At 23.2% G+C, this 72,089-nt stretch overlaps 1 protein-coding gene across 1 annotated transcript; it reads left to right on the top strand.

Annotated features, from left to right (window-relative positions):
* Positions 1–14,314: 14,314 nt before the first annotated feature.
* On the top strand, positions 14,315–46,884 carry LOC145831642 (uncharacterized). The gene is made up of 2 exons (XM_082938952.1): positions 14,315–15,760; positions 46,783–46,884. Exons 1-2 carry the CDS (start codon positions 14,315–14,317, stop codon positions 46,882–46,884), a joined length of 1,548 nt encoding a protein of 515 aa, XP_082795078.1.
* The last annotated feature ends 25,205 nt before the right edge of the window (positions 46,885–72,089 follow it).

Here is a 72,089-nt window from a genome sequence, read left to right as displayed (position 1 = left end):
AGCATTTGTCCTTGTAGAAAAACCTGTCACAAGGTTATACTACTGCGGTGTACTAACTAGTTGCGTACTGTTTGAGTCTAAATTCTTATGAAGTTAATGAAGTTAAAAAATTTTTCCTTATGGAGCTTTTAATCAACATCGGTGCGCATTTGCAATTACGCACCGAATCAGTATACTGGGTTATTTCCCTAACTTCTCACTAATTGGTATTCGAAATTTCGTTATACTTTTCGAACACTAGATAAACATAGTTGAAAAAAGGCAAATCAAGCATAAAAAATAAACAATAAAGGATAAATATATTACATATTTTTTTACTTTTTTTTGGGTGGCACGCTTGGGCCAGCGTCCCTCCCCACGCTACGCCCCTGGTTTAAACTGAAAAACTTGATATAAATTTGAAGAGAAGGCTGAAGCATTAACCCTTTTTTTCTGTTATCTTTTTCATATGCCAAATAAAACATTTAGTTTCTGAAGTTTACAAATTTTGTTCACCATTTCAAGCTTCTTATAATGTAGATAACAGGCGCCCAGTTGTTTTATTTCATAAGTAAATGTTTTTTAATAAGATTATGAAATTTAAAAATTATGTTTAAAGCTATATTTAGACAATGTAGTTTTTGTAATATATTCTGAAAATAAACATTTTTATTACATTCGTTAAGTGTTTAGGTTAAACAAATGTGTAATTAAATATAAAACAAATTTTGTTCAAAAAAATTAAACAAAAATTTTAGTAATGTTGTAGTTTAATTATAAACAGGCGTCTGCCAAAGTGCCCAGCTAAAAAGGAATAAAAGTAAGCGTATTTTATTATCATAAGAAGTATAGGTTTTAGTTTACAGGCCTTACTTAGTGACTTTTTAATAAAAAAGTAACCAGCAACTATGTGCTTCAAATGTAAAATTGAAACACAATAGATACACAATATGACGGTAAAATTCTTATTTACTGCATTTTACACTTGAGCTAATGCTTGTAGGCTTGCAATTTTTTTTTTTGGTCTGGACTAAAATTTAGATTTCGAGCCTTTTTTAATAGAAAAGAAAGAAAATAAAATACAACATGCATTACATACAAAAAAAAATTTGTTATCACTAACAAAAACTTAATTAGCAAAACTAAAATTGTTAGGTTACTACTTAGGAATAAATTAAAGTCTTATATGTTTTTTTTTAATTAACAATTAAATCGAAAAATTTTTGTTCGGTTCTTTAAATAGAATATGCGTATATAGAAATATTTTTCGTTGTAGGTGTTAAATTACGTTGAATAAATGCAATTTTAGTTTACAGTAAACAAAAAATATGTTTTAAAACTAAGTTTAACTTATTTGTTTAAGTTTGATAGTTTATGATCTAGTATATTTTTACAATAAACAAAATGTAGTTCTCTATAACCGAGCAGATTTGTAAGTTAAAGATTAGTCATATTAAAGTATACTGTTTTATAATAAAGCACATTTTTAAGAATTAAAAAAAAAAACTTTTTTACGAACACAAGTGAAAGAAATAAATTTAATTTACAATAAAAACTATTTTACTTTTTAAATAGAGCATTAGAAAAAAAAAGATTTTAGCCACATAACTATGCAGCTATAAATTTAATTTTTGTAAAACTAGCTATAGTAAAGAAACAAGTAACTAACTCAACATGTTATTTATCTCGATCAATTTTGTTTAACTCTTCATCAAAGAAGTAATTAACTCAATATGTTATTTATCTTGATCAATTTATTAACGTTTAATCGTTTCTTAATAACCTGTTTTTTAAACTTGCTTAAATATACATGAAAAGAAATCATGTCCCGTCTAAAAAATACTTGTTAACGTAAATAAATAAAACCCGAACAACTTTATTGATTAATTGCAACTATAACATTTTTTTTAAATAAATACTTCGACGAAACTATAAAAAAAAGTTCCGACATTTACCTAGATTTAAAGTCTTGGAATATAGTTATTATCTACAGACATGTAATCTCTGTAATATTTTCTATTAATCACGGTGATAGTTTTCAACGTTTTAATTCAGTGATTTCGTCACCATTTCAGGCCTCTAAGCGGCTAGATTACAGGCGCCTGCCAAAGCGCCCAGCTGATAAAACCGAAATATATGATTATTTAATTAATATATAAGTTGCTTATTGTATACATTTCTACCATTATAAAGTGATAATTTATATAACACTTAATATTATTGAACACTGTAGCTTTTGTACTGATTTTTTTTCTTTTAAACTTATGTAATGCAGTTAGTTAATACTCGTTCTATGAACTATTTTGTGTTATTATAACTGCACTTTCAGTAGCTTACAAATTATGGTGCGAAAAAGGCTAGTCTGTAAGACAGAATCTATTGCAGTTAAATTTTTAAAGAAAATTATCATTTTCTTTTTCAGATGTATGATGTCACACACTTAAAAAGCTAACAAAAGTTTATTTCAAAATTAAATTGATTTAAATTGTTTCTAGATTAATTTCATTTAATATAATAAAATCAAATACTATCCAAAAACTTTCAAAACAAATTTTTGTCTATGTAAACTTGATAAACTTAATTAAAGTCTAACTAGTTTTCAAAATAAAAATATACAAAAGTGTTGATTTTGATCTGAGTTTAAATAGTTTGTTAAAATAATGTTTAATGTTTAACTTAGTTGTTAATGCTTATAAAATTTATATAAAAATACTAAATAACAAAAGTTTAAAACACTATATTTTTACTAGTATAATATATTGTAAAAATATTTTATTCGTCTGTTTAGTTGTATACAAACGTATGTAGATTACGTAACTAAATATTAACCAGATAAAACTATATATTTATAGACCATTTACATGAGTAAAACAACATTTGTATTAATAAAAGCGTTGATTATTATAACATATAAGTAAAAATATATTCTATTTTGAAAATTTTACGACTAGATTTGATATTTCAACAAAAAAAAATTGAATTAAACTATTTTTTGTATAATAATTTTCACTAAAATTTAAAATAAAAGTTTAAAGCCTAGCTCAACAATACTTATTACATATTCTAAGATTACTTCATAACCTTTTTGTAGTCATTCGAAAAATGTCTAAAATTTTAACTTATAATCATCTAAAGCTAGTTTGATAAATAAAATATTATTGAAGAAATCGTTTATGCGTTTTATAAATATACGTCACTACAAGCTTTATACTCATTTATACAATACTTAAAATCAATAAGTTCACCGTTATAAAAAATATATTTTTTCCTAACCAAGCACATTATAAGTTAAATATTGTTAGTTTTATGAAAATATAAAAAAGTAGTAACCGAATTTACAATGATAACTATTTTAGTTATTAAAGGGACCTACTAAGTAAAGAAGATAATCCTAGCCGAATAACTATTAAATTATTTATTAGAAATATTAAGTTAAAAACATTTACTTTATCTGCATCTATATGTTTTCGATATATAATATATTAAGTACACTTATATTGTTAAAAAATTACTTACTTAACTTTTTCAGTCATTAAGAAGATTAATTTGATTATTAAAATTAAAGAAAACCTCTATTTAAAAATTAAAAAATTACTTGTTTTTTTATTACCAGATAATAGTTCTAATCAAGAATGTTTCAAATATTCCGAAAAAAATTTATTGATATTTAATATATTAACTGTTAACTTTAGTTTTAAATAAAACACTTTAAGTTTATGAACATGACATTTCTAAAAAACTTTAAACTTTTTTATGTTTCAAAAGTATAAAGCAGTGGCTAAATATTTATCTAACTATAATAAACTATAATTTAAACAGCTGCTTTACACATGAAATGTTAAATTTCATGTGATAGTCAGTAATTTACAGTTTAATATAATGGTGAACAGAAAATTCGATTTAAAATTTTGTAATAATTGTGACGTAGTAATGGTACAGTTTATTGTACGATTAGCTGAATTCGAATTTAATTTATGCTTTTTAGGAAAGTTTAAAAAGGTTAGTTTGGAAAAAGTTTTAAGCTATTAGAAAAAAATTTTAGACTGTTGGGAAAAATTTTATAAAGTACTCGTGTTTGCCGCTTCGATGTTATTTTGTTTTAATATTTAGTTGGTTTTAATTTTATTAAAAAAGTATTTTTGATAATGGATGCATATGTTTTATTTTTCGCTTTTCTTGTTTAGTGTTACGTTCTTATTTGATTATTCGATTTCTATTATTTTTAAGTTACAAGTATAGTTTTTATATAATTAAATAAATACATGTTTATATATATATATATATATATATATATAATTTACATAGAAAATAATATGATTAAGGTAAACTAAATTACTTTCAAAAGAGCCCAATTGAAGGGCTTTTAGTTTAGTGTTTTAAATAGTTTAGTGCAAATTGTCGTTTGAAAAAAAAGCACTGTTGGGTGTTTGAATTTTAGAGTTTATGACATTTTTCTAGCCGATTTAAAGTTTTATATTAACACTAAAATCACCTTCCTCTAAGTTTAAAAAACAACAGTGTTGTGAAATAGTTGTTACTAAATCAGTAAAATAGTTAATCAGTTTACAAGTTCTTATATTTAGTAAAATTTAATTTGTATTTAACAAATAAATATAACCCCTTAATTCATGCCTTAAAGAATATAAAAACAATATGTGCACAATTGTTAAATCAAATTTAGTATGATTTTGATTACGGTACCATAATATTATTTCTAATAGTCTGAGAGACAAGTGGGCTCTGTAGAAAGTGATTAAGTTCAAATAATAACCTTATTATATATATATATATAAATATTAATAAATTAAACTTGAACACCTTCTACTGAGCCTACTTGAAGGGCTTTTAATAAATTAATTGGAAAACTAAAATTTTAAAAATACTGGTCAGATGTTTCATAAGGTCAGATGCCTTAATCATCAGCCAGTTAAATTTAAAATAAAAAGCACTTAAATAAACATAGGTGCAAAAATTATACAAAAAAAAAAACAAAAAACAGTATGAAGTAATATTGTGCATTAAAAAAATTCATTTAAAAAATCGATCCACCATCTAGCTCTTAAACAACTAAAATTAACAAAAACAACACTTAAGTGAATATAAAATAATTCAAAATTTGTTGTAATATAAGAGAAATTTTTTTCATATGTTGACAAGACGATATGAATTCACCCCTCTTATTTAAATAACCTTCCTTTTTTAACGCATAGATAACAGCTGTTTATTCTTTTAAGCACAGCTTACAAACAGGATTATTACCATCTGCTATCGGCTACGCTGTTTTTATCAACTTCAAAGTTAATTTAAAATCAATCTTTTTGTGCTTTAGGCCTAACAAAACCTATATTTTAACTCAAACTGTCGATTATAATTTAATTTATCTGCAAACTTAATTAATATGTTTAAACCTTCGGTTAAGTTTAATGAAAACTTAAGATATAAAGAACTTAAAAGTTATTTACTGTTTATAAAATTAATGAAAATATTCAATGATTAAAAACAAGCAAAAAAGTTGGAAACAAATACAACCTTACAACTAAACTGACATTTATAAACTTAAAATTTAATTATAATAATTAGTAACTATTTATTATGTTTTAAAAAAGCTATACAATATTTATAATTAAAATATACACTAAAACTTTATATCAATTTCACACAAAAATATAAATAGCTTTACTTCAACTAGTTTTAATGTTCAGCAACATATGGTTAAAATACATTTTTAAGCTGTAATTTTCCCTCGTAAATAATGTTGCACAAATTTTATTATTTTAAACTTAATCTATATAGTTACGTAACAACTATAAAATCATAACTAAATTTCTAATCTACAAACTTATATTTAGTTAACTTAGAATGGTTGTCCAAGATACAGATCATCTTAACGATTACAGCTGTTTATTTAAGCAATTAATACAGCTTTTTCTTTAAGCGGCTACAATTAATATTTCAACTTAAGTTGATAATTAAAGGTGTTTTTTATAATTAGATTATGTTTTGAAGTTTTTAAAACCCAGTTAACTTTATAAAATACTCTAGTGCAAAAGCTTTATGTTATAAATTCAAGTTTAAAAACTAAATAATTACTTGTACATTTTGTAATGGACAAAGATTATAGGTATACAGATATTTTAACATTTATCTAAAAATATGTAATGAAAAAGTACTTACTCTTATGGTGTTAAAATTTGATATTTTGTTTAAAAAATATATTTAAAAATATTACAAATATACTTAAACGTATTTTATTTTTAAATCTATTAATTTTATCTTAGTTTTAAATAAAACACAATAATTTTTTAAATATGACATTTCTAAAAATATTTTTTTCGATTTTTTTTTTCAAAATCTAAAGTAAAAGTTCCCTTACTTCGTTTGTTGTTTATGTTGATAAATTACTATTGCTTACTTTTTACTGTTCCTTGTAACTGTTTTTAAAACTTGCTTAAATATACATATAAGAAAACATGTACAGCTTAATTTTTACTTAATAATGTTAATTTGAACTCTTATTTTTATCAAATAGTTTTGTTGAATAATTCAAACTAAATCAATTTTTATTAAATGTTTTTGTAGATAAGTACTTCAAAAAATTTGAAAAAAAGAATGGGTTCGACGTTCACCTTCGACAAAATCTTAATCGATTTCTATTAACAGAGATTAGATCTCTGGATTCTCATTATGCACTGTGATATTAATTATCATCGTTTTAATTCAGTAAGGTCGTTGCCATTCCATGCTTCCAAGCAGCTAGATTACAGGCGCCTGCCAAAGCGCCCAGCTGATAAAACTAAAATATATGAGTATTTAAAATATCTAAAATAAAATTGTTGGTTGTCAATTTGTAGGTAGTTCACTTAAATTTTTAAACTAAATTATAAATATATTTCTGATATGAGAAAAATTTTCAAATTGTTGCAACAAACTAAATTTAGAAAAAAACATTAACTACGATTTAAAATAGTTGAAAAAATTAAAGTTAGTAATCTGTTTTTGTGGTAAAATAACTTTTAACACTTAAAAAGTATAAGTTTCAACAAAGATTATGATTAATTTAAAAACAATGAATAAACTTTAAACTATTGGTACTGAAAAAGTAATGAAATTTTAAAAACTAATTAGAGTAAATTAAGTGGTCTTAGACACTTTTTTTTAAAAACGTTCATAGTTAGTTAAATGTTTTTTTATTGGGTTATTTGTTGACATAACAATATCTTAGTTACAAAGTAAAACTTAAATTTAAAAAGCTATACCGTATTAAATTGAAGTACTTAACTTAAATTTAAGGATTATTTATCATTACATTTAGATCGTAGTTTTAAAAACCTAATTTTTTTTTAATTGATAAATAAAAGTACAGTAATTATAATAAAAAACAAGTTATACATTAATCATCTTTCATTCTACCAACATATGTTTCTGTGTCGTATCAACACACTTTAACTGGGTTCTGTAAAAAAATTATTATTGTAATGAGAGAATAGAAGCATAGAATAAAGTAGGTGTATACATGTTTTCATTAAAATAAGATATTTTCAACAGATAATAGTTATTAATAGGTAAAATACTTAATATTAAGTTTGACTGTTATAAAACTATATAATACTTGTGAGTATTAAGTCTAAAATAAGTAAAGTAAGCTAAATTACACAAAAAAACACAAAATCATAATATAAACAAACAACTCACGTTAATGAGAAAGATAACTGATTCAAACTTTATTGTTGTTAACTAAAGATAACTGTAACGTGTAATTAACATTAATGTCTCAATTACTTTATGTTAGCAAGAAAATCATAATAATAAAACATTTTTTACTTGTATTTTTTATTGCTTAGTTACGTTTAAAAGATAAAAAAAAAGTTTGTTATAGTACTTATAAAAGACAAAACGATTTTAATATGTTTAGTATTTTAAAACTAAGTTCCTGATTTTCTGCAATATTAGCTATAAAATTATTTCGTTTCATATTAAAAATCTGTATATGTATTGCTTATTGAACGTTGAAAAAGAGGCTCAAAAAGTTTGGTATAAGGACTTGATGTACAAAGAAACCTTTTGGCTATTGAGTCGTACACCACATGCTTATAAAGTTTCTTACGAGCTATTAAACACAGTTTTATTTTATGATTAAAATATTTAAATCTAAAGTAACAAAGCAATCAGTTAAACAAAAAGAAAAATAAAAGAAAATTAAACTAAACGAAAATTAACTGAACTTTGTGTTTAATAATGTGTTAATAATCTTATTTAGTAATATAAGCATTAAAAATATATATAACTTTATATTAAATATTAAAGGAGATAAACAGTACTAATAAAAAACGTGTGAACACTTAAATTATAGGTTGCAACCTATACGTTGAAATATTTTTACAAAAAAAAATTATAAGTAGTTTGTGCTAAAAATGTAGTATTTATTTTATTTAATAGTCTAACTTGAACAGTAAAAAAAATTTCATATTTGAATTGTTAAATGAACTATTGTAATCTTTTTTTTGGAAATTTAAAGAAGTGATTTCTACAATAACTGAACTTAACTTTAAAAAATGAAAACATGAAGACAATTATTGTAAATTATATGCTTTTAATAAGAAAAATAGACAATAATAATTTTTACAATAATGATATTAATAACAACAAATTTCCTTCTGTTTTAGAATAAACTTTATATTTTTATTTTGAATACTTGTCCACGTCTAAAACTGTAATAATATAAAGCAAAAAAACATTTGCAAACATAAAAGAAAATTTATTTGTTGATTTCCTCAAAAAAAGTATATTTTTAAACTTAAGTTTGCTTAGTACAGTTATCTAAGCTTACTATTCAAATAATATATTTTTTGCTAAAGTATAAACACTATAACTACTTTTTCACATTTGCATGCTAAAAATAAGAAAATGTTTGTAATCATAAAAAAAAATTTTTGAGTATTCTGAACTCAATTCAAAATAGTAATCTTAAAAAATATTCTCAGAAATCACTAAATAGAAGATGCTAAAACCCAGACTAAACTAATGTTAATGTAAGGAAACAAATCAACTTTCAAACAAAAAAACATAAATTCAAAAATATAAATAAAAACTTGGAAATTAAATGAAAAATACTATCAATTTCTTTGACAAAAGTAAGTAGGAATGATCACTAATGTCCTTGAGAATCACTATTTAAAAGATAACTTTGAAGTTCATCCTTGAACTTTCCAAAATAACTTATATTTTTTAAACAAAATGGTGGCTTAATCCATAATTTACTTCGTTGGTAGTTTAGCGATTTATAACCTATTTTGCAGTTGAATCTAGGTAGGAAGACATTTGTTTGTTAACACCTCGTATGATAATTATGGACATTTTTTACACTTTTATAGTATTTTCTAATGCTAACCGAAAACAAGTTATTGTTAAACTTTAACATAACCATACCTATTTTATATAAATACAAAATTTTCTACAATGTGTGCATCTACGTACTCTGTTTATGAGTACATTGATATCATTATACATTTATTATTTGCTCTTCCCCATCACAACAAGCCATATCTAACATTGCTCATAAGCAAAAAATTAAGGATCAAATGTAACTTTAGATTTAATTGATATCAAACTTATTTTAATTAATTTAAGAAGTTTCTTGTTTTAATAATAAAAAAAGATTTTTAGTTATTTTGTTTTTATAGTATCTATGTGTTCTGTTCATTTTAAATTTCGGTCTAAAGTTATTTCCAAATACTTAGAGCTATCTGTGCTTGTTATAACTGCTTTACCTACTTTAACATTAAGATCTTTATATTTCCAAAAACTATTTTTTGATCGATGTAGATACATGATTCTGGTTTTATTAAGGTTTAGTTTAAATTAGTTTCCCATAAACTAGTATGATACCTTATTTAGTTATGTGTTAAAATTTTTACTGTTATTTAGGTATATGTCTTTTGTAAGTGTATTGTATAACATTGTATTAACTGCAAAATTAATTATAATATAAAATACAATTATAATGCAAAAAAAATTGTGCTTAAACACAGGACGAGACACAAAAACCACAACCTACAAATAAATAAAATTAAAAACTATTAACTAATTATTAATAGGAGTAATAAATTAATTAATAATAACATCTACGTGAAATCATTAACCTCTTTTAAAATCATTTACCACTTTAAAAACCCCAGTTTACAATATTAATAAAGTCTTTAAATTTTTAACATCAAATTTTTATTTTCTTGTTTTTTACATACTATGCCAATATTTTTTTTTGCAATTTTTTTTATTTATTTTCTTTTATTTAATTTAGTTTGTTAAACACAATCTTTAATTGTTAATAATAATAACTTTTAATTTAAAAGGTATTTTGATATACATTTGCTTTTAAGAATAAATTTTAGATGAATGCATTTGGAAGTAAGCTTGTGATATTAATTTTCGGATTACTTTTTTATTAATGAAATTATTTTACTAGACTTTCCAAATATTGAAAATAAACAATTGTTTATTTTTGTGTTTATAACGACTTGAAAAAAAATTCAACCTACTACGATTTACTTTGTAATGAAAAAATTTCATATCTTAAAATTTATAAACTGTACAAATAACTTTTAGTAAATTTATCCAAGTGTTAAGTATATTTCTAAATCTACATTTACTAGGTAATTAATATATTATTACAAGTTATCCAGATACGTTTTTATTTAATACCAGCTGTATTATAATAACAGTAAAGTTTCTGGTAGTTTCCTTTTATTGTCTTTAGAAAATAATTGAGCATTACTTGAGTAGTGACGACTTAGAGATATCGAGTTTTTTACAACTTCCTCAGTGGTTAACAAACTAACATACAAATACGAAATTTAAATTTAAATATTATATTAAAATTTATAGTTTTCATGAAAATATTAGTTCGCTGTTTTCGATATATGACGTCATGATAATATAATAATATTTTTACGTACAAAATTCAAAAATTTATAGCGAAGCACTCTGGTAGGTTGGTTTTAATTTCACTGTCGTTTAAACTTAAATTCAAGATTCTTATTATAACTTTTGAACTTGATCACGATCAGAAACACATTAGTATTTAGTGTTGTTTTGTTATGTAGTACATACTTCACTTTACTAAACTAAGAACTAAATTAACTAAATTGATATACAAAATAATATCTATATAATGGTAAAACTTAACAAGAAAACTAGTCAAATTTATCACTAAAGTTAAATTTTTAAGTTATTTATAGCCAAGTACTCATTTATAACTAAATATTTATGACTAATAAATATAGCTAAGTTACTTAAAACATAAATAAAAGTTCATTTTAATTTATTTGTACCAACATTTTAGAAATATTTCTAGTTTGGCAAAATAATTATACAATAATTTATTATATTTAGTTAAAAATGGTTAATGCCTTTTAACAATTTGCATTGGTTTATAGTTTAGCTTGAAAATAAAATTAATTAAGTATCTCAAGTTTTTTATTTATATTTTGATAATAAAAATAATTTTATTGTTTTGTGATATATGACGTCAAGTAAATTTTAGAAAATTATTTTGCTGCTGCTTGTTAAAATCTCTTTTGTTTACTTAATATAAGTACTGTAGAAATGAGGTTGTTAATATTAATTTTTGGTAACTTTAACACGTTTTAGTTGATCTATAAAAATCATTAAAATCGTAACTAGCTATTTAGATCTAATGTTTGGTTTTAAGGCAATTTTATTTTACTTTCAGTTAACACTATTTAGTAAATTTAAAAATTTTATCGTTTTAAAACTTTATAAAATAAAAAAAATATAAAAAGAAATTGTCAACCTACTACGATTTGCTTAATAAAATGTTGTATCTTAAACACCCTTTTTTTTACAAAATAGATTAATAACGTTTTCATTTTTATACAGAATTTTTTAGAATTTTTATGCCTCAGGGGCGCGTTTTGACTTGTTTCCAGTTTCCTGTGAACCCCCTGAAAAAAAAAAAAGAAACAAAAAAAAAAAAAAGATTCCTAGAAAATTGCTTAAAAATTGTTTATTCACTTTTTTTGTTAATTGATAAACTTTGAATAATAAATGTCGAATTTATAACACTCAAAAATTAAAAAGTTTCAGTAACAAAAATGCTCGTTTTTGCTCAGCTGAAATAGATTTAAATAAAATTTAAATCGTGACGTCATAAAAGGTAAAAGTTTTAAAGTAGCATATTTTTACTAGGAACTTTTTACTAAAATACTCTTAGTTTATATTATAAATTGTTACTTTGTGTTAATAACTTTATTGTTTTTGAACTAGTAGGTACATTTTTTGTCCAATATAATCACTAAAGTTTTATTTCACTTACTTTATTGTAAGTATTAATGTTGTGTGAATTTTTTGTGTTATGTTGTTATATAATAATGTTGTGTTTGTACTTATCATTCACATTATTTGTTTATTTGTCAACCACTGGGTTAAACCTTGAAAAGTTCAATTCAGAGAGTTTTGAAAATTATCTTTAGACAACTACACCACCTGGCAATTTATTCTTTTATTATTTAACGGTATTTTAATATTTTTATTTAAGTTGTTTTATTTTTGTATATCTGTTGGCCACAAAAATGATTCTTGGTTTTTTGAAATTTTCAACTTAAATAGACTTCAAAACCACATCAGAATCCCTGCACCATCAGGCAAAAATTTTAATAAAACTTAAAGATACTTTGATTTAATTGTATAAGTCTAAACATTTTTTTTATTGAAATTTCAATTTTTATAGACTTAATTACTTGAAAAAAAATATTATGAACAGTTATATAAATGTGAAAAATTTAAAATTTAAAAGAAAAATTTGTAAGAACTCCATCTATGCTAACATTTAAATTAAAATTAAAGTTCTCTTTTAACTTTTTTTGAATGTTATGAACTTAAAAATTGTATATCAAAGTTCAAATCTGTTTTTAAAAATAAAAATATTAAAAACATATATAACTTATTCCAATAGAAAATTACCTTTTTTATAAGGAAACAATATAATAAAAGAATAAAAACTAAAATAATTTTTATAAAAGTATTTAAATTCAATTGTATAAGACTAAACATTTTTATTATAAATAGATACATAAATATAAATTGTTTAAAATTTAAAAAAAAAATTTGTAAGAAATCCATCTACACTAACATTTAACTCAAAATTAAATTTCTCTTTATAAACATTTTTTTTAGTTTGTTTTAATTATTTTATAATTTATAAGAAAAAAAAATTGCAAGAACCTGAACTTCTTGTAGAACTGTATTTTAAAATTCATTTAAATTTAAGATGACCCTTGTAACAGATCAAAAAAAATTAACTTGATTTTGCATTTAAAATTGATGAATAATAGAAAAAAAAATACTAGTAAGAGTCTAAAATGTTTATGTTTTTTGAAAAAAAGGTTTGAAAAAACTTTTCTTAAAAAAAAAATTATACCATATTCAAATATTGAATAAGTAATTTGTTGATAATGACTTATTGAAAGTCGAAACGTCGTCATGCGAATAAATTTTAAACTTAGAATGTGTTTCTTACTGAATTGGTATTTAAAAACTCCAGTATCCCCACCTGTTTTTTACTTTCGATTGGATAAGAGAAGGGATATACACATATACCTGATCAGAAGATATGAGAATCTAATGATCAAATCAAATAAAAGGAAACTTGACATAATGTTTTGGAAAAAAAGTTTGAATATTGGACTCTGCCCTGATTTTTTAAAACTGAAACCACCTAAAAATAAATTTTTTGAGTATAGTAGTGACCTCCATAGTTTTGTCGTAAATAAAGCACTGAAGACAACAGAAAATGAACTAATTGGAATTAAGTCAGAAGCTTCTGAAATAAAAAGTATATTGGGTAAAAAGTTATCAGTTTTTGAATATTGTAAATTAAATATGATTATTAGTAAAGTGGTTAACAAAAAAGAAAATGGAATAAGAATGAAACATAACTCTAAATTAGAAAAAAATGTGGTTTAGACAAAGACCAAGAAGCCCAAACTGTCTACTAAATTTGACTAGTCATAATCTAACAATTGAGGAAAAGAATTGTCTGTATAGAGGATTAAAGCATCACATTTTACCAAAAAAGATAGATGCAGATAAAATAAAAATAGAAATTGAACGGCTAATTAAAAAATGCTTTAATGAAAAAGAAAATTTACCACATAACCTAAAATATGAAATTAACGGACTAACAAGAACATTTCTCAATAAAAGTAAACAAATCTGTCAAACAAGGAAAAATTAAGCGTTTCACAAAACTCTTTTAAATCTAAAAAATAAAACAAATATTAAAATCGTAAAATATGACAAAGGTAACGGAATTTGCTTAATGTCTAAAGATGATTATCTGAATAAACTCAATTCTATTGTTGAAGATAAAACTAAATTCAAATTAGTAGAAAAGGACAAAAGGAAAAACTCCAGACACCCCCTAGTAAGAAGAATAGAACATATAAGAGAAAGGATAAAACAAAACCTTAAACCTTTTATAGATAAAAAGACATATAACAACCTAATTACAGATGGCAACTCGACGGGCAAGTTATATGGCACGTGTAAAGTCCATAAAACAGATTACCCATTGAGACCTATCGTATCAATGCTAAACACACCGTCATATAAATTAGCTAAATATCTGGATGTAACAATCAAACATCATATCCCAAAACAATATTGTGTGGAAAACAACAAAGAGTTTCTAGAAAAACTTTCTAAATATGAACGAAAAGACGGTGATTACTGCATAAGCTTTGACGTAGTCTCACTATTTACTAATGTACCACTAAATGAAACTCTACAGATGATTGCAAATGGAGTACGTGATAGTACCATACCACAATCAAATATGTTAAATCTTTTAAAGTCTGTTACTGGAGGTTTGTTCCAATATAATAAGCAATTATATACACAAATAGATGGCGTAAGCATGGGAAACCCATTAGCGCCTACTATAGCAAATTATTTTATGGGAACATTGGAAAAAAGTCTCTTTAACACCGAAGATGAAAATAATCCAGTTTTATACCTTCGATATGTCGACGACATATTCTGTATCTTCCGAAAAGATGTCTCATTCGAAAAATTCCACAAAAAGTTAAATAAACTACACAAGTCTATCAGCTTCACATATGAATTAGGTGGAAACGAACTCCCATTTTTGAACATTAATATCAAACTAAAGAGAGAGGAAATAACAACAAAGGTACATAAAAAAGAAATTGATACAGATGTCATTTTAAATTTTAGTGCAGTGGCACCAATTAAATGGAAAAGAGCTCTAATACTGTGGTTTGTAAACAGAGCGAGAGTTATAGCTTCTACGCATAACATTTACAAACAAGAAATCACAAGCTTAAAAGAAAAGTTCTTTAAGAATGGATATCCAAAGAAATTTGTTGATGACATAATTGAAAGATCTCTTGATATTAATAAAGACTGCACTAAACAAAAACTAAGTAACTCAGACTTCAAAAATGTTGTAAAGGTACCTTATATTGGAAAACCTAGTATCGAGTATAAAAAGAAACTAGAAAAGCTTCTAAACAACTACATCGAAGAATTCAAAGTAATTTTTACCACAACAAAAGTAAGCAATTACTTTAGTAATAAAGATAAGACACCCCATGAATTAAAATCAAACGTGGTCTATGAGTACAAATGCTCTTATGATAAGAGTATCCAATATATTGGATTCACTTCACGACCATTAGTAGAAAGAATTAAAGAACATTTAAAGGGCAAAACATCGGTATCGGACCATATTAGCAATTGTAATGTTTGTAAAAATGAAAAAATAACTGCTAATAATTTTGGAATTTTGAAAGAATGTAGAAATAAATTTGAGACCCTAATAAGTGAAGCTCTACTAATTAAACGCTATAACCCAATTTTAAATAAACAATTAATTAAACCGGGTATTACCCATACATTAAGAATTTTTGATTAGTTTGATATATATTAGTGTAACAATTTGTTAGTACTTATGTAAAATGTTTTTTTTTGTATTAGAGTTTATAATCTTAATTTATAAAATTTTTATATAATGTATCACTTAGAAATTTTTTTTGTATACTTAGTTGTTTATCACTAATTTTATTTATTTTTGCACAGTAATTTGTTGATAATGACTTATTGAAAGTCGAAACGTCGTCATGCGAATAATTAATTTAAAACAAAATATAACTTTTAATTTAATCTTCATTATGATTTGAAGTCAATTGATTTATAAAGTATTTAATAAAATATAGAAGGTTAGATATTTTGTAATTTTCATTTATTTAATTGAGAAAAATGTCTTAAGTTTTATAAATTACACTTTTTATTAATGAACCACTAAAAAAGCGCTTAAAGTACTTGGTCCTTGGAGCTTGTGCACGAAAAACCTTTGGATTTTCGAGTTGCACACCACAGCTACCCTTTGAAGTCTTGTCAAGAACAACCTAATTTTAAGTTTTTTTTCGAATTTTTCAGTTAAAAAAATATTAAAACATTTAACCTGAATTACTCAGTAGCTTGTTAATTATTTGTAGTTTCGTTTATATAAGTGTAAAACTTTATATTTGTACCTTAGTTAAATTAAAGTATCACTTATGATACTTTTATATTATTATTTATCTTAACTACTATACATTACACTATACAGTGGTTAACAAATAGCATGATTTTTGTTTAGCTGTGATATAAAATAAAAATCCTGTTATATTTTTCTTATAAAAAGCTTCTCTTCTTAATATCAAATAGATGACGTCTATCGCAATATTATTTAAGAATACATTTTATTAGTATTTCCAATATTTTGTCTCCTTTGTTTACTTTAGTTAATTATTTTAGTTGTATTTGTTTTTGTTAAAAAGTGCTATATTTTGATCCTACTTGTTATTTTATTTTTAAATATTATAATAAATTAATTTTCTACGAGTTTTTAAAGCTTTTAGTTAATGTTACTGTGTGACACTAGTTGTTATATATTTAATTGTATTTTTATTTTATTTTCGTAATTATTAGTTAAGAAGTATAAAACAAGAACTTTTATAGCTAGTTTGTAGATTATTACATCTAAAATTTGTAAGTTTAGATAAAGATTCTTTAGTTTTTATATTTCTATTTAAGTAAAAAAAATTAGATCTAAATTCGACTTATTTGAGGCTGAGTTTAAGAAATTCTCATGGTTGTTTATTAAATTTTTGTATGTTTTTCTTTGTTTACTTGATTTTATTAGCTATGAACTAATTTGTAGAACAGTTTTTTTAATTACAATTACTTTTTAATAATAGGAATGTATTACATTTAAAAATTAAAAAAATACTCTTTAAACGCAACGCATACTCACAAAGATAAATAAAATAAGTTTTCAGGTATAAAATTTCCGGGTGTTAAGTAACAGTTTTTATATTACATTCGACAAAATATTTTTTTTTCCTTATCTTTGTAGTTTATGATGTTGAGATTCTATAATTGTAAGTGTTTGCCAAATGGTGTGTCACCATAGTTTTTTGTTTTTGAATAAAGGTTTAGGATTAGTTTATATTTCAGTTATTTGATTTTTTTAGTTTTCAGACAGATTTTGTTTAATTTTTAGATACAAGGTAATTTTTTTCCAAGTAAATATAAAGATAGTGAAGGTGGAATAACACGTGATGAGGTCACGTGTTATGGTCACATTCGTTTCACCTTTAAAAACGTCTTTCATTGCAGAAAGGAGAGTGAATTATTCTGATGTTTTTCTATCTTAAATAAAAAAAAACTATTTTTATGTAGATACATTAACATCTAAAATAAACTTCCGCTTCAATTAAAGAATTTTATAATCTACGCAGTATCAATTTTACATTTTTTATTTACTTATACACACAATAATAAAGCAACAACTTTGTACTTATATACTTATACTTAAATAAAACAAAGTTATGGATTCGTACTTTTTTAATGCTTTTATCGAAAGTAGATATTTCTTATATACATATAAACTATGCAGAAGAACTGCTTTAATTTAAAACTATAACTTGTTTAAGCTAGCAATTTTATTTTCAAAAAATTATCAAATGCGTTAAAAACAGTGAATAAAGTTTTTTTTATCGTAAACTAATTTTATTATTTATTTTATTACAGACTTATATGAATATAACTTAGATTAAAGTACAAAGTAGAAATCAGTTTATACTATTTTTTTACAATAGTATTTATTTTTATCTTAGGTAATTTTTAAAAAAGAAATGGATACGACTACTACCTATCTTTTCTTAGTTAATTGTACTTTTTGTACTATAACACGATAATTATCATAAACGTTCTAATTTAGAAAAGTCGTCTCCATTTCAAGCCTCTAAGCAGCTCGATTACAGGCTGATAAAATGAATTTAATCTTAGTTTTAAACTTAACTTTACTTCTACTAATATATTTAAACAGGTATTTTGTATAATAATGATAAAAAAAATTCATTTGGATACTTTAATCAAGTACTAAAACAAACATTCTACTAAGACACAGTTAGTTGGGCTGTTTTAATTTAACACCGAGTTTTAATTTTTTTTTTTATTTATAATCAAATTAGGGGCTGGGAAAAAAAATTAATTAAATTCATATCTAAAAATTAACAGTGGTTTAAGAATATTAACATATTTTATAAGTTTCATTATAAAAGTTTGTAAAACTTTAAACTATAGTAAATCTATTTTAAAATATTTAATACGTTAACAAATACTATATATAAAGTTAATAAATTCGACGCGTTACAATTAATTTGTGTTTTACATTTTAGTTGCTATTGTATTGAAATTTAGTCAACAAAATATTATACAATTAATTAAACATAAAAGTTTTGAACAGTATGTTTCTGAAATTTATATTAAAAATTGTTCGTTCTTTTTAATCAAAAACATAATGTAACAAAAGTTCATCTTTATATAAAAAAATTAAATAGACTTTTAACGAACTTTTTAGTTTAAAACAAATAATATCAAACAAATACTTCTTATCCACTTTTGCTTGTTAATTTCTTTTGAACAACGTTACTGTATAGCAGTTGTTGTTTCTTAGTTGATTTTATATTTAGCCAAACGTCTAACACTGGTGTGGAATAAGCTAACATAATACTAATGTTAGTTTGAATTATATATTTGTTTTGATATTATATGTTTGTGTTTTTTAAAAAAACGAATTAAATATTATTCTGAGATAACGTTTATATAATATGTTAATAAACTCTTTTTGGTGTTTATTATATTAAGAAATTTGATTTTTTTAGTATATCTTTTTTGATAAAAAATGTTATATTTTGATCGTACTTGTTATCTTATTTCCAAATATTACAATAAACTAATTTTCTATGAGTTTTAAAAATATTTTTATAGTTTTTGGTTAAAATTACTGTGTGACAGTAGTTGTTATATATTTAATTTTAGTTTAATTTTATTTTCCTAATTATTAGTTAAGAACTATACAACAACAACTTTTATAGCTACTTTGTAAACACTAAAATTACATCTAAAATTTTGAAGTTCAGATAGAAATTCTTAGGCTTTTTTTTTATTTAAGTAATAACACTTTTATATGTAAACTCAACTTATTTGACGCTGAGTTTAAGAAATTCTCATGGTTGTTTATTATAACTTATGTATGTTTTTCTTTGTTCATTTGATTTTATTAATTATGAGCTAATTTGTAGAATACTTATTTTTAATTATAATTACTTTTTAATAATAGCAATGTAATAAATTTTAAAATTAAAAAAATACTGTTTAAACGCAACGCATACTCACAAAGATAAATAAAATAAGTTGACAGGTATAAAATTTCCGGGTGTTAAGTAACAGTTTTTTTATTACATTCGACAAAATATTTTTTTTTCGTACATTTTTGACGTTGAGATTTTATCCTTGTGAGTGTTTACCAAATGGTGTGTCACCATAGTTTTCTTTTTGAATAAAGGTTTAGGATTAGTTTATATTTCAGTTATTTGATTTTTTTAGTTTTCAGACAGATTTTCTTTAAGTTTTAGATACAAGGTAATTTTTTCTTAGTAAATTAAAATTTAGTGCAGGTGAAATATAACGTGATGAGGTCACGTGTTATGGTCACATTCGCTTGACCTTTAAAAACGTTTTTCATTGCAGAAAGGAGAGTGAATTATTCTTATGTTTTTCTATCTTAAATAAAAAAAAAACTGTTTTTATGTAAATACATTAACATCTAAAATCGACTTACGCTTCAATAAAGAATTTTATAAATCTACGCAGTATCAATTTTACATTTTATATTTACATATACACATATTAATAAAGCAACAACTTTGTATTTATATATTTATAATTAAATAAAACAAAGTTATGGGTTCGTACTTTTGTTATGATTTTATCAAATGTGGATATTTCTATATTCATATAAACTATGCAGAAGTACTGCTTTAATTTAAAACTATAACTTGTTTAAGCTAGCAATTTTATTTTCAAAAAAGTATCAAATGCGTTAAAAAAGTGAATAAAGTTTTTTTATCCTAAACTGATTTTATTATTTATTTTATCAAGACTTGTATGAATATAACTTTGATTAAAGTAAAAAGTAAAAATGAGTTTATACTATTTTTTTACAATAGTATATATTTTTATCTAAGGTGATTTTTAAAATTTTTAAAAGAAATGGATACGTCTGTTACTTTTCATAGTTAATTGTACTTTTTGTACTATAACACGATTATTATCATTAACGTTGTAATTTATTAAAGTCGTCACCATTCCAAGCCTAGCTGCTAGATTACAGGTATTCTAAATAATGATGAAATAAAAACTTCAATTAGTTACTTTAATCAAGTACTAAAGAAAACATTCTACTAAGACACAGTTAATTGAGGCTGTTTTATTTTAACACAGAGTTTTATTTTATTTTTATTTATAACAAATTAGGGGCTTGGAAAATAAAAAGATGAGTTAAATCATATCTAAAAATTAACAGTGGTTTAAGAATATTAACATTGTTCATAAGTTTCGCTATAAAAGTTTATAAAACTTTAAGTTATAGTAAATCCAATTTAAATTTAATACGTTGACAAATACTATATATAAAGTTAATAAATTCGACGCGTTACAATTAACTTGTGTTTTACATTTTAGTTGCTATTGTATTGAAATTTAGTCGACAAATTATTATCCAATCATTTAAACATAAAAGTTTTGAACAGTATGTGTCTGAAATTTATATTAAAAGTTGTTCGTTTATTTCAATCAAAAACCTATTATAAAAAAGCACATCTTTATATAATAATACTTAAAGAGACTTTTATCGAATTTTTAGTTTAAAACAAAGTGTATTATACAAAAACTTCTTATTAAGTTTTTCTTTTTAATTACTTTTAGCTTTTTAAAAATGTTACTATATAGCAGTAGCTGTTTCTTAGTTAGTTGATGTTATGTTTTTTATTAACATTTAACAATGGTGTGGAATAAGCTAACACAATACTATTAGTAGTTCTAATTAAATATTTTTTTTTGATGTTATATTTTTGTGTGTTTTAAATAAAACGATCTAAATACTATTTTTAGATAACCATCATCTAATTTATTAATAAACTAATTGTTGGTGTTTTCTTTATTGTAGTAAGAAAAAATTTAGTTGTTAAAAATTTATTTACTAAATATTTTTGGTACCGTTGTACATTAGCATGATTATAAAATTTGATTTTTATTTACTTATGATATAAAAGTTTGCTTAATATTTTAAGATGACAGTTCTAATCAAAAATATTTGAATTATTCCGAAAATAAATTTCGATATTAAGTATAATAACTTGCACTTAAGTTTTTAATAAAACACTTTAAATATATGAACATGAAATTTTTAAAAAGCTTTTTTTTTTGTTTCAGATTTAACACTTTAAGTAAAAAGTAACTGACTCAACTTTTTGTTTATTTTCAACAATTCTTATTTAACTTCTTATTGTTCCTTGTAAAATGTTTTTTTAACTTGCTAAATACACATAATAAGGAAACATGTCCATACTAAAATTTACTTGTTAACGTGTATGTGTTTGAACTTTTTTCTTTATCAAATAATTTTGCTCAAAAATTGCAACTAAAACATTTGTTATTAACTATTTGTTAAAAAAACTATTTCAAAATAATTATTAAAAATGAATCCGACATTCACCTAACCATTAAATGTTTCATAAGTTTAAGGTTGAACAGAATTATAGTTTTAAGACATTATTTCTTTTCACGATGCTAGTTTACATCGTTTTATTTCAGTAAAGTCGTTACTATTTCCGGCCTCTAGGGAGCTAGATTACAGGCGCCTGCCAAAGCGCCCAGCTGATAAAATCAGAATATCTGAGTATTTAAAACATCAATAACAAAGTAAATAAAAATCAAAACTTTAAAGCTATTCTTAAGTTTTAAAATTAAATTATAGTAATACTTTTAATAACGTAACAATTTATCTAAATCGCTGCAATGAGCTAAATTTTAGTAATAATTTAGTTACGATTTTTAAACAGTAAGAAAAATTTAAATTAGTTATTTCATTATGATTAAACAAATTAAAACACTAAACAAGTAAAAGTTAAAAAATTTATCATCAGTATGTTAAATACAAAAAAAAAACATTAAACTTTTTGTAGTGAAAATTGTTGAAATTATAACAACTAACTCAAGTAAATTAATTTGTCTTAAATATTGTTTAAAAAGAACATTCAAAATTAGTTGAGTGTTATAGTTAATTGAGTTGTTTAATGACATAACAGTATTGTAGTAACTAAGTACTATTTAACTTTTTAGAACTACACCGTATATATAAAATTGAGTAGTTAATATAAGTTTAAGCAGTATTTATTGTTACATTTAGATCGTAGAGTTATAAACTAATTTTGCTGTAGTTGAAAAATAACCGTGTTTTTAATTAACGTTTTAAAAATAATTATTACAACATATGTTTTAATTATACATGTACATGTAGTAAATGACTTAAAATAATTTTCATAGTATGAAATATCGTTGATTATTTATTTAAACTGAATAATTTAATGAAAACTTAAAGATAAATGTTTCAGCATTAACCTTCTTTTGCTGTTAGCTTTTTAATATGCCAAAAAAAAAACATTAAGTATATACAATTATTAAAAGCATCTTAAAATGTAGATAACGAGCTCCCAGTTGTTTCATTTTATAAGTAAAATTGTTTTAATCAGATTCTAAAAATTGAAAATTTATGTTAACAGCTATGTTTAAACTCTTGTAATTGTTGTAATATATTTTGAAAGTTTAATAACATTTTTCTATGATACATCTTTTTAGGCAGTTTTCTGAACTTTTAAGATGTTGATAGTGATACATTTTACCGCATTTATTATTTTTAAAATATTTTCACATTTATACAATTTTTTACTGAAGTCTTATGATACAGTTTGATATACACTTATGTTTTAAAATTAAGCCTTAAACATTAAAAGCCATGTTTTTTCGAAATATAAATAAAATTCTAAATGAACCATAATAACTTAGTTAATAAACATATAAAAAAATGTTTTGATTTTTCTATGTTTTTTATTAAAGTCCCAGCTCAGCTATTTTCTTATACTTTTGGTATAAAAACTTTATTGACCATTTTTTAGCATTTAAAATTTGTACAACATGCTTCCATGACATAGCTTTTTTTTGTTATAAGTTTAACTAAAGCGTTACTATAGCTTTTTTTTAATTTAACTAAATTTTTTGCATGGTTTTTGCATTTGTTTCTTTCCTAAATCATATTCCTTCAATTTCTTCATATACTTTATTTAGTAATAGAACCTAATAATTCTAAGAACTCATTTTAAATGATATTTTTGAAAAAATTGCTTCAACCACATATGTAACGATGTTTCTTTATTAAACAACACAATATAAAAAAAGATATTTTTTCAGTCAAAAATATATTTTTAAGTTAACTCTATTATACGTAATTTTCAAACTTTTTGTTTAACTGTAAAATCTAAAAATTAAACTTTTGCAGCATTACGAAATACCATTTTTTAGTTTTAATCGTTCCATATATCATTATATGTATAATATAATATATATTATTAAATTACATTCGTATGCCAAAGCTACCGACCGAGTAAGAGTAAAAAAATCATTTTCCAAAGAAATGAAAACATAAATTAAGCTTTTGTACACTGACGTTTAAATTTACAAGCACAAATAGTTTTTATGCTACAAAATAAAACAAAAAAATAATAGATGAAATATATAATAATTATATTTTCCTTAATTTATACTTTTGTTTAACACTATTTAAACTGAAGTTTATACTTGTAGACTTACAATTTATTCTTAAGTAGAAAGTTGAAATAAAATATTTTTTTTATTTATACCGCCACGTATACAACTGAATAACAAAATGTTATTTAGTTTGTTTTTAATATTTCACTGTAATAAATTAGTCTGCTACACATTTTCATTTTATAACAGACTTGATTTTTATTATAATTTATTATTCTTAATTTTTTAAGTATCTAAACCAGTGGTCGGCACGGTGTACACTGGTGCACACTAGTGTACATGAAGTTTCTTTTAGGGTGCTCGAGACTTTTGGGGTGCATGAAACTTATTTTGGGGTACATAAATTTGTTCGTGGCAATACCTTTGTTAAACACAGATAGTAATCGCTTAATAAAAAAACTATTAAGTTAACTTAACTAAATATTTAAATTTACCATTTAATAAAAAGTACCAAGACTACTGATTGTTAATTGGGGTAGTGGCAATATATTAGATTAATAGAGTTAGTATTTTAGACCTAGATGATACAAGTAAAATGTTGTTGTAAAAATTAGATTATCGATATTAAATATTTATTGAAATGGATTGAGTAAACTGGTAAATTTAAAGTTAGCGTGTAAAAATTCACTGGGTGTTACCAAATTATTAGTAAAAAAAAACAATTAAAATTGTTTACATATTCTTAAACACTAGCGGCGCTAAAGAATGCAAATTGGGGTGCACAGAATTTTAATTTTGTGATGTAGGGTTCACCGATTCGAAGTAGCGTGCCGACTACTGATCTAAACTGTTAATAACCAGACCATAAATCATACTTGACTTCTCCGATCTTTGAATTTATGCTTTCCATATGTGCGCTTAATAGTAATTCTATTCACATATATGATTTTGATAAGCTGTGTTGTATTTCTACGAAAACAGTAGTAAAAGTTGTTGACTACAAAGTCAGCTTTATTTATAAAATATCTAAAAAAAAAATTGTCTAAATCCACTTATTTTTAAATAAATCAATGATTTTCATTAAGTATACCTGGTCTCTTCATTTTAATATGTAAGTAATTTTGCTTTTAAAAGTGTATTGAACGATAGATAGTTTAAAAACTATTTAAAACAAAGGATTATTAATTGTTTTTATTCGTAGTTATTGCTTATAAGTAGTTATAATAAATAAGCTTATTAAAGTTATAAATTATTAGAATGTAATATAACTCTCGTAATTTTCAAAATAAAGTGAAACCAGTAAACTTTAGCTTATTAGAAGCTTTTTACAAGAACATTTGCTAGTTATAGTCAGTTTAAAATTTTTGAATTACGTTAGGAAGTAAAATTTGTAATGTTTAAAAATTTACTATATAAAAACTCCTTTATCTTGGATCTTCGTATTTTCATAGTGCCAATTTTCATACCGTCACTTAAGTAATGTTGTTCAGGTTTTTCTACCATCTCTTGGCTAATATAAGTTATTTTAATTTTACATTTCAAATTAATGATAATTAGACTACAGACTACCGCAAGTACGCACTGCCGATTTTAGTTAAAATAAATAAATAAAAAGGCTAAAAATCGAAATTTTGAACAAGTAATATGATATGAAAAACTGTTACGAAATGCTAAAAAAATTTAGAAAAGAGTTATAAAATGCTTGTAAAAGTTTTTTGAGCGTGTTGTGTTTTGTTAAAGTTTCATATACAAATTCTACTTCGCTTCTAAAGCTTTTACTTCTAAAGCTTACAATTACAACTATAGCTTTAAGTTGTTTCTTTTTAGTACAGTTTTATGTTATTTGATTGCAGTCTATAAATAAATATAATTTTGCTAAAATTTTTTAATTTAAAACGTTTTTTATTATAAAAATCGATATAAAAATACTTGAAACGTCAAAAACACATACAATGCACATACAAGAAAACAATGATTACTTATAATAACAACCGCATAAAATAAAATAAAAGTAATAAAATAATAATAAACAATAATAATAATAATAATAATAATAATAATAATAATAATAATAATAATAATAATAATAATAATAATAATAATAATAATAATAATAATAATAATAATAATAATAATAATAATAATAATAATAATAATAATAATAATAATAATAATAATAATAATAATAATAAAATAATAAAATTAAAATAAAAACTACTTTAAAGTTTTTATAATGTCTGTTGAATATAAGAGTTTTTTTTTTTAATTAAAACTATTTTAATCATAGAAGAGTAAAAATTGAATAAACAATCTAAAAAACATTTACCTAAAATACTCTAACTGATATTTAATTTATGTTTAAAACTATTTTTAGTTAAATAATAAAGGTTAGCTTTAAGATGTATATTGGCTGTTATAAAAAATATTATTATTTTTAGTTACATTATCTAAAAACATTTAATAATAAGGTATAAGTAAAAATTAGCATATAATAGTTGAATAGAAAACATAAAATTTTTATACAGAAAATTTACATAATAATAAAAAAAAAAATGACTAATGACATTATCAAAAAACTTGTTATACAAATATTACACACATACAACACATTTCAAAAATGTTACATAGTTAATAACTTAATTTTAAAATTATTACTTATGTATGTATTGATATTTGCTAGTCACTATTAAGTGGCTATTTAAAAATTATGAATTAGAGTTTAAGTTTAGCTGATCAATAAACACTTTTTAGTAAATTATTTAAACATATTAATGCATTGTTTATTTCAAACTAGTTAGATAACTACTAATTATTTGTATGATTAATTATATAAGCTTTAGAACGTTTTTATATTTAGTTTAAAACTGTTAAAAAAACTAAACAACATATTTTATATATCTAACTACATTACTTTCAGAAATAAAAATTACCTGTTTTCATTTGTTAAACTTTATTTACTACATACAAGTATAAAAGTCTTAATATTACATAATATAAATTAACCAATCAGTTACACAACAAATAAAGTATTACTTCGCTGTTATTTTTATATTTTTAGTTCACCACAGAGTATTTTTGGTGATAATTTAGTTGTTAAGTTTTTTGGATTTTTTAAGTTTAGAGACTCTAAATGTTTATAGAGTTTTGTGAAATATTTAATTAGAGTCTTGCGGTAAAAAAAATATTATTAGATTCAACATCTTATTAAATGTAAAACGTAACTGAAAAGTTTCAATAAATTTTTAATAACAAAATAGCGTAATTAAATAAAAAAAGAGTATAAATTTTACATGAGTTAGTGACCACGTTATCTTATCAAACAAACAAATTGATACTTCAAAAGAAGTATATAATATGCACTTGGAATAATATTACTTGTTTTGGAGTTTCTGTCAAAGTTTAAGTAAGTTACAATATATATAAATACACATACTAAAATAATATTTTTAACATAGGGTATAATATGTTTTCGTAGGCCAAAATAAATGAAATATTTGTAATTATGTATAATTAAACACAAATTAAATGTTATTAAACATAAGAATTTGTAGATTTAAGACTATAAATCTAGTGTAAATGAGAATCTAGAACACCTTATTTTTAACATTTTTAAAACACTATTTTTTCTGAATTCGACGATTTGCACTAAACTATTTTAAAGTCCTTCAAGTGGACTCTGTAAAAACTAGTTTAGTCTATCTAATCATGATATTTATATATATATTTATATATATATATATGTATAGTGTATCTAAGTAAGCATAAAACTTACAATCAGCTAGAAAAAAAAATCATTAACTTTAAAAGTCAAGTACCAAATAGTATTTTTTTATCAAAACAATTAATCGTTACTTAACCATGTTTGTAACCATAATAGTAAAAATATAACTCTATAATTCTAATTCTGTATCCAATGTAGAATACATTTCATTTCTACAAAATATGCTGAAGTATAGGTTAGTTACTTACAAAAGTATAAACTGCAGTAAACTAAAAATATTTTTATATTTTTTATGTATAAAATTTTGCCTTTCTATCAAAATTAATTATTACTGATTACTTAATCATGGACAAGTAAAGATATAGAAAGTATAACTCTAATAATTATTAACTACGCTTAGTTTTGTTATTGATCAGCTGGGAGTTTCGGCAGGCGCCTGTAATCTAGCCACTAGGAAGCTTGAAATTGTGAACAGTATTACTAAATTAAACAGAGAGCAAAGATCACTTGGATAATATTAAAACATAAAATACGAAACATTTAGTGTTAGTTTGTAATACTGGACCCTTTTCATTTTTAAGTTACTTTGGCTAATTATTTAAACTTGAGATTATGTATAGTATATTAATAAAAAACCAATTAAAACGAAAAATACTTATTTTTGAATAACTACACATCACACCATAACTATAAACATAATAATAAAAACTTATTTTAATCAAAATATGTTTAAAATATTAGGGAGCAACCTTATACTTAGTTTAGGGTATAATCTATTAAAAATTTTTTAAAGTATAGAATAATACTCTGATAAGCTCTGAAATGAAGCTTTAAATGGTGACGACTTTACTACACTACAACGCTGATAAATATCACAGTGTAAAATTTAAAGTTTTTAATCATCGTGTAAATATAAAAACCTTATTACTGAGGTAAATATCATATTCATTTCTTTTTTAAAGTTACAAAAAGTATGAACTTGTTTTAAATACAGCAGTACATAAACAACTCTAAATAAGAAAACTAAACTTGAGAGTAGATTATTGAGCTTGTTGCTGGTTGAACATTGCTTTACGAAAATAAGGTTGAAAAATCTGGCTTTAAATTTAGTTTATTTATTGTATTTTAAAGTTTTATATCTATAAAATAAATAATCTATGTTTATTTATTTAGTTATTTATTTTAGTTTAACAAATTACTATAAAGTATAAACATTTACTTGCTTTATTTATATTTTATCATCATTTTTCAATTACTATCAGTTAATTTTAAAACAAATATGTACCAACATTTATTTAATAAAAAAGTTTTTAAGAAAATAATATGTAGCGCATAATGTTTAGTCTAACAAAATTTAAATCAGTGTCTACTAATATATTTGAAAAAATATAGACTTATAATTTTTATTAGAGATAATAAAATATTTTTCTTAATTAAAACCAATATTTTATAGTGACCTAGAACAGAAATCTTATTTAGTAATTATTAGTAACTACTTATTTAAATTAAAAGAACATTAGAAACTTGGTTTTTTAATCAGGTATAATTTATACTATTGTATTTTTATTATCTCGAACTATACTTTATAACTTTACAACTTAAAGCTTTAGTAATAATTGTTTACAATTTATAAACTTTCTGAACAATGTTAGTATTGAAGCACCTACATGATTGAATAATAATCCATTTAAAAAATTTTTGTCAAAAACATTTGAAGATTTTTGCAAAATTTAATACGTAAACTTTATATATACTTGATAATACTTGAAGTATTTTCTTTCTTTTTTAAATCAAAAACATTTAAAAAACTGCTTCTTTTTCTTTAAACTTTTAAAAGATATTTTTATAGTTTTCAGTCATTTACTTCAAAAATAAAAAATAAATTTTGAAAGCAACAACCTACAAATTTTAGTTAAAAATTTTTCCTCTCAAACACAAAACGTCGCATTTTAAAATTTAAAAATTGTAGCTGCGTAGTGATGTCACAATCATAAAATTGCAAAATAATTTGAATTTTACAACTGTATAAATAGCTATATTAATAATAAAAGTAAGGTTATATTTTTTATGGTTCTGATTAACTTTTACTGCTGCATACTTGTGTGGCTAAAATTAATATTTTGACTCTATTTTTTATGAAAAAATTGTAAAATATTTGTAGTTACAACTTATGAACTATTAAGTAAATAAGTACGTAATAACATATTATTGATGAAGTTGGTGCTTAAATTTTGACAGTGGGTAATATTAATAACTGCAGTTGAAAAACTATTTTTAACTTTGCAACCAGTAACTACAAGTGTGAGCTGTAAAACCAACTTTTATTCTGATCACGAGTTTTGATCACGAGTTTTGATCACGAGTTTAGAAGTGGTCATAATTGATTGAAGCTGATGAAAGCTGAAAGATTTTGCGGTAAAAAAAGTTTTAAACATTAAAACTATTTTCACTTTAGATACTTAAAAAGGAAAAATAAAGTTAGTTATAAAATCAACTCTCATAAAATTATTAAAAAAAAACTTGGTTGTGCAGTCAAACAAAATAAAGAAAAATAAAATATTTCATACGAATCCAAGCGTAGAGTAGTTTGAAAAATATTGGTTACGTCACATATCTTGAGTCAATCATGAGTTACGAAACTACTACATCAGTAAAATAAAGTCTTCAATTTAAAAGCAACAATTTACAAGTTTTAGTTGCAAAGTTTTTCTCTGAAACACAAAAGGTCGTTTTTGAGAAATTTGTGCTTTAAGCTGCTTAGTGACGTCACAATGACAAAGTTGCAAAATAATTGTAATTATTATTTTAATAAATATTTAGATAATTCAAAAATATTTTGTGTGTACAAACGATTTATGTTTTTGATAGAAAACATTTACAGCTGCATTATTGTGCGGCTAATAACATTAACTACAGTTATATAATCTTTTTTAATAGTTGAGTTGAGTTATTTCATATTCTTTTATAGTTGTACTTGTTAAAACTATTTTTACTTGTATAACAATTCTAATATCTTAATTTTTTTAAGCACTAAATGATTACTTCAATTAATCATGCAAACACCAGTTTTGCAATCAACATTTACAAGTCTATCCCTTAAAAAAATTCTATAAATGTTAACAAGTCTGTTCTATAAAAATTCGTTTAAAAATGTAGGCATCATATAAAAGTTTTTTTTATTTTCTTTATGAATTTTCGTTTTTGATATTGAAATATCGGGTATTTATAGGTTGCATATGGTACACATATTAGCTTCATTATTTTCACTTAGTCAGTATAACTCCATTCAATTAAAAACTAAACAATATAATTTTCTGGGCTCCATAAGTGGCTCCATAATAATTGTGTTAAAAAACTGCTCATCAGATTACTTAAGATAAGTAACGCTTATTATTGACCAAGCAGTTTCGTTGAACTCTTAGAACATTTTAAAATATACTCATAAAGTTCATCTTAGATTTAGTTACACAGTTGTTTTACCTGAAGGCTTAACTAAAGTTATAAATATGTATCTTTTCAAATATATCAGAACAAAAGTTTAATCAAACTGATAAAACAAAATATAACTTTTTAAAAATCTGATTATACTTTCAAATGGTTAAAAATATTTACATGTGAAATTAAAAAAATGGGCACCTGTTATCTGCATTTTCAGAAGCTTGAAACAGTGAGCAGAATATGTAAAATTCTATAAACTAGATATTTTATTTAGCAAATGAAAATGCTAATAGCAAAAGAGGGCAAATGCTGAAACCTACTTTTTTTTAGTTTAAACGATTAACGAAAAAGACTTAAAGTTAATAAACTTCTCTCAAGTTATAAAATTTGTATTTGATATTAAAGAAAGAGAAGTTAGATAAATTAGTTTGTAAAATGGTAATAAAAATCACTGTAATTTTTTTTTGTTATAGAAAAAAGGGTTCCGACACTTCGATCTAAAAGTAATTATAAAAACTATTAAACTTAAGTTTAGTACTTCGTTTTTATGGAATACGGTTTATTTTTACAAAGTTAAATAATACTATGTGATTTAGATACTGATATTTCAACAAATAACTCAATAATATATCGCATTTAACTAATATTGAATGTTTTATAAAACGATATATAACACCACTTTATAAACTTAAATAGTTTATAGAATTTCATTACTACTTCAATACCAAAAGTTTGATGATTTTTCTGTATTTAACCAATTTATGAAAAATTTTTAAACCATATACTTGTTATTTGTTTTAAGTTATTTTATAATTATAAGATATTTATATTAATTTAAGTTTTTCCAACTGTTTAAAAATCGTAAGTGAAAAATTAGTAAAACTTAGTTCATTAAAGATATTTAGTTATGTTGTAATTTTATTAAAAGTTATGTTTTAATTTTAAAACTTAAGAATGGCTATCACCAACGTGATGAACCTACAATTTTAATATTTTATTTATTATATTATTGATGTTTTAAATAGTAATATTTTTTGATTTCATCAGCTGGGCGCTTTGGCAGGCGCCTGTAATCTAGCTGCCTGGAAGCTTGAAATCTTAATGACTTTACTGATTTAGGACGCTGAAAATTATCATCGTGCATAATAAAACGATGTCTAGAAATTAAATTTCTGAACATACATTATTTCTGTAATTGTATCCATTAAATAAGGCAATAATATAGGTAAACGTCGGATCCATTTTTAGTAAATTTGTTGAAGTTGTAATTTACAAAAATATGTGATAAAAAATGTTTTAGTTGCAATTTCTCAACAAAGTCTTTTGATAAAAAAAAGTTCAAATAAACTTTTGACATGTTTCATTTTTATGTATATTTGAGTAAGTTTTAAAAACAGTTTAGAAGTAACAATTTAGAATTAAACATAATTGTTCGAGAAGAACAAAAAATTGAATTAATCACATTTTACTTCAAGTTTTAAATCTTAACAAAAAAAAAAGCTTTTGAAAAATGTCATGTTCATAATTTTATAGTTATTTATTAAAAGCTAAAGTGAAAAAGTATTATACTTAAAATCGAAATTTATTTCTATATATTTAAAATATTTGTGATTAGAACTGTCATCTGATCGAATTAACACAAAAGCCTTTTTGTTATAAATTAAAAAAATAATTTGTTAAATTTTATAATTATGCGAATGTACAACGGCACTAAAAATATTTAGTAAATAATTTTTAACAATAAATGTTTTCTTAATATAGTAAACACCAAAAACTAGTTTATTAATATATTAGATGATCGTTATCTTAGAATAGTATTTAGGTCTTTCTTTTGAAACACACAAAAACATAATATCAACAATAAATATTTAGTTAGAACTATTATTAGTATTATATTAGCTTCTTCAACACCAGTCTCTGACGTGTTGGTAAATATAAAATTTAACATTAAGCAACTAAGAAATTATGACTGCTATATAGTAACATTGTTTAAAAGCTATATAAATTTCAAAAGCATAACGGGATAAGAAGTATTTCTTTAATATAATTTGTTTTAAAGTGAAAAGTAACTTAAAATTCTCTTTAAGTGTTATTATATAAAGATATACTTCTTTTAAATTATGTTTTTGATTAAATAGAACAAACAAATTTAAATGTAAATTTCAGAAACATACTATTCAAATTTTATTTTTTTTTATAATAGGATAATACTTTTGCGAATACATTTCAATACATTAGCAACTAAATCTCTAAAAACACAAATTAATCGTAACGCGTCGTAGCTATAAAGGTTATATATATTATTTGTCAATGAATGTTGTAATTAGTTTTACTATACTTAATTGTTTTTCAAATTAATATAGTGAAAGTTGTGAATAGTTTTAATATTGTTAAGTCACTGTTGATTCGTATATATGAGTTACATTTAATTTTTTTCTTAACAGCCCGAAATTTGTTATAAATAAAAATAAAATAAAACTCCGTGTAAAAATAAAACAGCCTCAACTAACTGTGTCTTTGTAGAATGTTTGTTTTAGTACTTGAAAAGTTTGTTTTCCAGTTAATAGTTTATATTATTATTATTTAAAACATAATTTATATTTTATTTTAAGTAGAACTTAATTTTAGTTCAAAATTAAGACTTAATTAATCTCAACAGCTGGGTTCTTTGGCAAGCGCCTGTAATCTAGCTGCTTAGAGGCATGGAATGGTGACGACTTTACTAGATAGTTAAAGATAACTACCGCGTTAAAATGCAAAATTAATATTTGTAGAACTTTTTCGTATCAATTAGGTAATTGTCGGATCCATTTTTATTAAGTTTATAATATCACCTTAGAATTACTGCAATAAAATTATATACTAATGTAAAAAAGTACTATGAACTGATTTTGACTTTGTACTTAAAAGAAAATTCATTCGAGTCTGTGCTAAAATAAAAATAAATCAGTTTAGGATAAAAAGAATTGTTCACCGTTTTAAACGCATTTGATAAATTTTCGAAAAAAATATTACTAGCTTAAACAAGTTAGAGTTTTAAATTAAAACGTATTTCTGCATATTTTTTTTCCTTATAAGAAACATATACTTTTGGTAAAAGCAAAACAAAAGTAGGAACTTTTAATTTTGTTTTACATAAGTACAGCTAAGTTTTACGAAGCTGTTACATTATTATTATGTGCATAAATAAAAATAAAATGTAAAATTGATACTGTGTAGATTTATAAAATTTTAAAACTTAAGCTTTAAGTTGTTTTTAATATCTAAGTATTTACAAAAAAAAAACTGTTTGAACTTTATAACAAAACTGGAAAATATATTGGACTAAGTAAAAGTTTGAATAACCTGAATAATGATATAAAAACAAAAATAACTAGTACATCTTACATTTAGTCATTTGCTCAAGTACATCTAAGTTATCTCAATTTTAACTTATCAATCATATATGTCTTTAACTAGTATTAAACTACCAAAAAAAAATTGTTGCACTTATGTAATGACTATTCCAGCATTGTAATTGTATTAATTTATCAAATAATATTTCATAAAATAACTTAAATTAATATTTATTTTGTTTTACGGTCCATTGACACAGAACTTACTCTCTATTTGATTATGCATTAATATCCACTACTTCGTTTCTTGAAAACTTCAATGCTTATAAAATATACAAAATTAATAAGTAAATATTAATCAAACAAAAGAAATTAAAAAAAAATGTGTTTTATAAAATGACTCTATACGTGTTTTCCATCTTACTGATTATAAAAACAACTAAATTATTTTCAGTTTTTGATAATTTATTTATTAAGTAGTTTTTGATTGTTTTAGTATAAATAAAACATTAAATTTATTATGAATCGAAAATGTTTATCTTGGTGTGTTTAACTTTATAGTTTTTTCAATGTAGTTGATGCAAAATAATATAATAGCTCAAAAGTTTTTATAGTTAATTATATTTATTAAAACTACATTGTCTAACAATAATAAAACTATTAATATAATTGTTTTTTAATTTCTTATTAGAATAAGTTTAAACTGTATATAATGTTTTTCATAACTTTAATAATCAATAAAAACTAAGTTTAAAAAATGCTTAAAAAAATGCTACATTTATTGAACATTTTTCGTAGTCACGTCATATCAAAAAATCCACAAACTTATTGTTGCATTATTTATATATTATTAAAACATATTTCTTAAAACTTGTTACAAGATTCAGAAGTTATTTATAACGTAGCTTATGTCGAATTCCTAACAGATATATAAATTAACTATGAAAGCAATAAACTATAAAATTAACATTATTGTTTGTGCTTTTAGTACTAAGCTTGTTTAAAAAAAATTGTATCTTTTAACAATACTTCTTTATAAAGACGCTTAAAATTTTTTGTACCATATGATGTTGATTGGTATTTGACAAATAAATATTTTTTAGTTAGTAGAAAAATATTTTAATTGATGTTAGATCAGTTGGTTTATAAACTTCTATAGAACCCAAAAACTAGAGTCAATTCGTAGTACTTGAAAATATTAAATTGTTATATACAAACAAACTAAGTCAAGAGTTATAGATATATTTTGCACGGTTACTAAATTTTTTTTCTATTTTCACAGATTTCGATAAAGTGAAGTTTTTGATTTAATTGTACAAAAAATTAAACCATGTTAAACATTAAACATTTAAAAAAGTTATATGTCTAGGTTAATTTGCTTTTATAGTTATAAATAATTAGTAAATATTTACAGCAACTTGGTTATAGAAAAGAGTGTAAAAATAATATTGCAGCAACAAAATATGTATTTTTCTTTTTAAATCGATTGGTTTAACAACAACTGGTCATTAATCATGAAATAATAATCAGTGTATAGAAGAAATTTAATTTTTAGAAAAAGAAGTTTAAGTATAACTATATACTATATATAAAAAAAAAATACTGCAAGAAAATAAAACATTTATTACAATATGAAAAATATGACACAAAAATCTGAGTAAAATATCAAATTGGCTTCTTTATTTAGGGATTTAGCTAGAATGTTTAATCCTGGTAATTATATATGATCCGGAATTACTAAAAGACTGAGTATATTTTAATTTTAGTATTTTATTTTTGATAACTTATTTTTTTATAATGATAGTGATCCAAAAAAGAACTTATTCTTCTGCTAGTTAATAAATTAATTTAATTAAACTAAAAAAATAATTAGGTAATAGCAGTAAATAATATACATAAATTGTTTAATAATAACTCTATGGTCATTAAATTTGTTGTGTGGGTTTGAAAATAATTTTAAATAGAATTAATCAAATATTCAAACAATTCATTACATATATAACTTTTTTATTTGGAATCGTACAACAGTTTCAAATAAAACATTTAAGTTTGTGATTAAATTAATTACTTGGTAGTCTAAAAAAAGATCGTCAGAAGTGTTAATAATTTTTAGTTATAATGTAATAGCTTAGTCACTAAAATAATAAAATTCGTAAATATGATAATTTAATGTACTTTTTAAGATCGTCATATTACAATTATAATCAGCTAGTAAAGTAGTAAATTAAAGTTTCTCAAATTATTTTAAAAAAATTTGATAAAAAATTAATTAATACTTAATTCTCTAAAACGATTTAGATACATTACGTTATTAAAACCAAACTTATATATTTATTTTGAAATTAAAGAATAGCTATCAACCAACACTTTTCATATTTGTTTATTTAATTTTATTGCTCGATTTTAAACACTCATGTCATCTAGTTTTATCAGCTGGGCGTTTCGACAGCCGCCTGTAATCTAGCTGCTTTCAGGCATGAAATGGTGATAATTTTACTGAATTAAAACGTTTAAAACGTATCATCGCGCCTAATGAATATCATGTTTTTAAGATCATACATAAAACCAATATTACTAACAACTTAAGGTTTAAGTTTTAAAATACAGTTTTTTGAAGTGGAAAAAAGAATAGCATAATTCGTAACGTTTATTTAGATTATTTCTTCTGTCGGCATTGGCTATCGCTATTTTTTTCTAGGATACAAGTACTACAAATACTTTTGGCTTTGCTAATGTGGTGAACTTTTTCCCAGTCGATTATAAAACGTTCAGACCAAGTAAAACGTCAAGTCAGTACAAGTTATAAACCATTTGGTTTCCAAATGCTACTTTCCGACGTTATTTGTTGTATATGGAAAAAGAAGAATATTTTACGTTTCATACTTATATATTTATTTATTTTTAACGAATAACTTAATTTGTTTTACGAGACTTTATAGATGTAAATTAACACGTACACAAAACACCACACTTTTACTATCGTCTTAAATAAAACATGGTTTTAGATTTCATACTGTGCCATATTTTTTTTTATTAACTAAACTTGACTCGCTTGTGCAGCACATTAACTTTACTTATAAATTTTTCATGTTTTTATTTATAGTTCGCAGATTTTTAGTTGTCCTATTTCTCCGTCTGTAAGTTTGTAGGCTTGGCAGGAACATTTTGCTATAAACTAAAATCTTTCATTGACTTGTATTATTTCAGAAAACAGTAAAAATTTCAAAACAAAAAATTATTCTCAACAGTTAACAAACTTTGTCTTTTTAAAGTAAAAATGATATGTCAGAGATTGTATGTTGCAAATTTATTTTGATTTTGGTAATTACAATTTCAAATTGTTTTAAATATTTTAAAATAAATTTGTCTATAAATGTCTTAGACATAACGTTAAAAGGTAACCAAGTGGTGCGCGACTCGTGAACCGAAAGACTCTTTGTGAACTATATCCTAAGACCAAATATTTTGGGCGCTTTTTTGCCGTTTATTAAACTATAATTATCATAATATTTTAATTGAATAAATATTTAGTAAAAGTTAAAGCATAGCCAAAACAAAATAAATACATTAACAGTTTTTAACCAGCAGACTTTATGTGCATTTTAAACTATACATCATAACCTTGACATGAAAAACAATTTAAAGCTATGTAACTAAAAAGATACTAAAATTTAACTTAGTTTTTTAATTTGTTTCACTGATTGGTTTTTAGAATTTTGATTGCCTTAAATATTCTTTTTCTTTTCTAGAAGTTTTAAGTATCATAACTAAAGATAATGTAAATATTAATTTAATTTAAAAAATTAATCATATTCCATATTATCCTATATTCCGCCATTGCGTCTGCTTCTTGTACGGTAGCTTGGAAGGAACATTTTGCTACAAACTAAAAAAAATATTTTTTTCTACTTAAAGAAATAGTATTTCCACATTGCATGTACCACTCTTTAATTCAAATTTAAAGGTTTTTGAACCATTTGATGGTATGAGAAATCATCATTTATTGTATTGTACATTATCATCCTTATAAGAAAAACTTTTTTTTTAAACCAGAATGTTGAGTGTGGTTATTCAAAAAAAATTGTAATTGAAGACAATTAAAAATAAAGAAAAAAAATATTTCAGAACAAGTAACTTTGACATTAGAAATATAAATTTATGTTTTCTAAAGTGGAAAAGTCATTTATATACAGAAACTTAACCTCGTAATAAAAAAGTAAATTTTAGTTTTTTACAAGTTAAAAATTTAAATTTCGCCACAAAAAGTTTTCTTTAAACTTCAGATTTTTTAATTATATTTATTTTATTCTAGCTTTTAGAACAATTATTCAGTAGGTCAAAACAATCAACTATTAGTAATCACAATAGTTGATTGATATAACAAAAAAAAATATATATCAAGAAAAACCGGACATACCTATTGAGAGTAATTATTTTGCTTTTATTAAAATGACTCGTAAATAGTCAATAATTTTCCACAGTTTTTTATCTTAAAATTTACAAAATGACATTTCTGTAATCGAAATTCTTGTTGAGATCGTAGTGACGTCACCTTATAAATGGCAGAAATGTTAATTTAAAACCTGACACTAAAAATGAGCATTTAAAAATTTTAATCATGTTATTGATTTAGATATTTTGAGCCACTTGTAAAGCGGCTATCGGTAAACTATGAAAAATAACACAAGAAGAAACAAGAAATAAACCAGAAGTAACAAAAATTTCTTGACCGAAATTCCTTTCTTCTAAGGTTTAAAATAAGATTAAACAAAACAGAAGCAGTTAAACTAAATTATAAAATTCGATCATAATCAAATCAAAATGTGGTAAATCTTGTGTTTTTTTAATTTCAATCTTTTTTATTTATTACTACAAATTAAGTTTTTCTTTAAAGCCAAATAAATGCTTTGAACTTTATATCTTATATATCATTAATAATCTAATCTAAATTGACTTTTTAATGTAACATTTTAGGACAACTTAAAAGGGAAACAAACTAAGTCATTGTTTCCGAAACTTGTTTTTCAAAAGGCCTCCTAAATTAGCTTATAAAGTATTTATTATTATAAATTTAAACTTTGACTTTCATATGCTATTTTATAATATAATTTAGTATTAAAAAAAAACATTAATTGGAATAAAGTGATGTCTAGAAAATTTGTTTTAGTAATTTTATATTATTTTAGACATTTACTAAGTTAGTTAATTGTATTTGAGAATAACTGACTATTTTTTTATTCTAACGAGTTGAAAAAAAAACAAGTAATTACGAAAATCTTAAAACTTAAAGACTTTTTGTTAGGCTACTAAGAATGGTTTTGATAAAATGTGTTTGAACATTAATAAAAAAAGTAAGTATTTAAAAATAACATTTTTTCATCATTTACAATTTAAGATAATAATTTAAATTTATATACGAGTTCGCGTGGTCTAAATATTTAGTAAAAAAGGTTTAAATGCTAATAAAAGAAATACTAACATTTATAAATCCACTATGTTCAAAAATAATAACCTTACCAAAAATTTAAATGTTTTTGTACTTTTGATTTTATGTTAATTCAAAGTCAGTGTAGAAGAATATTAAAAACTGTCAATCATTTTGATTAAAATTGTTTTTGTTTTAATTAACATTTTAAATTAAATTTTCACTAAACATTATAGAAAACAAAAGTTGTGTATATATTTATAGCTACTACTTTCAACTTTTTTAATGATGAAATAGAAGTAGCATTTATGGTATACATAAACATAAAACTTTACCTAATATAAAAACCCATTATCAATATAATCTGTAATTGCAAAATAAAAAACGGTGAGACTTAACAAAATTATATAAGAACATTTAAAAAATAGGTGTTAAACATAACTATATTAAAATTTACGGCTTAGAGCAAAATAACTAACTAACATATATCATTATCATTTTACAACCAAACTATTACAAAACTGTTTATGAAGTAAACAAATTTTCAAATTTGAAAAATTGATCCGATAAAATTTAAAATATATTCATCATAACGTTTAATTTTCCATTATAAACCTAATTTCATAACGTAATTCTTAAACACACATAAGTAATATATTAAAAACTTCATATAAACGTTATTTTTTTACAACTATTACTTTTGAGTAGTTGTGATTTTTGAATTCATATACATTTTAAAACAATGAACAACTTTTAATTGATAAATTCAACGTATTGTTACATGAATATACTAATTTCATTCACATAAAAGCTAAATAAAAAAGTAAGAACTTAATAGTTTCAAAAGTTTAGAAGTTTTTGTTTTAAGTTGATAAAATTTTAATATTTACCTAACATTATCTAGAAAAAAATAATATTAAAATTTAAAGTTTTTAATTTGGAGCAAAACCAATTTTGAAAAAAAGTTTAAATATCGCATGTCAGTTCCATTATAAACTAAGTTTAAAGTATTAATTTGTTAATAATGAAATATTTTTAGAAACTGATATTTTAACCAAAACTTATTTACATTTATTACAAAATTCATTTTTAAATAATTGTAATATAATTATGTCATTAACTTAGTACTGTATTTTTTTTATAATATCATTATTGTTAAAAAAAAGTTAACAAATAAACACAAGTAAGAGAACAGTTAATTTGCATATATAATTTTTATAATAGTTTTAATCTTAAATTTCTCATTACATAATTCTTCAATACTGTTTAATATAAGTACTTTCACCTGAAATGTATTAAATTAAATGAGTTACAGCCAAACATGTTTAATTCAATTTTCAGAAAGTTTAAGAACTAGATTTCGAAATAATAAAAGTTAGATTTTCGAGCAAATTTAACTTTTTTTAAATTTCATGTAACTGTTCTTTATAGTTATAAAAATAATGCTAAAATTTACAAATATTTAAAACATTAATACAAGTTTATTTTAGCTTATCTATACTGACTTTTTAAAGATAACAGTATTTTTGCTTAAAATTATATGGTAGTTTATTATAGTTCTCAAAAACTTAAATGACTTTTAATCACCTAGTTTTACAAACCCCTTATAGGATAACAAACTTAGTTTCAGAATAACAGATTGTTGACTAGTTAAAAGTACTTTATTTGTATTTTCATTATAAAATTTTTTTGTTGTTTTCTGATATATGAAGTCAATAAAATTTTAAAAACATATTTTGCACGTGCTTTTGTTTTATATAGGTAGTGTAGGAAAGAATTTTTAGTATTAGTTAAAATGTAATTTTAAAACTAGAAAATAAGACTATAAAAGATCATTAAAATCATTTAGTAAGTATTTTTTAGTAAAATTTTATTTTTACTAAATTAACATTTGTATAAGTATAAGTAATTCTAATGAAATTTATACTTTTTTTAATTGTTAAATTTTGTTTTAGTATTATTTAAAACAGTTACTTCGATTTTATTTTACTTAATAAATTTATTTCAATTATATTACTTATAAAAAGATCTTTTAATAGCTAATTACAGAAGTTTTAATTAAGGGGATTTTAAAAAAAGTATGCACACCCCCTGACCAAAATACCACGCTACGCCACTGCTGTGTAACCAAAATAAAAATGGTTGTAATGTAAAACGCTACGCCATGTAAAACTTGTAAACAAATAACTCAATAAAATAAAAAATCTTAACTAGTTTTAATCAATTTTTAACGCTTTATTAAACAATACCTAAGTTTACTAAGTTACTTAAATCAGTTTACTTAAGTTAATTTTTAACAACTCAGTTTTAAAATTTTAAATATTTATTTTTTGTATTTAAAATATTTATGAATAATTTTTAAATTTTTCATCAGAATGTAGTTTAGTAATTTAAGTTTGTCAAACTATTTAGTAATTGTAGCTAAGTAAATTTGTGAAACCTAATTCATTGCAGCTGTTTAAATGCAATTTTACGTAATTAAATATTTTTATTACATACTTAGAAATTAATTCAAAAATTCAAGTCAACTAACCAATAGGTTTATTATTGACTTTTTAAATACTCAATGTTGTGATTTTGATCGTTAGTAATCTAGTTTCTCAGAGGCTTGAAATGGTGACGACTTTACTGAACAAAAACGCTGAAAATTAACACCATTCAAAATTATCTACAAAATTAAAATTCTGTTAATAAAAGTGGTAAACTTTGTTATCAAGTAAACGTTGGAGCCATTATGTTTACAACTTTGTTTATAAAATGTATTTCTTTAATTTATTATTTACAAAAATATTCAATAAAGAAATATTTTCAATTATTCGACCAATATATCCGTAGAGAATTAAAAGTAAAAAAGCTTAAAAGTAATTCTTAAAGTCAAAAAGCTGATGTATTCTATACATTTTGTTCTGAACAGATATAATTTCAAATAAAAAAAGAAATAATTTATACTATTAAAAATTTACTATTTTCTTTGGTTTTGCAACTTTATATTTTAAAGTTTTAAACCAAGTTTTATTAGTTATTAGCTACAAATTCCTTTTTATATATATCTGTATTTGCACTAACTTTAAATGCAGTTAATGTTTGAGCTACAAATTTTACTCGCATAAAAAAGATGTAAATTTTTCAAACTTATGAAATTTATGCGTTTAAGCTGCATAGTGACGTAACAGAAATAAAATCGCAAATAGTTTCCAAATTATTACTACATACGTAGTTAAATAATATATAATTATTATGTGTCAAAAAAAGTAAATTATTATCATCTAAACTTTTACAGCTGCATAGTTATGCGGCTAAATGATTGTCTTTCTAGTAATAATCATACAAGTCTCTAGTAATACTTAAGCAATTTTGACTGTGAAATTAGTTTACTAATTTAACTTGCTTTCATTTAATTTACGAACATGATTTAAATATTAAAACGGTAAGTCTTCTTATTAATAAAAAACTGAAACTTAACTATATAAACTAAACTTACTTTCATAATTTTCTTTTTGTTTACAAATATCTTAAATTGCATTGATTAAATATAATTTAATAACTTACATGTAAAATTATTTTATTAGATTTATTAACTTTTATTTAAATTTTGTAGTTTGTTTAGAGCTATTTAACAGTTAATTATCTGTTAAAAAGTGATACAAACTACAGTGCGTCTATTGATTAAGTCTTGAATTAAAGGCTTTTATATAAAGTATTAGACTAATAAACTGTTAAACTAATATTCTACAAATATTTTTATATATAAGTGTTATAATTCATGACTAAAACAAAACTAAAGTTCGCATACAGTGAAAATTAAATATTAAATATTTTTATGATTTTTTATGCTAAAGATAATATCAGACAACCAACTAGACAAAGATAAAAAACATACCATTTTTGCTAGTAACATAAAACAACTGAGCAAACAAAAGAGTATTAAACTGTAATGTAAATTTTACAAAATGCTTGTGTGTTTTATAATGACGTAACTATGAAGTTTACTAACAACTAATACAATAATTATATTAAGTTTAAGACTTTTTTTTTTGTGTATGGTTTTTTATAACAACAAACTTAGCAATAATTTTTTACTAAAAACTTATCATGAACGAAAATATTTCAACATTTAATTACAAATAAGCGTTTACTAAAAAAACCTACCAAATTGTCAGAACAATTTTTTTCTTTACTTAAAAATAACGATAAAACAAATTTAATAGTTTAATTTTTAAGTATGTTTCTTAGTCTAAATTTTTAAGGAGTTAATAATAGCCAATTTACAAGTTTTTTAAAATATTTAAGTTAGCTGTGAACACAAAGTGACAAAACATGCGTTAAGTAAAACTTTGTTTCTATATAAAGTTTTTGTTTCTTTTGTAAGATGAAGTCATTGCGATCGTAAATAATAAAAAATAACTCACATAATTTTTTATTTAATTAAATTAAACAAAAAATTAAAAGTAATAAAAAAACTACTGTATTGTAGTATAAGTTAAGTGCATTAATTTAAACAAAATGACACTAAAGAAAGCATAACAAAGGTATGAACTTACAAATCGTTTAACTCATTCAATATTTAAATTAAAAATACTACAGTTTACTTGTATATAGAAAATATTAAAAAGATGCATAGTTCATGAATAAATAAAAAATAATATAAAATATTCAAGACTTGTCATATGAAAAATTCGATTACAAGTATTAAACTAAAGTTAGATTGTTTACTTAAAATAAGATTCTGCTTTTACACATTTTATATGACAGACATATTTTTATAAAATTGTAACCTAAAAAAAATCGTTGTATATAAGCTCAGAAGTTCATTATATTTGTTCAATAAAAAAGATATAAAATATTTGAAATATGCGCGCTTTAAAGCGAAATTTGCCGCATTCTTGCAAAAATTAAACTTACACAACTTTGCAATGAACCGTTAAAGCTGCACAGTGACGTAACAATGATAAAATTGCAAAATAATTGTAATTCAAAACTACTTATTCAGCTAAGAAACAATAGTTAACGCCAATTATCTATCTTTGAAATGAGAAATCCTGTAGGAATTTTTGCAGCCATACTATTGTGTGGCTTAAAATATGTGTAATTTGTCTTTTGTGGTGAAGTTAATTTAACAAAGTGGTATTTAATTTTATAAAACTGACACATTTGAAAAAAACCTAAAAAACGTCTAGAACAAAAAAGTTTTGTTAAAATGCATTATGTAAGACAATTATCAACGTAATTAATTAAAAAAAAAATTTTGTATATGGTTTCACAAAAAAAAAATTATAAAAAGCTTGATGATTGATAGCTTTATGTTTAGCTACTAAGTCTCGTTTTTATGAAATATATTAAATCAATTATAAGAAAGCATTCAAATGTTTACATAAGTTAAAAAACTAATACTAAAATGAACATTTTTAACTAAAAGTTTTAGTTAAAGTGTAAATCTCACTCTTTATATATGCATAAGTTATGTATGAATAAGTTCAGCAGTTAAAAAAGTTTTCAAATTTCAAATGCAACATGTTTTTATATAAATAATTTTAAATTAATTTTAATTGATTTAAAATATACACTTTCACTACAAATTTTTCTTCCAAAAATAAAAGGTTGCATATGAAACATTTTAAACTTATATTTAACTGCTCGGTGACGTAATATTAATAAATTGCTAATAATTTGAAAATTGAAACTTTAAATATTCAATAATATATTAAAGTGTTAGAGAAGTTTAAAAATTTAAAACAACTTAATTTTTGAAGCTGCATATAAATGTAGCTTAAATTAAAACTTTTTACAATTTTTTCAATAAAAAATTACTTTTTTTTAAATTAAAGAATTTTTTATATAACTATTGAATGACCATTTATACTAAGTAATAAATACTTAAGAATTTATTTAAATACGTTAACGCAATTGTTATATATAAATCTAGTTTTAAAGTAAATAGTAACTTTTAAACATTGCAATAAATAAAGACTATTAATTCTTATCGTTACAAAAAATCTTTTATTTAGCTATTTAAACAAGTAACAATACTCATAATGAACTCGATAATGAAATTGATATTAGAATTTATGTTCAATATTTAATGTTTATAAAGACGAAGTTGTCAGATTAGTTTAATAGCTAATAAAGAAATATAACCTATTTTGATTTATTATATCTGTTGTTGTCAATTGAAAATTATTTTTAAAAATATTATTAATATACTGAAAAGTATTTTTTAGTTTAATTATAACAAATTTATTTTAATTACGTTTCTAGAAATTTATTTTAAAACTACTTTAATTACCTTAACTTTTATTAAAACAGAGTAATTTTTAAACATGACATTTCTAAAACCTTTTTATAGAACTTTTTTTTTCATAAATAAAAATTAAAGTAAAGGTTCACTTACGTCGTTTGTTGTTGATATTGAACAGATTATAGTTTTTGACTCTTTATTATTTTTTGTAAACTTTTTCTAAAACTTGCTCAAAAAGATGTGAAATATAAAAATGTGCAGTCTAAAGTTTACATAATAATAGACAAGAATTTAAAAGCAATATTATTCATGTTACATTTGTGTTGAATAACTGCAACCAAAAATATTTGCTAAATGTTTTTTAAATAAATACTTAAAAAAAGATTCAACATTTACTTAGTCTTGATCAGACCTTATATGAACAGAAATACAATCTCTGAACATGATTTCCATTAAGCACGGTGATGGTTTTCAACGTTTCAAATCAATTAAGTCGTCACCATTCCATGCCTCTGTGCAGCTAGATTACAGGCGCCTGCCGAAACGCCTAGCTGAGTAAAATAGAATATATGAGTATTTAAAACACTCAGCTGATAAACTAAAACGTTATGAGTATTTAAATTATATATATCAAAACAGTAGGTTCATCACGTCGTTGGTAGTTATTATTTTGTTAAGTTGAGTTATGATATCTACTTTCGATAACACAAAGTATTTTTCAAATTGCTGCAATGAAGTAAGTTGGAGTAAATTATTTAACTACAAATTTTAAATAATTCATCAAATTAAATTTATTAAATTACTTTCTGATAATAACTGTCATATGAAGATCTTACAATTTACATTGATTTTACATAAACCTATGTGCAGTTTGTATTGCTAATTAAATATCTATCATTAAACTAATTTATTAAATCTAAGACTTATATTGACGATTCAGACTATCTCGTCTCAGAATACTAAATTAGTAGTTTATCTAAACGTAAATTGTTTTACATTTATATATAAGTGCGATGACATAGTTACTCTGAAATGTGACTTTGTCAAATAGCAGTAGCAGTAAAACAGTTCTTTGTTTGAAATTTATCAATGATAAATATATAATTTTAATAGTTTTCCAATATAATATACTTAAAAAGACAGAAAGTACTGAGCATTTAAGTGAGATACTCTTAAAAGACTTCATACTATGACCAACATATATATTTGTTAAAAACAGAAATACATGTTTCGTTGGTGCATTAATTTTTTTTTTTGCTGTTGAGTATTTTAAGCATCTTTTAATGAAGCTTTTGGAAAAATATAAATATATAAAAACTCAGCAGTGGACAAAATAGGCAGTTTGCTTTAAGCTAAATACTAAAACAAATAGGCAGTTTGATATTAACTAAATTAAAACATATATAGTTAACTCAATTATACATTATAGCTAAATTTCTAGAAGAAGAAGCTTATTTTACTGAGATTTTTAAGTCATAGCTAAATTATAAAAGTTTTTTATCTCTTACAGTACTTATATAATTTTTTCACCTTTTTAAGTTTTAATTTAAATTTTACTAAAAATTAAATTCATTTTATACACTGAGATATATTTTATGATTAATTACTAGTTGTTGTAAAACCTATCAAGAACAAAGTTATAAATTAGTTATTTATAATAACTTAATGAGTTAAAACAAACCTAATGTTTTTTATTTACAATAAAACACTTACGTATGACGTCATATTAAAAAGATCATGTATTTTATTTTAAAACAAAAATACATATTTAGTTTTTGAACTAACGTTTTTTTAATTTTTGCTTTAATATGTTAAAAATAGTTTATAACTATGAAAGCGAATAAACTTAGAAATCAAAGTTTTTGAAAAATAAATATTTGGTTGAGTTAATTTTTCTGTAGAATTAAATTAATTAACTTAATTTTTAGGAAAATATATAAATAATAACAAAAAAACCGAGCAGTTAACGCTTATTACTCTTGACTTCATTTGTTTAAAGACAATAAATTATTAATGTATTAAAAACATAAACTGTATACACTATACTAGTTTTTGGGTTTTATAGTAATTTATAAACTAAGTAGTTGAATATCAATTGAAACTTTTATTAATAAATACATTAACTATTTGTCAGTCATCATTAAACATTACATGATAAAATTTATTTAAAAGAGTATTGTTACTAGATACATAAAAAATATGTTTAATTAAACTTATTAAAATAAAAAACAATAATGTTTATTTTATAATTAATCGTTTTAATAATTAATTTTATATATCTATAAAAATTAGACACTAGCAACGTTTTAAGTAACTTTAAATATTTCTGATTCCCACCACAAGACTTAAGTAATTACGTATTAAATAGATTAAATAATGCAACAATAAGTTTGTGGGTTTTAGAAAAATAACGTAACAACAATAACTTCTTCTAATAACGCAGCATTTCTTTCAAGCTTTTTTTTACATTACTTTTATTGATTACTAATGTTATGATAAAGCATTTGTTATAATGAATCAACAGAGTTTAAACTTTTTCCAAATAAGAAACTATAAAAAGTTATACTTACATCATTATTATTGTTAGTCAATTTAATTTTAATTAATATTTTTGACCATAATAAACTTTGTGTAATTATATAACGCATGAAATTGGAATCAACCCTTGAAAAATAAATAAAACTTTAAACACAAATATAAGTTTTATTTATTCACAATAAATCTAAAGTTTTAGTATTACTAAAACAATCAAAATCATCCGACAAAAAGTTGACCAAAAATTAAAAAAAATATATTTTAGTAATTTATAATCAAAATGATGTAAAACATGTATAACATCATTTTATGAAACGCTTTATTTTTTCATTTCTTTTACATAACTAATATTTAATTCTTAACTAACATAGCTCATTTGCATTAGGTTTTTAAGAAACTAAGGAGTAAATGTAATGCATAATCAAATAAAAAGTAAGTTTTGTGTTGATATACCTTAAAGTTTTAAATAATAATTTAAACTATTTTATAAAAAATCGATATAATAAATTCTTACAACTAGAATGAAGGAATAGTCATTACAAAAGTTTGACAATTTTTTTAATTTGTTTAATCCTTGTTAGAAGTTTATATTACTAATTAGTTAAAATTAAAATAATTTAGATATATTTGTGAAAATGCCTAAATGTATATACTACTCAATTTTTTACTTTTTAGAATATATATTCTAATTTTGTCATGAAGTTTAAACAAATTATTTTTGTAGATACTTTGACATCAAAAATCAACTTGTAGTTTAAACTTTTGGTTTTTTTAATTTATGAAGTATCAACTTTGCATTTTAAAACACACAATAACAAAGCAACAGCTTTGTAAAACTTAGATGTTAAAATATTTTTTTTTTAATTGTTACTTTTGTTTTGCTTTTATCAAAGGTATATTCTTATAAACATATAAAATATACAGAAGAAATATTTTAGATTAAAACTCTAACTTGTTTAAGCAAGCAATTTTTTATTTTTCGAAAAGTTATCAAATGCATTAAAAAGAGTAAACAAATTTTTATTATCGTAAACTGATTTTTTTATTTTAACACTGACTTATATCATTATATTTTTGATTAAAGTACTACAATCGAAATCAGTTCATACTCCATTAAAAATAATATTTGTACTTTTTACCAAATATTAGTTCTAATCAAATATGATTAGAAAAAAATTAAAATAACATTTCATATTTAATATAATATTTTTTCACTTTATTTTATGTACTAATTAATTGCTAATTTTTTTCATTTAAACAGATTATTGAGCAATACATTCAAAATTTAACTAATTTCTTGTCAAAACAAATTAAATACTCACAAAAATTAATTAATCAAACAAAATACTAGTAAACTAAAGAAGCAATTAATATAAAACTAATCAAATTAATCATAAAAACTAAAATAGGTAATTAGAACAAAAATGGACTATTCAAAAATGTTAAGTGTAATTCTAGATCCTTTTGCAGGACCTAGTTGGTGATTAAGTTTAGGTTTAACTTTTTTAAGCATAATAGCCTCTGTTGCAAGTAAAATATTTCTACTTTTACAAAGTTTAATTACCTCAAAACAATTAAATTAATTACCATTATGATTCTGACAGATTCTACATTGTTCTATATGTGAAAATACCGCACTATTTGTAGGTTTTGTATGATCTTTAATTCTGACGAACAGTTGTCGCTCCGTTTCTTAAATATATTGGGTATCCAGATCACCTGGACAATGAAACTTAATAACGATGCAATTTCTGTAGAGTTTATTGATCTTTCCTTTCAATGAAAAAAAGTTTCCAACTTTAGATGTTCTAAAAGCTACTTTAATATTAATTCCAATTGTTTCTAAATTCTTTGTTATAGTTCTACTGATTTTTTCTGAAACCTTTTTTATATAAGGAACTGTTAAATACTGTTGTTTAAAAATTTGTGGCTTATCTTCTGATTTTTGAAGTTTTTATATTTCAATGTTTAATAAATTAACCGGATAACCTTTTCTCAAAAGAAGATTCTTTATTATATTTGTTTTTTTGGTTCTGTAGTTCTTCTTCTTTTGTTATTAGCAATTAATTGTAACATTAAATCATGTAAACACTTTTCTCTATATTCTGTTTTTCAAACATAACATGATAAAGTTATAAAATTGAATTTGTATAAGCTTGAATAGTTTTTTTTTTGTTTCAAAACTTAAAACTTGTAACAAAAAGTATCTAAGTCAATTTGTTGACAATATTAAACAATTCTTATTAAACTCTTTATTTTTCCTTGTAAACTGTTTTTAAAACTTCCTTAAATATATATGAAAAAATAAAATATCAAAAATTTACTTGTTAACTTGTATTTTATAAAAAAGTAACATGTAAAAGTTTATAATTTACTTGTTGAGTATATTTATTTTAATATTATTATCTTTTTCAAAATTATTTGTTAAATAATAATAATATGTTAAACAAAAATAAAGAACTTTTTAATTAACGTTTATAAGATAAGTATTTAAACGAATTTATAGAAAAATGGGTCCGACGATTACCTTTACATTAAAGTATTAAGATTTTTTAAGAACATAAGTTTGTTCTGTGTCTGTTGATTATACACGCTGATAGTATTCAGTGTTTTAATTCAGTATAGTCGTCACCATTCCAAGCCTCTAAGCAGCTAGATTACAAGCGCCTGCCAAAGCGCCCAGCTGAGAAAGTTAAAATATATGAGTATTTGAAACATTAATATCACTGATAAAATAATCAAAGTTGTAGCTTCATAATATTGTTGATAACTATTCTTAGTATTCAAAATTAATTGTTAAATTTACTTAAAGCTTCGGGTTTTTAAAGTAAATAATAAACCAAGTGGTTGTATAACAATTAGAATTTTTTTATTACAAATTACACTGACTAAGCTTTATTTTTAAATAAAATTAAATTTTTAAATTATTTAAAATATTTTTTTATGTAGAAGTGTTGTTACTAGCTACAAATTATTTTTTTCTTAATTAAACCTATTATTAAGCTTAGTATCCAAAGCACAAACAATAATATTTAATTCGTAATTAATTGCTTTCAAACTTGATGTTAAACAACTTTTTAAAATTTGACATTAGCCACGTTGTAAGTGAGTTTAAACAACAATTATAATCATATACCTGTTGATGAATTTTAAATAATAAAATTATAAGGTTGTGGGTTATATAAAATTAATGTAGCAATAAATACTTTTCTAAATAATGCAGCATTTCATTTAAGTGTTTTATTAAATTACTTTTAATTAATTATTGATGTTATGCTAAAACCTATATCAACATAATTTAAACTTTTTCTATAAAAAAATATAAAGAATTATATTAGCAACATTATTGTTGGTAGTCAATATAATTTCAATTTATACTTTTGACCATAACAAACTTTGAATTGTTATATAACGCATGAAATTTTCATCAACTACTTTAAAAAAAATCGAAAGTTAAACACACCGCTACAAATTCTATGATTCATAATAATCAAATGTTTCAGTTTTGTAGTTATTAAAAATATTTATCAAAAAATGATTAAAAACTAAAAATAGTTTTTAGTAGTTAACGTTTAGTTGATTAAAAAGCTCGTAAAACGTTATTTTATAAAAACCACAAAATTATTGTTGCACTATTATTAGTTGTCAACAAAAAACATCGGCGAAAGTCCGCAGAACAGAAGTCCGGACTTTCGTTTGCCGTGAGACAAGCTCAAATTTAACAAAAAGGTTGGTCATGCCAATTTGATCATCAGACCATAAGTAACGGCATACTTAGACCAGTTTCGTCCTTATTAGGATTCATCAGTCAGTCACAACCGAAAAACTTGTAGTCGTCAATCTACAAACGGTTTATGATGCTTTCCAAGAAGCAACCTTTTGCTGGTAATGCTTAGTGACGTAAGCATTGTCTTTGCCGTGCAACGTTTAAAATATTGTCTCAGTCTCAGTCTACCGAAACTTGTGGTCTGATGATCGAATTGGCATGACCAACCTTTTGTTAAATTTGAGCTTGTCTCACGGCAAACGAAAGTAAGGACTTCTGTTCTGCAGACTTTCGCCGATGTTTTTTGTTGGTTGTACTAAAACGAGCGTACCAGATGTCTTGCCTAGCGGACAATGTTTTAAACGTTGCACGGCAATGACAATACTGACGTCACTAATCATTAAATCAATAAATGTAGTTTAACTAATAACTAATAATAATACTACCAGCAAAAGTGAAAATAGTTTTAATAGGTCTTTACTCTTATAATGCAGGATTACTTATTGTATAAATACACAATTGTAAAAGTGCCTAAATGTGAGATGTACAATATTTTACTTATCTACAATTAATTTTATTAAAAACAAACTTACTAAGTCGGGTACGTTTTCAAAAATTTTTATTGAAGTTCAAACTGTTTATTTTTTCTGTATTTACAAAGATATCAAAATTAAACTTAAAGCATACTACAAAGAATTTTACAAATCTAAGCACAATCAATTTTACTTTTTATTGTTATTTCTACACACAATTACGGTTCGAACGCTTCGTAAAACTTAAATGTACATACTTAGATAAAACGGAATTAAAAAATCGTACTTTTGTTTTACTTTTATCAAAATTAGATATTTCGAATAAACATATAAACTATGCAGAAGAAAACTTTAATTTATAATTTGTTAAAGCTGGAAATTTCGTTTTTTTTTTTCGGAAAATTATCAAAGTTTTGAATAGTATGTGTTTGAAATTTACATTTAAACTTGTTTATTCTCTTATAATATGACCTAAAAAGACTAATAACGTACTTGTTACTTTAAAACAAACTATATAAAACAATTACTTATTATACAGTTTTGCCGTTTGATTTTTATAGGTTTCAAACAACTTTACCATCTAACAGTATTATGATGAAAATGTTTAATTTTATCTTTTATTTTAATTTTTAACCACACTTTAAACACTGGAACAAGCTTGCATTATACTAATAACAGTTCTTTTTTTTTTGAAATTATATTTTTGTGTGTTTTAGAAAACCACTTATTCTAAATATACTAATTAACTAATTCTTGATGTTTACTGAACACACTTTTATTTGTTAATAACTTTAAACTAATTTTTTATCAATACTGTTGTACATTTGTGTAATTATCAAACTTTGAAAAAATACTTTTTAACAATTTCTAACAAAAAAGTATTTATATTTTTTATCAGATAATAGTTCTAATCATATATGATTCGAAAACATAAGTAGAAATTTTTATATCATATATGATAATTTTTTATTATAGTTTTTAATAAAACATCATAAAGTTATGAGCATGAAATTTCTAAAAAGCTTAAAGAATTTCTTTTGTTTCAAAAGTTAGAACTTGTAGTAAAAAGTAACTAAGTCGATTTGTTGACAATATAAAATAATGTTTTTTATTATTCAATATTTTTCGTTGTAAACTGTTTTAAGAACTTGTTAAAATATACATGAAAAAATAATATGTCCAGTTTATAATTTTCTTGTTAACGTATATAATTTTGATCTTCTTTTCTTTATCAAAAAAGTTAGTTTGATAATAATTTTAATATGTTAAACAAAATTGAAAATTTTTTTATTAAACGTTGTTTTAGATAAGTATTTTAACTAAATTATTAAAAAATGGATCCGACGTTTACCTATACATTAAACGTTTTTAGATTTTTATGAACAGAAATTAATTTTCTGCATATAGTTTTAATTATACACGGTTATAGCTTTCAGCGTTCTAATTCAGTAAAGTCGTCACCATTTAAGGCCTCTAAGCTGCTGGATTACAGGCGCCTGCCAAAGCGCCCAGCTGATAAAGTTATAATATATGAGTATTTAAAATACTAATAATAAACTTTTGGTTTTTCACGTTCTTGACAGTTGACTAAATTTATAAATCTAGTTTAAATGACGTAACAATTTTAACTTAGTTTTACTTTTAAGAAAATAAACATAGTGTGGTAAATTTGTTTTCTATTTTAGCTGCTTAAACAAAAAAACAAAATCAAATTTTGCATGTGAAATATTTTATTTAGAAACTAAATGTTTTATTATGTTTACTTCCAATACTAAATTCACATTTGTTTCTTAATTACATCTACTTTGTTTTAATTTAGTAAATGTTCTTTTATTTATGTTCATATAATAACTTTTTTAAAGTCACTTAATTTTGGTTAATTAGAGTTGTTTAACTTAAAATAGTACTATTGAAACCAAAAAACAAGATTTAAATTATTTTTACTGAAAAAAACTTGCTTAACTTTTATACTTTGTAAAAAAAGTTTGTTTTAGGTATTTATACTTATAAAAACATTTGAAAATAGAAAGTCTGAAAAGAAGTTAAATATATGTTAAAAGAAAGTTCTTTGGATTAAGCCTAACTTAAAACTTTTGAGTTCATTATCTGAAACAAGAATATTGTAAATTCTTAGAAGTAACAATTACGCTTCCAAAAACAATAAACTTAAAGAAAACGACATAATGAATTAAGTTTGTTTACAACTCTATGCATAAATTAAGTTAAGCATATAGAATAGTAAAATACTTAAAAGTACTTATACCTAGAATGAAAAAAACAAATTTTAAATCTCAAGCTTTAAGTATTTCGCCGTGGTAGTTAATCAGGAATTTTTTTATTTCAAGTTTAATGAACCAAATTACTTAAAAGTGCTAACTAACCAATTATACCCTATTTTAAGATGTATGAAACTCACAAAAAACTCAAATACATAATAGTACTATAAGAGGAATTATCAATAAAATTTTGTTCATAGATATAAATATAAATAAAGTGTACTAATTAAATTTTTTATTTACAACCATGTTTCGGTGATAAAAATTTGCGACTTCTTCAAGAAAAAAAAATAGCATTTATAGCAATTTATTTTTATGAGTACAAGTTAAAACTAACAAGAGATAATATTTTAAAAACTTTTACCGGAGCTATGAAGATTAAGAGAATTTTTTTATTTCAAGAAATAGCAATTCTTGATCTTCATATCTCCGTTGAAGTATGTAAACCCGTTAACAAACAGAAACAAAAAAAATATTTTATTATTTTGAGCTGCATAAGATTTTAGTAGATTTATACATATTAACTAATTAAACTGAAAAGTTTGAAAGAGTATGTTGATTACCATCCGCGCACAATTCTCACCCAATTTTTTTCATCTTTTACTATTACTGTCATTTAATGGATCATTTATTATGTAGGATAATTTAGTTAATTTTTTTCAATTTTTGGTAAAACTGACAGTGAAAAATTGCGGTTCATACGTTTTTGTCAGTTCTTATAATGACTTAACCTTAACAGTTTTTTTTTTGTACTCTATGAAAGTTAACTTTTATTATTTATTCTAATTATTTTCTATTTATTATATACAGTTAAACCAAACATTTTTTTTTCAGTATTGCTTTTAATTTCTTTTATCTTATGAACAAAGTTACTATAAAACTGTAGTTATTACATAAGTGTTTGACTCATTAACACGTATTATACTTCAAATACTGGAGTGGAATAAGGTAGCATAGTAGTTATAAGTTATAACTACTATGCTACCTTATTCCACTCCAGTATTTGAAGTATAATACGTGTTAATGAGTCAAACACTTATGTAATAACTACAGTTTTATAGTAACTTTGTTCATAAGATAAAAGAAATTAAAAGCATTACTGAAAAAAAAATGTATAACTTATAACAATTCTAAAATTATCAGCTTAAAAACAACTTCTGCAAAGAAGAAAGTATATATAACATATAAACAATTGTTAAAACAAGTTTTATATCATTTTGTTCATCATACCTAATGACTAAAAGTCTGAGACAAGAGTTAAGAGTTTTCTATAATCGTTGTAGTTATAACACATCAGTTTGATATTTTTAATAAACAAATCGAACTGTACATAAGACATAAATAGAAAATAATACGATTAGATAGACTAAATTACTTTTCACAGAGCCCACTTGAAGGGCTTTTAAAAAAATTTAAAATTTAAAGAAAAATAAGTGTTCTAAAACAATTAGTAAGAAGTCAGGTGCTCTATACTCTCACTTAAAAAAGAATTATAGTGTTAAGTTTACAAGTTTTTATATTTAGTAGTATTTAATTTATTTAATTAGTAAAAATGATCATTTACTTCAGGCCTTGAGAACTTTAATACAACCAATAAACAATTTTTATAACAAATTTCGTATAATTTTTACCTAAATTTCATACCATCATAGTTTAATCATCGTTGTAGTTATAACATACTTGTTTGATAACTTTAATTAACAAAAAAAACTGGTCATAGGACGATATACATCGAATGTTTTTTGTAACATAGTCGTTATTTATTTATTTTGACAGTTGTTAGTTTAATTGAAAACTTACATTATACAAACGTCAATTTAATTAAAACTAGCATTTGTAATTTAAACGTTGTAATTTAAAATGAAATATTTCAGCAAAAAAAAATATATGTAAATTTATTATGTTGGTTACAAGAAATTTTATTAGTTTACAGATATACCATTTAAAGACAGCAATAGTTTCCATATTTTCCAGTTTTATTTTTAAGTTATAAAAGTAAAACTTTAAGAAAAACATTGCTTATTTAATTTATATGATAAAAAAGTTAATTTCGTAATGATTCACTTATATAACACTAATATGAAGTTAATGTACAAAGCTCATATCAACTTTGGTAAGTAGTTTTTAAAAGGAAAAGTTAGTCTTTAGTTAGTCTATTAAACATATGTTAGAACTATTGTGCCTAGGTTTTTGTTCTTTTTTGCCAATATAAAGTTTTAATTCCATAATCAAACAAATGCATTACAATACTGAAAACTAAATATAAATTACAGCAGTAAAACTCGTAATACAAAAATATTTAAATTAAACAATTGTACATTATTTTCATATTCTAATTTAGTGACGACACATCTTAAAAAACACACAAAAATAATTTAAATGATAATGAACAGTTAAATTATAATAAACTAAAACTCATGTTCATTTAATTTTTTTGTGAGTTATGAATAAAATTTATGAATTTTATGAATTGTTTAAACTATTTTTATCTATACTTATATAAACAATAGAGACTTTTTTAGCTTACTCGTGATACGTAGCTATGAAGGTTTATAAACTTGTTTTTCGTTTAAGTTTGAAGCAATCAATAAATAATTTAAACTTTGTTTTTCAACTTAAAGTAACTAATTTGCCACCTAGTTTGACTGTTCATTGTTTAATTATTAAACAAACAAAAAAATATATTGAAGAAAAATTTATTATTTTTTAAACTAAAACTTTACTTCTTTAAATATAAAATAAAATTTTTAGATCTTTTTTAAATCTTTCCATTTTTTTAACGACATCATTTGTGAGTTTCTTACGGTTTTAGCTAAATTTATTTTTACTTTTTAAAAAAGTAAGTATTTGTGTTTTTTTTTCTGATTAATCTTATTTATAGTTTTAAACAATGCTAGTTTTGTGAGTTTTTTAATTATTGTTTATATTAGGTTATACTTTTAAATTAAGTTAGCATTTGTAAATTTTTAATTTTTTGATTAATTTATTTATAGTTTATAATAAAGATAGTTTTTTAGTTTTTGTTCAATTTAACCTTTACTTTTGAATGAAGTTAGTATTTTCGATATTTAAATCTCCGTTTAAATTTATTTATTCTTTTTAATAAATTTAATATTTGTAAGATTTCAATTTAGTGTAATTTTATTTATAATTTTTAGTGAAGCTACGGTTTGTGACATTTTGAATTTTTGATTATTTTTTTTATAGTTTCAAACGAAGCTAATATTTGTGTTTTTTCTAATTTTTATTAACTTTCTTAATATTTTTAAATGAAACTAGTATTTGTAGGATTCTTAATTTTTTTTTGTTTATATTTAAACTTTTAAACGATGCTAATGTTTGTTGGTTTTTATTATCTGATTTATTTAATTTATAAATTTTGATGAAGTTATTATTTGTGACTTTTTATTTCATTTTTCCATTTTATTATACTTTATAATGAAACTAGCTATCGAACCTTAGATATCTTATGCAGAAAAAAAATCCTGCAGATAAACTTATTGTATGTAATGTAAGAAAGAATATTTTCATTTTACATGTCTTTACTTATACCAACAAATAAAATATCAACTATAAGTTTTCTAACTTTTCATTGCGAGTTTCTTAATGTAGTATCATAAAACAAAATTCTGTAATTACTTAAAGAATTCTGTAAAGTTAAGGAACTTTAATCATAAAATAAGCATTAAAGCTTTACTTTAAGATAATTTAGGTCAAAAATATAACACTTTTTAAACAACTAAGCTTAATTACCAAGTATTTTTATTTATTTTGACTGGGACCTAAATGATGAAATTTAAAAATAATGTTTTTTTTTCTTTTTGTAGCTAATTATATTTTATACTTTAAGCTGTAATTTTTGTTTATTATATAACATAAAAAACTTATAAACACTACAAGATTTACAAAACATTGTTATAAGTCAAAAGTTATAGATTTTTTTCATATATCCGATCAACTAAAAACTAGCCATCGACGTGAACTCAGCTTAAAAAGAACTTCTGCCATAAATAAAATTTACCAATAAACATGTTTAAAATAGCCTCTGTTATAATTTATTAGAAAAAAGTAGGTCAGTTAAATAATCATTAATTAAATTATTGTTTTTGAAAAGTTTTTAAAAACTAAATTTGATTTTTAACAAGCTTGGCCAACGAAAGACTTTTTATAGTAAACTTGGTTTATACTGCACTTTAGTTACTTGTAAACCCTCTGTAGACTCCTGAATTACTTAAAAAGCTGATAGTTAGTTTAGAAACAATATTTTATACAACCACCTGACCGTATTTGTTAGACAACTTTTGTTTACATTACTTTAATCAATTGAATTCGAAGTCAAAAAAATAAAAACTTGAAAATTCAAAGGAATTATATGCCGCTAACCACTTTATTACGATAATAAATATCTCGGTGTTTCAATATATGATAGATGAAAAATTTTTAAAAATATTATTTTAGTTTCAGCATTTAAGTGAAATATGATTTAGTTAACAGTTTGTAGTAATGTACAGAATATAACTAGCTAACCTAAAATATACTTATTACTATTACATATTTTACTTAAAAAATAATAAAAAATGTTTTATTAGAAAATTTCACATATATTTTTAACTATAACTTTATTTTAAACAAATTCTCCCGTCCGTGGTATATTACTAATTTACTTTACAAAAAAATAATTTACATGATTGTTTGTTTCGACTATAACAACAATTGCTCCATTTAATTGGTAAAATAATTACTTAATTAATATATACAAATATTATATATAAATACGAATTAAGTATGATATTTGTTAACAGGTTAGTAGAATAAAAGAAACTTGTTAAACATTAATAAAAAATTAAATTGTTTAGTGGGAACAAGAGAATAGTTATCTAAATTTGTATTAATATATATAGTTATATTTCTTTTAATCATTAAATACACTTGCATTTATTCCTTCTCAGCTGGGCGTTTTGGCAGGCGCCTGTAATTTAGCCACTAAGAAGCTTGAAACTGGAAACTGCATCACTAAAATAAACAGAGAACAAAATTACTGGCATAATAATTGAAACAAATTGTAAGAATAAGAAATACGTAAGTTGGTAATGCAGGACCTTTTTTGGTTTTTGAATTGTTGAAATGTTTTATTGTAAAAATAATGAACAGTATTTAAAAAAAAAATAAGCAAACTTTAATCTATAAGTTAATAAAGAAAACAAGTAAATAAAATAAATTTAAAAAAAACTATGTAAAACTTGTCTTAATTTTAGCCTTGCTTATACAACCCAGTGTATACAAAAAAATCAATTTATAATTTGTTTTTAATTGAAACATTTAGCTCACAAAATTTGAATTGATTTTTTTAAACAAACTTTTTTTTCTAATATGAAGAATTTTTTTAATGGTCTCGGTTATTCTTAATTGATATAAAAAAAAATTTTGGTCTAAAAAGTTATTAGCTTAGTTAGCTTAAGTCAATAGAAAATATGTAAACAAGAAATAGTTTAAATTTTATAGCAAGTAAGTTTATATTTTTAATAAATTGAAATCACTTTAACTTTAATGCTAGAAATGTACAAAGAGTTAAAATAAAATCTTACATGTTTTGATAACTTCCTGGTATCAGCAAATAATAAGTTTGATATGTCATCTGAAAGCTTTTTTATCTCAAATCACTTTCATATATATAATGAAATGTTCTAATTTACTCAAGCATTGAAAAGAAAGCGCGGTAAAGAGAATAAAAGAGTATTAAAACTAGCAAATCTTTCTTGACTCTTATGACAACACAATTAAAAGAGTCGTTTGATTTGCTGAGGCAACAATGTATGCGTATAGTAAACCTACATATACTGATCAGTAGACATAATTGTTTGACAGAAATTTGTTGTGATCTGTCAGCTGAAAGATCCTATATTATTATAGTAATGTACCAATTCACTTTCTGGAGGAGAATTGAGAGAAGCGCATTTCTCTTGATTCTTATGACGACATCAGACGATAATGATTTAATTAGGTAAAAATACATGTTGTGTTGCAAAGCTGTACATATGATCAGCTTGATCATAACTCACTAGTTTTAATATGTTTGATCTGTCAGCTGAAAGCTCCTACATTATTATAGTAATATACCAAATTATTTTCTGATATCTAGTAAAAAGTTTTAAATAACTAAAACTTATTAAAATGTTTAAGAAAAAGCTCATTACTGAGAATAAGGAGAATTCAGACTGTTATGACGACATCATACGATAATGATTTAATGAGGTAATAATACATGTTGTGTTGCAAAGCTATATATATGTATATATATATTCTGCTCAGCTTGAGCTGACAGAAATTTGACTTACAACCTTGCTTTCAGTACTACTGTTAACATGGACATTGAGAAATATATATTTCTATTGTTTCGTTGTTATATGTAAAGTTTGTATTTAAGAATGTTTATTTTTTTTAAAAGTAAATTGTTTTAAATAGTTAATTTTTAACTTAGGTTATACTTTTTATATTAACGTTTTTGAATGAATTTGTGTTTAAGAGCTTTAGTTTTATTTGAAATACATTCTATAGTAAAATTGTTTATGCTATTTTTTGTTTATGGTTTTTTATATTGTTATAGTTAAAATCATTTTGTTTTATTTAATATTAACCAAACCACTTATTTTCATTGCCTAGTTTGTATAAGTAGCTTACAAAAATGCTTAATTATCATGATGTGATGAATAGTTTGAGATTGAATTATAATGTAACAACGAAATTCTATTAAATTAGAAACCTTTAGGTTACTTAGAGGTTAAATACTTGTAAAATAAATACAAACTGTTTAAGAAAAGAAATGAAACTTTAATTAGAGAAAATGTTTATTAGTATATAAAAACATTTACGTCTTAGCAAATTGGAGAGAGGTCAGTTTTCTACGAAGACACTTTTGCGAAAGAATAATTTTGCACGAAGATACTTTTGCACTGAGGTTCGGTTTTTTACGAAGATACTACACAAAAAGCATTTTTGTATGAGAGGTGACTTTTACAATAACTAGACAACTCATTTGTTATGCCTAGTTTGTATAAAAAGCTTACACAGCAGCTTCAGTATCACTTACTTATGACTAATAATTTGAAATTCATGTATGATGTAACTATACAACTTTATTAAGTTAAATAACCTTTATGTTAGTTATAGATTAAATATTTGTAAAATGTATTTCAGCTGTTAAAAAAGTATTAATTTTTAATTTTAGGATTTTTCTAAATTAATAACATGTAATGAAGTTTAAGTTTTAGAAAGTTGGAGATAGGTCAGATTTATACGAGTATACTTCTACACGAGGGTTACTTTTGCACGAAGACACTTTTGCGTAAAGAGTCATTTTCACACAAATTGTCACTTTACCCGAAGACAATTTTGCCACGAAACACAATTCTTGCACAAAGGATTAGCTTTGCAAAAAAAGAAAATTAAGATAAAACAAATAAATAAACACCGACCAAGGGTAAAAGTTAAGAGTAGAAGTGACAGTAAAAATAAATATATACTAAAAATAATAATTTAAATAGATAATTTTACAACCCGTGCAAAAGTATCTTTGAGCAAAATTGTCCCAACATGCAAAGTGACCCTTCATGCAAAAGTGTCTTCATGCAAAAATTCATTGTGCAAAAGTGTCACTTTGTTCGTTTTTCACACCTACCTTCGCAAATGATATTAAAACATTGTATTTGCTTAAATTTATTTTCAGTGATATTTAGCAATTTTAACAATTTTTTAGAAATAATGTTAACTTTGGCGATATAGTAATTTTTATGCAAAATAAATTATGATTATGCTTTTTATGTTATTATTCATATATAATGTCGTTGAGTGATAAGTTAGTTATGGATTAAATATCTAAAATAAAACTTTTTTATTTCGCAAAAGCATACGAAAAAAAAACTATTAAAACAACTAAGCGAAACTAAGAAGCTTTAAGTTTAACACTTGTGAACATATTTTTAGTAAGTTTTATCTATTTCAATATTAACATTTACAATAAGGTTCTGCGTAAATGAATTTGGGTCTAAATAAATTTTATTTGTTATAGTTATCAAGATACGTTGAATAAGCGCAATTTAAGTCATTTGTAAACAAAAAATGTGTTGTGAATTTAAGTTTGACTTGCTCATTAACTAGAATACCTTTACCTTTTACAGCTGCTTATTTAAGCGGTTAGAATTAATATTTTAACTTAACTTCTTTGTTCATAACTAGATAATGTTTTGAGCACTAAAAAGTCTTTATCTTTATGAAAATACCTTAATGCAGTAGCTTTATGTTATAAATTTAAGTTCAAAATACCAAGTATTTACTTATAAATTTTATAACGGATGAAGGTTAGTGATATATAAAAGTTTATAGATTTGCTTCAAAGTATGTAATTAAATAGTACTTATTTTTGTAGTGTTGAATGAATTTTCATTTCAAATCTTTTGATTTTACCTTAGTTTTAAATTAAACACAATATTGTTTTAAATATGACTTTTCTGAAAGTATTTTTTTTGATTTTTTTTTTCAAAAGTAAAAGTTAACTCATTTCGTTTATTGTTCATGTTGAACAAACTATAATTGTTTACTTTTTACTGTTCCTTGTAAACTGTTTTTAAACCTTGCTTAAACATACATGTAAGAAAACATGTTCGCCTGAAAGTTATTTGATAATGTAACATTTAAACTCTTTTTCTATATCACATAGTTTTATTGAATAATTAGTAGTAAAAAAAAGACTTATTAAAAGCTTTTGTAATTAAGTACTTAAAGAAATTTATATAAAAGAATGGGTCCGACGTTCACCTGAACTCTTATTCTAATAGATTTTTATAATCAGAGATTTAATCTCTGTGTTTTTAATATTCACGGTGATTGTTTTCAGCGTTTAATTAAGTACAGTCGTCACCATTCCATGCTTCTGGGCAGCTAGATTACAGGCGCCTGCCAAAGCGCCCAGCTGATAATATCAAAAAATATAAGGTTTTAAAATATCAATAATAAAATTGTTAGTTTTCATGTTGTTAATTGTTAACTTAAGTTTTACAATTAAACTATAAATCTATTTCTGATATAAGAAAATTGATTCAAAAATTTTAAGAAAACATTAACAATAATTTAAAACAGTAGGAAAAATTAAAATTACTATTACTTCTTCTGATAAAATAAGTTTAAACACTTAATAAGTATAATTTATAACAATGATAATCAATAAGTTAATTACAAATAAAAAACATTAAACTATCGGTACTGAAGAAGTAAAGAAATTTTAAAAACTAGTTAAAGTAATTTAAGTGGTTTTATATACTGTTTAATAAAACGTTCAAAAATAGTTAAGTGTTGTATTTTATTGAGTTATTTGATGGCATAACAATATTTTAGTTCCACATTACTATTTAACTTTGCTAAGCTACAACGTTTTAAAAAAAAAAGTTCAGTACTTAAATAAAGTTTAAGCAATTTTATTGTTACAATTAGATCATAGTTTTTAATTTTTTTTTCTATAACTAATAAATAAAACTACAGTGGTTATAATTAGCATTTTACATACTAGTTTTTCTAACATCTGTTTCCTACATATATGTACTAGTCAAATAACTTGAGATCACTTTCTTAGTTTGAAGTCTAATTCATTAATCGTTTAAATTAATAATTAGACAGAAATTTCACGATAAGGTTTCATCATTTACCCTTTTTTTTGTTAGCTTTTACATTTGCTAAATAAACTATCTAGTTTCTTGAAATTCACAAAGTCTGTTCCCCATTTTAAGCATCTTACAAAGTACATAACAGTAGCAAAACTGTTTCATTTCATAAGAAATTGTGTTTTAATTAGATTTATAAGAATTCAATTTATGTTAACAGCCATGTTTAAACTGGGTGGGTGTCAGAAAAGCACAGCGTCACTTTAGCACGGGGTGACAATTACAATAATTTTCAATGACAAAACAACAATCTGAAGTAAATTATTATAAATATGCAAATTTGCAGTAATGTACCAAGCTATGTGCTAAATCAGTAAAAAGTACGTACGATTTTTGATAAAACTTAATGCTTTCATACTTTTTTTTGTTTTTAGGTAGTATTATTTTTATTAAAACAGTCAGTAGTAGTACTTTTGTTAAAAGTCATATTTATTTTGCTATATTTTTAAAATATTGTACAAAAAGTAAAATTTTCAATTGATGTAGTATATGCGCATTTTAAGAATTGTTTTAATTACCAAAGTGTTATACTTTATGTTATATAATAACATAGAAGTGTTCAAATTATATATTTACTACCCGTTACATAATTACTAATTAATGTTATAAATTTTTTTTATTTATTTTAGTTTTTAAGACAAATATAACTATTTTTAACAGTTTGTAGAAGTAAATGAGTATGATTAGCTACCAAAAATTGTATTTATTACTATTGCATATTATACTGAAAAACTAACAAAAATATTTTATTGAAAGATTTTACATAATATTAATAATTAGATATCTTTAATTCAAATAAACTCTTCCGTCTGTCTTATATTGTAAATGTACTTCCATTATTAAAAAATTAGTGTATACGATTGATAGTGTTGACCATAACAAATAATGCTTCTTTCACTAGGTAAAGAGGTTTTTAAAACAACAATACTAGTGAAATATTAACAATGCTAATAACTTCCAGGTTAGTAGAAAAATAAAACTTTTTAAACATGAACATAAATTAAATTTCATAAGCGAACAAGAGAAAAGTTAAACTACTTTTGTAATTTTTTGAATTATATTCCTTATAGTCTTTAAATCAGGGTTTCCCAAACTCATTTACTAAATCGCCCCCTTTTCAGTAATTTGAAAAAAAATCGCCCCCCACAATTTTAAAAAGTAGTTTTTCTTTTGAGTACAAACTTTTGAGCTAAAAAAAGTTGTGTTCGAAATGTAATTTAGCCTGGTACTTCTTATGCACGCACTTTTGGGCTCAAAGTAGTTTACAAGGCTTGAGAAAATAGTTTATAGTTATTTTCTTAGAAGCCCAGTAAAGTGTATTAAAATACTTAATTATTAAAAAGCCTTGTGTAATCTGTAATCAATCTTGTTTAAATATGAACTGTTGTGAAACTGGTGAAACGTTAAGGCCAGTGGTGGACAACTTTTGTAGTCAGCAATTCATATTTACTAAAATATCTTTTCTAGTTTCAACTCGTTAAAAAAAGGTAAATGCGGGCTGCATGATTTAAAAAAATAACAAATAAGAAAATCAAAAAACTCGAGCAAAACTGTAATAAAATGATTTAGTATTATTGTGATCTAGAAAATACTATTGTGAACTGAAAGCGAAATGAAAGCGTATTTCAAAATGTTAAGTATCAAAAAACTAAATTTTATTTATTTTGCACAAGTAGTTTTCAATTTACTTAGCGGGTCGAAATTCAACTGGATCTGCGACTCGATCTGAGCCGTACGTTACCCATCTGAAATTTTAACTGAAACCTGACATTATAATAATATCACATATAACAAATTTCGGACATTTAGAAGTTAATACTAAGTAACTTATTTAAGCCGCACAAAATACTTAAATTATTTTATAAATAGGCATATTTTAAAATAACTATACCAGAGATTAAAAAACTATAAAATAATGAACACATGGTTGCCACTGGTCAAGCTGAGAAAAAATTTCTGACTTTTCCTGACTTTTTCCTGACTTTTTACCAAAATTTTCCTGACTTTTATAAACCAAACTCTTAAATTAAACTTATTCTAAAATACATAATCTAACACTTGAAATTATATAAAGCTTTCAATCTAATTTTTATACAGGTTAAAAACAACAGTTTTTTGCTGAATTCTATCATCAAACTTCCAGTACTTAAGTGAAGTAATTTAGAAAAAAGACATAAAAAAGTAAACTATATATCTGTTGTATAAAATATTTCCTCTAATCATTTAGTATAAAATTTGTAACAAATAAATACACTCTTATTTACTTTAAAAACTTAAGTTACTCTACAAAAAATACAAATAATGTGTAAACTTAATCTTGGCTTATACCTCTCTTAAAACTTATTTCATAAATTTAAACAACTTAAAAAAATTATAAAGAGATAAAGTATACACATCGACTTGATCCATAAAATACTAAACTAACTGCTTAACTATAAAGAACTTAACTATTTACTTAAACAAAAAACACTTAGATTCTAAAATTATGCTAGACAAACTTTTGTGTATATATCAGTTTCACTATGGAAGTGTCCTTGCTACGGATTTTCAATACTAAAAAGCTTACAAAATCTGCTTGTTAAAGTAGGGTACTTGTTCAATATGTTAATAGAAATTTTTTGCAGTTTTATATAGGATATTTTATTTCGAAAGCAAAATTATTGGATTCTATTAGCAAATTTCTATCGTGACGTAACTAAAGTGGTAGGATGGAGCTGATTTTCATTTCTACTGATACTGACGTCGTTCCAAGGACGCATACAAATTTTCATCAACAATAATCGAGTTACTTTGCTGAAATCGTGTTCCAATTTTATTTTACAATTTCCACTGTGAGGAGTTTTTTATCTTAACTTATACCAGGTGAAGGCATTGGAAATAAAATTAAATATTTTTGTAAATTTCTAGGAAAATTTTGGAATTTTTTTCTGACTTCAAAAAACTTTTAATTAATTTTTACCGTTTGAAGGCTTTGGAAAACAAGGAATTTTGTAAAATTATAATGAAATAATCTGATTTTTTTTTAATTTTATCAAATTTCCTGACTTTTTTCAAAACCCCCCATTTTTTCCTGATTTTTCCCGATTTTTTTCTTTTTTTTTAATTTCTCCTGACTTTTCCTGATTTCCTGACTTTTCCTGACCGAGTGGCAACCCTGTGAACAGTTTATTTTACACATAATAAAATAAAAATTAAAAAAAAATTTCTGATCTAGTTTAAGGAAGTTTGACCGACTGGTTGATTATCTTACATGAAAAGTGGTTTCATCAACAGCTTCAGTTAATGCAGTAAATTTATTAATTTCAATGCTAAGATATATTGTAAGCAAGTTAGTTGTAAAATTAAAAATTTAATTTCAAACTTTTTAAACTATTCGTTTTGTAGTACAACACCATGTAATAGTATTTGACTTGGAATAATCTTTGGGAACTAAACCTTAATTCTAACAATTTTTTTTCTTTATTAAAATTCAAAAATAAAAAATCCAATGTTTTACAGTTAATTCTGAGAACAGAAAGTAATCAATTAAAAAAAACTTTTAACTAGGTTAAAATTTTTTTTTGTAACTGTAGCAGTCTTTCTGATGACTTATTTAGTTCTGTTTAAAATTTTTTTTCTAGCTATTAGCCTCTAATAATTTAACAGAGGAAAACAGTGAAAAACTAAAAGCTAGTGTTGAAGTATTAAAATAAACTAAGTATGTTCTAATTGCTAATATATTTTGAATTAAGATAATACAAAAAACAGTTGTATTAATAGTTTAAAACTCCTTATATAATAATAATTTTTTTAACAATAATAAATAAAGTTAGAAAATAAAATTGAGTTTAAGAAACTTTTAAATGAAAACGTAGAAGTCATTTGAAATAGAGACCTCAAATTTATACTCTTTTAAAACGGAAAAATTCTTTATAGACATAAAAACTTTAATGGTTACCAGAATTTTACAATCAGATAATAGTTATATAGTGATATAAGTTATATACAGATTAAACAAGTAATAACAAAAACGTGTCTTTCAAACAAATATTTTAATCACTATGCTATAAAAACTTTTAGTGTAATGTAAAACGACGAATATGAAATACAAAATTAACAAGGTCAAAATAAAACTATTAACAACTTTAAAACATAAACCATTTAATAAATATAGTAGACTTCCGCTTGAGTTCGCACTTTGAAAAAAATCAAAAAGTGCAAACTCAGAAAATTATTACAATTTTTTATTTTTACAAAATGACAAATTTCAATATGTTATATGCAATAATGTTAAGATTAAACATGAAATCCACTTCAATATAAAACAAACTTTCATTAAAAAAAAAGATCTATACAAGCTATAAAATATTATATATATTTTGTTTTATAAATATTCAGTTAGTAATAGACTTTACTTAAGTTAAATTTAAGAAAATATAAATTTGCACTTTTTTTTGAGTAAAAAAGACGAACTCAAGAGGAAGTCTACCATAATTAATATTTATTAGGCATTATGCAAACCTGTTGTAGAATAAATAGCTTAATAATTTTTTTAATATAAAAAGAGTTTTAAATACATTACAAACCAGGTTAAATAAAAAGTATTTTAAAAGATCAAATAAAATAAAAAAAACTTTAATAAAACAATGTCTGCTACTGAAGTCTAGTATTATGTGAAGTATAAGGTTCATGACTGCTTGAAAGTTTTTTTTTCATCTGATTCTTAATCATTAAAACAAAGCCTCATTTACAAATATCTAGATTAGATCTTTTGCTCAAGATGTTGATAATGAACTGAAAGTTTTTTCAACAACATAGCTAGAAGGAAAAACTATAAACAACAATTTAAATTCCCCTCAAATGATTGAATACTTTTGCCTTATTTTTTGTTGAGTTCAAAAGCTTTCATATCGTTCTTTGGAAAAATTTACTTTTAGTTCAAGGTTAGTTTGTAAGTCTGAGAAGGTTTCCTGTAAGTCGTTTACTTGAAAAAGATCTGCCTCGAAGGCATCCATATTTTTATCTATATGGTAGCTTTTTTGTGTCAAATCTAAATTTTACTATACAATATGTTGAAATTGTTAAAAATTCAAGATTTTTTAGGTTTTTTTTTTGCCTAAATTGTCAAACTCCAGGTTTTTTTCAGGTTTCTAGGTAAATTGGTAACCCTGTATAGTTTTATTTCTGATTCTATTTTAGTGACTTTAAAAAAAATGAAAATATCATGAGGTGATAGTTGATAAAAGATAACATAGATTTTTACAAACCATTTATGATCCCAAATAACATATATGTCAGGTTATAAAATAGTGAGAGGGATTCCGATCGTCTATGATCTAAGTAATTCTCAAAAAAGAAAACATATAAATGAAAATATGTAATTTACTTGAAAGTAGGAGTCATAAATACTCGTTTTTTTCTCTATATTTCACATAAAAAAAAAACTTTTTTGTTTAAGTTTTATCTCAGGGTCAAATATTTAATAGCAAGCTAAAATTAGTAACATAGCAAGATAAAAAGTAAAAATTTTATGACAGCCCAATATTTTAAAATCGCCCCCTTTTCGCCCCCTTACTAGTTATCGCCCACCCTTTCGCCCCATTACTAATTATCGCTCCCCGACTTACTAAAATCGCCCCCAGGGGGGCGATATCGCCCACTTTGGGAAACCCTGCATTAGACCAACGTTAATGCAAAAAGTTATGAAATATGAATATTTTGTGATTTTTTTTTAATGAACTAAAATATTTTTAGTCTACAAGAAGCATAATACTTTATATTTTTATCATCAACAGTTTTTACCCTAAGACCTCTTTATTATTTGTATCTCTTAATAAGTTTGTATATTTTCTTATAATAAATCATCGCTGATGCTTATCCGTGTTTGTTTTTCAAATAGACTCAAATCTAACTTGCTCTTATATTTATTTATTTCACAAAAAAACAACAAAAAAGCGTTTTAAAAACTGCTACAATAACTTTGTTCTGTCCTTAGACTTAGTAAATCTGTTCAAAAGCTGAAGGTTCGTCAGACTGCATAGTTATAAGCAAAATTAAACTTCAACGTATATACAAAATAAAATAAAACTTTGTTTAAACAAAGTTATAAAATAAATAAAACTTTGTAAAAATTAGAACAGAATGTGATAAAAGTTGTACTGTTTTTATTTTTCGAGGTACAAAATGTTAGTAATGTTTGTAAAAGTGTATACGCTTTTATTTGTTTTCTATTTAACATATTATTTTAACTTGACATAAACAATTTTTAAATAAAAATTCATGATTTTTGTATGACTGCTTTGATACAATTAAACAATAAGTTAGTATTTATATTTGAGGAAGTTTAAAACAAGACTTGTAATGTAAAGTGTTGAAACAGCCGCTTGTTTCTTCATACCACTCGTCTTTTTCCGTATCATAAAACACAATAGTTTTTTCCCTTTTTCCAAAAATAACAAGTTTCTTTCCGATCGAAGTAGCTCCTGGAACACCATTAGCCCAAACGTCTTCGAACGACAAAGGAGAAGCAATGACGGCAAATATGTTGCTGCTCTTATCAAACACTTCGAAGTCACGCTTCCAACAGTTGTTGACCACCACGAACAACTTGCTTTTGATCGCCACCAAACTGTGGTCGTTGTGATTATTGACCATGTCAGGCATTCGCGACCACGTCCCAGCGGCGTGGTCGAACGCTTCAACGCTGCTGCAATCCTTGTAAATAAATTCATGTTGAAAAATATCCCGTTGAGCGTGTTCCCGAACAAATCCTCCGCAAGCGACAATTCCGCCGTCGAAAGCGGCGCACGCCGCATTGAACCTCTCCGTTCCCGCGACCGAGCTCGTTTTTCCCGACTCCGAGTCGTAGCGGACCGCGGATGAGCACATGTAACGATGTTTGTATTTACCGCCAATGATAAAAATGTTTTTCATGAAATTGCAAACACAAAACCGACTGCGGTACT

Source organism: Thalia democratica, chromosome 3, assembly GCF_965202585.1.
Source record: "Thalia democratica chromosome 3, ktThaDemo2.hap1.1, whole genome shotgun sequence".
Lineage (NCBI taxonomy): Eukaryota > Metazoa > Chordata > Thaliacea > Salpida > Salpidae > Thalia > Thalia democratica.
The sequence above is the reverse complement of the archived record's forward strand: the minus strand, read 5'-3'. Positions and strand labels throughout refer to the sequence as shown.

Bases quoted from the DNA above. Each gene is read 5' to 3' on its own strand.
- LOC145831642 (XM_082938952.1), top strand. From the start codon at position 14,315: ATGTCTAAAGATGATTATCTGAATAAACTCAATTCTATTGTTGAAGAT. The intron at 15,761-46,782 runs GTTTGTAAAAAT...ATTTCCATTAAG, and splicing joins ACCATATTAGCAATTGTAAT to CACGGTGATGGTTTTCAACG.